General features: G+C 38.7%; 1 protein-coding gene and 1 pseudogene across 1 annotated transcript; both read right to left on the bottom strand.

Moving 5' to 3' along the window:
- Positions 1–22,199: 22,199 nt before the first annotated feature.
- LOC121443584 lies at positions 22,200–23,162 on the bottom strand (annotated as a pseudogene).
- A 27,495-nt stretch (positions 23,163–50,657) lies between these two features.
- LOC121443572 (olfactory receptor 140-like) lies at positions 50,658–51,584 on the bottom strand. The gene has a single exon (XM_041645374.1). It carries the CDS (start codon positions 51,582–51,584, stop codon positions 50,658–50,660), a length of 927 nt encoding a protein of 308 aa, XP_041501308.1.
- Between the last annotated feature and the right edge of the window lie 12,382 nt (positions 51,585–63,966).

Genomic DNA, 63,966 nt, shown 5'->3' with positions numbered 1-63,966 from the left:
CCCCCTTGTAACCATCACTGGTCTTTCAAAATTTTCTCTGACCATTTTGGATTACTGGGCTGTGGTTTCTTCCCTTAAAAACTTCTTCTCCCAGTCACTCAGGGTCAAACTCTTCCCCTGCATTGGTTATGAGTCTCAGCTCCAGTGCACTGGTTCCCATCTCCTCGATTAAAGCCTCCTGTGATTGCAGCAAGGATGGTCCCTCATGAGTTACTGGGGTGGGGGTCATGTTATCCCAAGACTTGAGTGAGAGTCTCCCCACCACTGGGGGTCTTTCAGTAGTAATGCCATGTATCATATGAATAATGTATTGTGTTTTATCTAAGGTTTAGTTGAACAGTTTATACCTAGGAAATACTAATTTATTACATTATCATATACAGTTTCTATTCAGTTTTCTTTTGTTGTTACTCAGCACTATCTGAAGACAAACAATTGGTACCTTCCTATGGTCACCTGTGACTGCTTACAAAGGATGACCACCACCGGGTTCACTGATTGTTAATATTCCATCGTGGAAGAAAGTATCCCCTCCATCTGAGTACACAGCCTCTTTTCCAGGCAACTATATGCAATTCATCCCTAATGACATGTGCCCTTCTGGTTTTAGGGATGAACTAGAGTACATAGCCTGGGAAAGACTTGGGAGGGTGTACATTTTGTGCATTCACCTATGAGAAAGCCATCTTTGAAAGTGGGAATTTACCTTGAGTGCTATCAGGCTTACTTCATATGTTCACTGAGAAATGTAGTGTAAGGGAGAATATATGGGCAGTGGAAGTGTAGAGAGAAGGTAAGCTCCACATATGCAGCTATTGGAGAGCCATTGTATATACTGGATGGAGAAGTGCCTGTGTGACTGCTTTTGGGTATCTTAGTTAGAGCTTCTATTGCTGTGTAGAGACACCATGACCACAGCAACACTTATAAAGGAAAACATTTGATTGAGGCTAGCTTACAGTTTCAGAGGATTTAGTCCATTATCATCATGGCGGAAAGTATGGTGGATGTAAGCAGAAATGGTGCTGGAGAAAGAGCTGAGTGTTCTACATCCAGATCAGCAGGCAGCAGAAAGTGATTATGACATAGTTCAACAAGGCCACACCTCCTAATAGTGCCTCTCCATGGGACTTTGGGGGTCATTTTGATTCAGCCAACCACAGAATCAAAACCCTTGTATGTACCTTTTCAACCATGCTCAGTAAGTAAGCTCAGTAAACTCACTGGTTGTTTCCCCAGGATGGACTTTGGTGAAATTGTAGTTTGTATCTTCATTGGGAATTATGGGTTATGGGATAGAAATTGCTTCTGCCCCTTCCATGGGGGAGAAAATTCTCACAACAGATCATAAATATACTTGTTAATTTTCCTACTTATTATGATATTAGCAAAAAGAAAGCACTCCATAAAAGAACATGTTAGAAGAATATAAATATGTAAATGACCATAGTAAAAAAGGACTTAGATTATGAACATGATTATGACTAGATAGCTCTGGGATAAAGAAGACTGGAAAGGTTTTACAAGCTATGAAGGTCTGAGTAAGTTGATTAAGGTACATAAGGATGAGACTTAGGAATCATTTATTTATTAAAGTTTGCAAGGTCAGATTCCAACTATTTCAAGGAGTGGTTGAAAGGTGTGCCAAAGAAGGTTTATTGAGTTGTGTCTGTCTCTTGAAGTATTATAAAGTAGTTAAAAGTACAAAACTAGTTTAAAACTGATCTTCTAGGTGTTTAATAATCATTCTTAGAAGCTATTCTAAGGTCATTACAGGGACCAAAAGGGGGAATATTTCTCTCATTTCTGTACAAGATCAGTGAGGTCCATAGGAACAAAGGCTATCTATTGATCATTTATTGTCCTGTTCATGGAGGCCATGGAGAACCCAATCGATGAATTGGAATCATTATCAAGTGTACAAAAGGAGGATCAATGTGGGAAAGATTTCTTCAAGGCTTCAAAGGAAGCCACAGTACATAAAGCAAAGCTTTTGACTTATCCTCACATTGATGGACAACTGATAACAGAGAGACATGAAAAATCTGAGGTTCCTACCAAGCACAAGTGACCTCTAAAGACTAGATGCTCAACTGGCATTGACAACACAGAAAGAAAGATTAATTTTTGACACCTGCATTGGCCTTCAGTACTCAAGAAGAAATTTTAATGAAAGGATAAGAGGATTGCTAACAACACAACGGTTCACACTCCACAGACATTAGATGTAAGTCTACATGAGATGTTAGTTAGATAGCAAATCTCAGAAATATTTTCTCTTTTTTTAGATTTATTTATTATGTATACAAGTTTCTGCCTCCATGTATACCCACATGCCAGAGAAGGGCACCATATCTTAATACAGATGGTTTGGATCCACCATGTGGTTGCTGGGAATTGAATTCAGGACCTCTGGAAGAACAGGCAGTGCTCTTAACCACTGAGCCATCTCTCCAGGCCCATCAGTAGTATTTTCTTGATAAAAAAGATTCAGTGCAGATGTGAGACATCAGACATTAGCTACTTGAATACCTGCACACAGCGAAGGACAGGCCCACGGTTGTTTTAACCTCCAAATTAAATGATGCTAAATACCTCTCCTCTCCCTATCCAGAAGTCACATGGGAAGGGCATCATGCTGACTTTTGGCTGATGAAACAGGTGTAAAAGGTTGTGACAGTTGCTTGTGGGCTCATCACTCTAGAGACCAAATGTAGAAGTTAAATGGAAACCTCTAAACAGATGGAAGCTATTGTGAGTTCATCAAGAATGTCTTATGGACTTTGGATATGTTATTGCTTCCCAGACAATATTACATCTTCCCAGACAACTATGTCTACATTTGAGACTTTGGTCTTTACAAGAGGCTCTATGGAAGGGTATCTTAATACTACCACCTGCTGCCCCAAATTCAGCTGAAACAAACCAGAACAGTCGTTGCCCCAATGCCATAATGGTAGTTAGTGTTACCTCTTCATAGGAAGGTGGGATAAGATCTGGAGGTAGAAATCAACTATACAATTTAGGAAAACTAACAACTCGCATGGCTCCCTATTGGCTCCCTCATGGATCACAATATACTCCCACTGGTGTTCCTGATTGCTAGGCTTGCCCAGAGGCCCTCAATAGCTAGAATTGCCCAACTGAGCCTCAAGGCAGTAGCTGTTCCCTTACTAGATAAGTAGAAATCAAATGACTAAGCCAGCACAGCCCTTCCCAGCTCTGCCTTTCCACCCTAGGGGAAGACAGGGCTCTAGTCTGGAAAATTGGTATTTTAGTAGAAACTCTTCCAGTCTCTCAGAGCACTTCCTGTTCCCCTTCCAAAATATGGCATCCCTAGCATGTGTGTTCCATTGTAGAGTCACTGACCAGTGTAATCAATCCTTTCCCTCATAGCTCAGATATTCTGAAGCCAATCCTAGGTCACATTAAAACAGCAACTCGCAGGGCAGTGATGGCGCATGCCTTTAATCCCAGCACATGGGAGGCAGAGGTAGGCGGATCTCTGTGAGTTTGAGGCCAGCCTGGTCTATGAGAGCTAGTTCCAGGACAGGCACCAAATCTACAGAGAAACCCTGTCTCAGAAAAAAAAAAAAAAACAGCAACTCTTTGTAGGGATAAGTCCCGCCCCTTAAGGGGCATGTTCACCTCGGGCTAATGTCTGCCTATAAATTTGGCGAGCGTGCTCCGAGCTGTCTCTTCTGCTTTCCTGGTCTCCGCGGGAAGGGTGGTTCTGTAAGTCTATTTCTACATTAAAACTATATATGTTTTTACAATCTGTCTGCATTCGTTTACGCCATTACATTTTGTCGTCCAACGTCGGGCTATTTTGCCCCCAACTCAAGCGGGTAGCCCGCTAGCTAACACAGCACCCTCCCGGGTGCTGTTTTTCAGTTCGTTACTCCGGCCCCAGTGCCCAGTCCAAGATATACTCGGCCACACAGGCCCATTCTGCCTGCCTTGGCTAAGTTTTGCAGCGGAACCCCACTGCCCAAATTGGCAGAAGCTCAAGTACCTGCAGTTTTGCAACAAAAACTGCCACAGCTTCAGATTTGGTCTGATACAAAGTGACTAGACCGGGCAGTGGTGGCGCACGCCTTTGATACCAGCACTTGGGAGGCAAGGGCAGGCCAATCTCTGTGAGTTTGAGGCCGGCCAGGCAGTGGTAGCACACGCCTTTAATCCCAGCACTTGGGAAGCAGAGGCAGGTGGATCTCTGTGAGTTTGAGGCCTGCCAGGCCCTGGTGGTGCACACCTTTAATCCCAGCATTTGGAAGGCAGAGACAGGCGGATCTCTGTGAGTTCGAGGCCAGCCTGGTCTACAAGAGCTAGTTCTAGGACTGGCTCCAAAAACACAGAGACCAACACTGACAGGAACCGATCATTGCAGGTAAAAAATTTTTCTTTTATAAATAAAATGTCTGAACACATTACTGTTCAAGAATTTAACAGTTTTTTAATTGTACCATGTGGAGATTTTACAAGAGGTGTCTATCACCCCACATCTATGGATCCTTCTGGGATTCGTAGTTTTCATTGGCACCAAATGGTTTGATAATAGAAATATGATAAAGTCTTTAGGAGACGAATCCAGGATTCTTAAGGCAGAGACTGAACGCTTAAAAACAATTGAGAATGATAACAATCTTCTCAAGAATCAGTTTGAAGTTCTCCAGGCTGATAACAATCTTCTCAAGAATCAGTTTGAAGTTCTCCAGACTGATAACAATCTTCTCAAGAATCAGTTTGAAGTTCTCCAGGCTGATGTTAAGGAGAAATTCATTACTATGGAAGAGGGAACAGCTGATCTGGATAGAAAGGTTCAGTCCCTTTCTGTAGGAACTGAAACATTAGTGGCTGATATTAAGGAGAAATTCAATACTATGGAAGAGGGAACAGCTGATTTGGACCATAAGATTCAGTCCCTTTCTGTAGGAAATGAAACATTAACTGAGAGAATCAAAACTGCTGAATGTGACAATAGGATTTTGTCTAAAGCTTATGACAGATTGACGGAAAGATTATCAATACAAGAAGGCACGGTTTATGCCATAAAAATTATGTCCAAAGATGAGATGTTATCTCTAACGGACAAACTTCATACTTTAGAATCCTCAATGAAGGCTTTGGAACATAATTCTGGAGAGGAGATTCAGACATTGCAGAAGGCAATGGTGAATAGAATTGAAAAGATTGAGGAATTTCTAAATTCTGATGAAGAAGAGCAAAGGGTAGAAAGGCAAATTAACTACATCTGTGGGTAAATCTCTCCGGGACAATTTCCACAAAGCTCTACCTACAGCTCTACCTGCCTTTCCAGTAATAACAACAGAGAAGGTGATTGCTTCCAAAAACCCTAGGGTCATCAAGGAGGATACATGGGAGCCTGTCCATATGAATGACCTCAAGGAAATTAGACAGGCTGTTATGACTTTTGGGATGCAAGCATCTTTTGTTAAAGAGATGCTAAGATCTTGGGCCACAACAAGCAGAGCAACCCCCTCAGACTGGCTCCAGCTGAGCTCTGCGGTACTCGAGAGTGGACTGCAATTGAAATGGCAATGCTTATTCAGGCAAGAGGCTAGACTCTTAGAACAGCAGGAAAAAGCGAAGGGAATTGGCATTTCCCTAGATCAAATTCTAGGTGAAGGGCTCTTTTCCGACCCTCAGGAACAAGCTAATTTGGATGAAAACACACTCTCCATGTGTACTACAGCAGCCTTAAGGGCTTGGGACAGGGTACAAGACCCAGGACAGAGAATGGAATCATTTGTCAGAGTTAAACAGGGTCAGAGAGAAACCTTTAGTGACTTTTTACAAAGATTAACTAAGGCTGTACAAATAGGGATATCTGACCCAGAAGCAAGACGTATAATGATTGAGTCTTTGGCTTATGAAAATGCAAATGTGGAATGCAAAAGGATTTGGGGGCCTTTAAAGCTCAGATCAGCGCCCTTGGAAGAATGGGTCTTGCATACACTGAATGTTGACACATTTGACTATGGCACTGAAGCATGGGTAGAAGAAGCAATTTCCAATGGTAAAAGGAGACACCAGAATACCAAATGTTTTAATTGTGGCAAAATGGGTCATATGAAAAGGAATTGTAGACAATGGATTTTCAGAAATAATAATAATAATAATAATGATAATGCATCTTTCAGAAATAATAATAATAATAATGCATCTTCTAGAAATAACAGAAATAGGAGGACTCAGCCTTTAGGTTTATGTAGAAGATGTGGAAAGGGCAGACATTGGACGAATGAATGCAGGCCTACAAGAGATAGACAAGGCAACCTGATACAGCCGGGAAACGTGAGAGGGGGAACCTCACAGGCCCTCATGGCAAACATGGTTCAGTCATATCCAGTTTCTGCAGAGAACGTGCCTCATCAGGACAATTAGGAAGGCCCATGCCTACTGTTACAAGCAATAATGATCAGAAAGATAAGTTACGTGTGTTTTGGCAAACTTCTATAAATGATCAAAGACCTAAACTGAGAGTGTGTGTAAATGGCATTTTTATTACTGGCCTGCTGGACACAGGTGCTGATGTAAGTATCATTACCCCACAATCTTGGCATCCGTATTGGCCTCTTCAGAATGTAAATGTTCAGCTCCTGGGAATTGGAACCCTATCTCGAGTAAGGCAGAGTAAGAGATGGGTTGAATGTATAGGGCCAGAGGGACAAATAGGAAAATTAAAGCCATATGTAGCCAATATTGCAATGAATTTATGGGGTCGTGACCTATTACAACAATGGAATACCGGAATTAACATTCCTGCGACTTCTAGAGCCTATATTTCTGAAAATAATATTAAAAGATATTACAAACAGAGAAAACCAGCCATTGGGGCTGTGCAAGAACAAACAATTGATGTCCCTTCAGAGATACCAACAGCCTTGCCTCTAAAATGGTTGACTGAGAAACCAATATGTACAAAACAATGGCCTTTAGCTGAGGAAAAGTTACAGGCTTTAGAACAGCTGGTACAAGAACAATTAGACATATAGAAGAATCTACCAACCCTTGGAATTCTCCTGTATTTGTGGTTAAGAAAAAATCAGGTAAATGGAGAATGGTGACAGATCTCAGGGCCATCAACAAGGTTATTCAACCTATGGGCCCTCTGCAATCTGGAATTCCTTTGCCCTCTTTATTACCAAAAGGATGACCTCTCATAGTTATTGATTTAAAGGATTGTTTTTTCACTATACCTTTGCAAAAAGAAGATAGAGAAAAATTTGCCTTCACAGTGCCTACTTATAACAATTCTCAACCTTCGAGGAGGTACCACTGGACCGTCCTCCCCCAGGGTATGTTAAATAGCCCCTCCCTGTGCCAATATTTTGTGAACCAACCATTGCAAATAATACGCAAGAAATTTCCCAAATCTATAGTATACCATTACATGGACGACATTTTGTTATCCGATTCAAACATAACCTTGAACAGACTGTTTGAAGAAATAAAGATACTTTTACCTAAATGGGGATTGCAAATCACTCCTGAAAAGATTCAGAAGGGAGATTCTGTTAATTATTTAGGTTATGAAATAGGTTTGCAAAAAATTAAGACACAAAAAGCACAAATTAGGAGAGATCGCCTACGGACTCTTAATGACTTCCAAAGACTGTTAGGAGACATTTCCAGTCTACGACCAGCTATTGGAATAACACCTGATCTAATAATTCATTTGAACAAAACCTTGGATGGTGATAAAAATTTAAACAGTCCCAGAGAATTAACAGCTGAAGCAGAAAAGGTACTGACAATGATTGAAGAAAAATTACAACAGGCACATGTGGACAGGGTGAATCCAGAGCTCGATTGTATTCTCATCATACTACCATCAAAAATTTCTCCTACAGGAATTTTAATGCAGAGAGATGATATTATTCTGGAATGGATCTTTTTACCACATAAACCAAGTAAGAAACTGAAAACTTTTGTGGAAAAAGTCTCTGAGTTAATTATAAAAGGCAAGCTGAGACTTTGTCAACTAGCAGGCATAGACCCAGCAGAAATTATAGTGCCTTTCACTGCTGATGAACTAAAGAAATTATGGGAAGATAATGAACCATGGCAAAGAGCTTGTGCTACTTTTTGGGGGAGACATTAATAGCAACTATCCTAAAAGCAAGAGGCTTAACTTCATAAAGAGAACTGATGGAGGAAGGTCATTGGCTAATAAAGGAACTGCCCTGGCCCATTTTATTGGTTAGAGGATAGGTGGGAGGAGTAAACAGAACAAAATGCTGGAAGGAAGAGGAAGTGAGCGCAGAGACTCCACAGCTCTCTCGGGAGCAGACGCCTGAGAGAGACGCCATGCCCCGCTCCCGGGATGAAGCTCTTACCCAGGATGGACTAGGCTAGAATCTCCCCGGTAAGCGCACCTTGGGGTGCTACACACAGATGATTAGAAATGGGTTGATTGGGATATCAGAATTAGCCAGTAAGGGCTAGGGCAGAAGGGCCAAGCAGTGATTAAATGAATACAGTGTCCGTGTAATTATTTTGGGGCATAAGCTAGCCGAGCAGGTGGCCAGGGTGCCGGGGACACAGCCCCGCCGCCCTTATTACTTCAGAGAACTTCTTGGATTCTTCCTCGAATCGTCCGTGATGCTCCAATAACTGGAGCCCGTACATTCTATACTGATGCCAATAAATCAGGGAAGGCAGGTTACAAATCAGAAGACTTGGGTAAGGTGGAACAAAGTCCTTATAATTCTGTCTAGAAGGCAGAATTGTATGCCATTCTTATGGTGCTAAGGGATTTTAAAGAACCTATTAATATAGTCACTGATTCACAATACGTAGAAAGAGTTATTTTACATATTGAAACTGCTGAATTTATACCTGATGATACAGAACTAACCTCATTGTTTCTCCAGGTTCAAGATTTGATCAGGAACAGGCTTTGCCCTATGTATATAACACACATCCGATCCCATATGGGTCTGCCAGGTCCTGTAGCACAAGGTAATGCAGAAATTGATCAATTATTGATTGGTAGTGTGCTACAAGCCTCTGAATTTCATAAAAAACATCATGTTAATAGCAAAGGTTTGAAGAAAGAGTTTTCAATTACATGGCAACAAGCTAAGGAGATTGTAAAGAAATGCCCTACTTGCTCTTTCTATAACCAAACGCCACTGCCTGCAGGGGCTAATCCAAAGGGCATCCAAAGGAATGAAATCTGGCAGATGGATGTGTTCCACTTTGCAGAATTTGGCAAACTAAAATATGTTCATCATACCATTGACACTTATTCAGGCTTTCAGTGGGCAACTGCTTTCAGTTCAGAAAAAGCTGATTCAGTAATCACTCATTTATTAGAAGTCATGGCTATCATGGGTATACCTACACAAATAAAAACGGACAATGGTCCTGCTTATGTTTCTAGGAAAATGAAACGGTTTTTTGATTATTACAATATCAAGCATGTTACAGGTATACCATACAATCCTACAGGTCAAGCAGTCATAGAAAGATCAAATCGAACTATAAAGGATATGTTGAACAAACAGAAAGGGGTGGAAAACACCCCCAGAAACAGGTTACATAATGCTTTGTTAACCTTGAATTTTCTCAATGCTAATGAGAAGGGATCAACAGCTGCAGAAAGACATTGGATAATGGAAAAGTCTACTGAACTACATAAACCAGTTTATTTCAAGCATGTGCTGACCTCACAATGGAAGCCAGGAGATGTGCTACGTTGGGGAAGGGGTTTTGCTCTTATCTCCACAGGTGAGGAAAAATTGTGGATACCGTCAAAATTAATAAAGGTTCGGTTTGAAGAAGAGAAGCCACTTGAAAAAGATAAATAACAATTCTTTCATAAGGATGGCGAGCATACTGATGGTAAGAAATACAGATAGGTTGGAGGCAGGGTTCTTTTCTTATCTCCACAGGAAAATACTCATCTTCAAAGAAATTGAGGGACCCTGAATATTTAATTACTAATGGATGGACACATTTTGTATTAATTTTTATTTATATGTCTTATTAAACATTTCTTTATAAATATATAGAGCTGGTTTTGAAGTTGGACTCTGGCTCAGTCCCTCTCCAATTCCAAGCCTGTTAGTAAAAGAAAAACCCAGAGTTTCTGGAGTTTCTGTTTCATGTCAAGAGCCATGATATGGGACAGAAAGAAATATGAGTTTAAAAAACATCTTTGCTTTTCTTCATATCTATCATACTTTTCATTGTATGATAGATATCATGCCTTTCATTGAATATATATATGTATGTCTATATATGTCTATATGATTAATGTTTAAGTTTTTCACAATGAACAATGAGTTTTTCCTGAAGTGACATTTGAAGTTTCCAGGAAGAAGAAGGGGCCCCACAACAACAACTCTACCTGGTTGATATGACGTCATGATACTGATAGCTCTACTACAAGACCTGTTTTGGATACCAGCTGCACAAGACGATCCCAACTTGGATAGCTTAAATGGTGCACATCTTGTACAACATTCTGGCCAGACCTCCACAAAATACTCAGAGACTATTTGCAATTTTAAAAGACATTGATCTTGAAATTTAACCATCATTTTACTTTCACAGGATCCCCCAGAAAGAACATCGCCCCCATGACAGCTGGAAGTAATTCTAGAGGATGACGTCCCCTCTCCCAGTAAAGTTTACCCCTGGGTTTAGGGACATCATTAACGGGTTGGGAGGTTGGGGGAGGAATTTTATAAGCTCAGGGATCATTTTGAAAAAAAAAGAGGGAATGATGGGATAGATTTATAATTGTGAGTTACTGCTTTTAGACAAATATATTGGTATCCATTCTTGTATATTGATACAAAGTTAAATTATATTGACTATTGTATGCATGCATGTCTCTATCTCTGTTTAAAACATTTTTATGTATTGACATATATTGTATTGATAAATATATATTGTACATATTTACCATATTGCAGTGTACATTTCTACCTCTGATTAAGATACTTATATAATGTTTGTGTATTGATATATATTTACCATATTGCAATGTATATTTGTACAGTGTTTATATTTGGAGGTCATTATCCTCATTTGTTACACAGTTGTTTATTGTCTTAGTCTTTAAGTTAGATAGATATTGAGAATTATATAGATAAATAGTCATCTAAGTTTGTCATTTATAATCAGACTAATCAGGTTCTTTAGATATATAGAGATTATACTCAGTATAGATAGATAATCTTCAACCTCTTCAAAGAGCTGTAGAAAATGGCCTTTAATCTAACTCAGAGTTTTGTGATAGTGAGACACAATTGCTCCTGGCAACACCGCTCTATTCCCGAGAGAATGTTGAGCACCAAAGACACTGCATCTGGAGCCTTTCTATTTGGCAGAACTGGCCTTTTGGCAAAGCAATGCCCATACCTCAACCACTGACAGAGATACAGAGCGTGCATCAATGGATAAAACAGGACTGTCATATCCTGCCAAGACAGGGTAAGATAGTTTTGAAAAGTTCCTTGACTTTAATAATGGTATGTCAGTTATGTTAGGCCTTAGCCAAAATTGGTTGATTCAACGTTGCAAACGAAAATTTGGGTGATTGCCCAGGTAGTCAGTTGTCTCTGTCAATTGTTGCACATTTTGGATATATCTCGTTTGTTGAGTAGTGTTTATTCCCTTCTCAGATCTTTGACTGAGTTGAAGATTATATAATTGTAGTTACTCTTTACATTATTTGGACTCCTTAAGATAGAAGGTTTAGCAAAGCTTTTGTTCTCAATATTGTTTGTTATATTTATTATTTGTTGTTATTGTATGTAGTTGTATTTGGTTTAGTTCTGTCTTATTTAGACAAAAAGGGGAGATGTAGGGATAAGTCCCTCCCCTTAAGGGGCGTGTTCGCCTCGGGCTAATGTCTGCCTATAAATTTGGTGAGCGTGCTCCAAGCTGTCTCTTCTGCTTTCCTGGTCTCCGCGGGAACGGTGGTTCTGTAAGTCTATTTCTACATTAAAACTATATATATTTTTACAATCTGTCTGCATTAGTTTACGCCGTTACAACTCTTGATAAAGCAAAATTCATGATTTTTCTAATTTCTGGAAAGTCATGGAGGCAAGAAAGTGATGATATAAATGATGTAATTATAATCTACAAAAATTAATCTAAAAAGGTGAAACAAGTTTATGGTCATGTGCTCCAAGGCTTAGTGATTTATATTATAGCACACCAAGTATTAGTAACACATTTTATCTCAGCTGTACATCTTAAAAATGTAAAATAACAGTTCTTTTAGACAGGGCCATACCATTTTATCCAGTTCGATTTTGGTCAGACTAGTGCAACTACTGTAATTTGGTTTCATAAGTTTGGTTCTTTATCCCAATTCTTGATTCCTTACTCTGTGAATGCAAGAAATGGCCTGTCAGATCATGTAGCAATCATCTAAAATTGATTGCCTCACTACCTATTTCTTATGTGAGCTATGGTTTAAGGGGCAAAGCTTTCATGCTCCTTCTTGCCCATACCTCTCTGGGGTATACCTGATCTAAAATTTGTCAGTGAACTCAATTCTTCCATGAGTCCCTCTTTATTTGCAAGTTCACAATAAAATACAGATTAGTTGGAGGACACTCATCTATTTTCCTTCTCACTGACTACTTAAATCCCAACCTTGAAGCAGTTGCAAGAATTTCTTTCCAGCACTGAGCAACAGAAGCAGGATTAGGTGTTCAAAACAATTCTAAACTACATAGTGTGAGAAAGGTAGGTCTCTATAAACTCAAGGTCAGCCTGGTCTACAAAGCTAGTTGCAGGACAGCCAAAGCTACACATAGAAACCCTGTCTTGAGCAACAAAAATGTATTGATTTAGTTGTCTGTGATGTGCCCAACTATAATTCAGGTACACTGGAGATAAGGTGGCCAAATCACTCTGATTTTCTACAAGATCCTAGTCTATACACTGAGTTCCAAGACAGCCAGAGATTCATAATGAGGCTATTACTTAAGATTAAAAAATAGAAAAGAAAAAAGAACAAATTATTAATAAAAGTAATAAACATTATATTTTTGGTGTGACTAATTTGGAACAGTGATGAAGATATATCCTTGGAGTCCTAACAGGTTTAGATAGATGACAAGGGATATACACAACTAAGTTAATATAACTAAGTCATGTAATAAAAGCATTGCCATGTCTAAAACCCTCCCCAAACCTCAGTTCCTGTCTCTCATATAAGGTGGTCAGGTAAGGAGTAAATGCTTCTTCAGTAGACACGGTCTCACCTGGAGGAGTCAGTCTTTTTCCCAAGTGAAATTCCCAAGGAAACTCAAACTTCATAGTGTCTATTATTTCATTAGTTGTTAGCCAGAGGGATAAATTTAAATGTATCTTAGAATATCCTTATTCCTGCCAGGCAGACAAGTATTGGGGATTGATGGGGTGGAGACTAAAGAGCTTTACGTTCTTATGGAGAATGCAGAATGGGGGCTGGAGGATACTGTCACTGACACTAACATGAGTTGCCAAAAAAAGTAAACTGGAGGAGACTGAACCACATTAGTAGAGTGGATACAGAGTACAGATAGTGCAAACTTACTTTTTTTTTTCTTTTTGGTTTTTCGAGACAGGGTTTCTCTGGTTTTGGAGCCTGTCCTAGAACTAGCTCTTGTAGACCAGGCTGGTCTCGAACTCACAGAGATCCACCTGCCTCTGCCTCCCGAGTGCTGGGATTAAAGGCATGCACCACCACCGCCCAGTGGTGCCAACTTACTTAAGTGCACCCTATGCCCTGCTTTTTGGCATTTGATCCTTGGGCTTTTGCAAAGCTCCCTCCCTAACAAATCTTTCAACCACAGCTCCATGTAAGTATCTGATTAACTTAGCCTTACAGTGACTTCAGTTCAAGTCTCAGGATCTCCCCACAACCTGAATGTCATCTGGTCACCACCATTCAAAACTCCTAAGTAGAGACTTTGTAGACATCAGGGAAGCACAAAGTGATTCAATTCAGATAAGTCAGACTTCATGCCTGCAAGTTCCTTTTCTCTCCTTCACAGGAGGTAAAAGCTCACCCTCGGGTGCATCGGACATGTGAGCTTACAGATTCCAATAGATGCCTATTTACCACATTGGAGACAAACTCATTATAAATATCCATATATTACATATTTATTTGTGTGTTTGTGTATATTAGGATATATACATATCTTGATGTTCCATGCTTCTTTCTGTCACCATAGTTAAATATTTGGTATTTCCTCTTGAAGAACATGAGTTTGTAAGTAGAAACAGTATAAAAAGGACATCATAATGCTTGAAAAGATTGTTAACACTGTCAAATTTTTTCTAGAGAAGAAATAGTCTTCTCTTGTAGGTGGAAGAATCTTGTTCACTCCTGGCTGCCAAGACCAGAAATAATCACACAGAAACTATATTAATTAATATACTGCTTGGCCTATTAGAAAAGGATTCATATTAACTAACTCCAACATCTGAAATTAACCCATTCCTATTATTTTGTATTTTACCACAATACTTGTGATTTACCAGTAAGGTTCCAAGACATCTGTCTTCTTCAGCAAATACATGGAGTCTGACCCCACTTTCTTTTCTCCTCCATCTCTGCTTGGAATTCCTGCCTTGCTCTATTCTGGCCTGCCATATGCCCAAAGCAGCTTCTTTATTACACAATGGTAACAAAATACAATCACAGCATACAGAGGGGAACCCCAAATCATTGTGGAGCTGATTATATATCTTTTGGCTAAAGATCTTACCAAATACTTTATAATAAGAAGTCCTCAGTAACTTTTTTGGTAGTCAATGTCTAGTGTAATATACAAAGATTTTAATAGAATGTTGCACACAAAAAGTTTTACTCCTCACGCCAAGCAGTGGTGGCACATGCCTTTAATCCCAGCATTTGGGAGTCAGAGGCAGGCAGATCTCTTTTAGTTCAAGACCAGCCTGATCTGCAAAAGCTAGGACCAGGACAGGCTCCAAATCCAAAGAGAAACTCTCAAAAAACCAAAAAAAAAGTTTTACTTCTATATAAAGTACAAAACTTTATCACACTGAATACATTTATAGGGTTTCTCTGCAGTATGATTTTTTCTCATGATTTAGATTATTCTTACATGCAAATGCTTTACCACACTGATTACAGTCAGAATTTATTTCCTGTGTGTGATCTTTTATGCATTTGAAGAGTACTGTGAAGTGCAAAGGCTTCACCACACTCATTACAAGCATAGGGTTCCTGTCCAGCATGTGTTAGTTCATGTCTTTAAAGATAACTATGAAAAACAAACCCTTTACCACACTAATTACATACATAATGTTCCACTCTCTCCAATATGGGTTCTTGTAGTAATAAGAGCAGCGGGGCTGTGTCCCCAACACCCCGGCTGCCTGCTCGGCTAGCTTATGCCCCGAAATAACAACACACAAACTGTATTCATTTAAACACTGCTTGGCCCTTTAGCTCTAGCCCTTACTGGCTAATTCTGATATCCCGATCAACCCACCTCTAATAATCTGCGGGCACCGGTCTTACCGGGAAGATTCTAGCCTATGTCCATCCTGGGTCGGAGCTTCATGGCGTGTGTCTGGTACAACAATCTACTTTGTCATTGCCCTCAGCTAAAGGACCTGGTAATCCCATATGTGCACGGATATGTTGTACAAAAAAGGGATTTTTTTTCGCTGCCAGAGTAAAAGCTGTAATTGTACAAGTACTACATGTATGGGACTAGAAGACCTAATGGGTCCCGCGCATTCTCAGGATCTTAAGACATTAATAACATAACATGAATCTGAAATTAGATTGAATGCAAAAGGGCAGGCCTTAAACACTTCTATTACAATTGCCAGTTCAACTTGTTGAGGGGCTCCAGGAGAAAATTGATGTATAACAGGCTCCATGGAATCTACCATATAAGCGCCACGACCGGTCTTAGATCCATCTGTAAAAATAACACTGGCTCCTGGAATGGGTTGTAAAAGAGTAAGTAATTTTTGGGAAATATCACTGGGTGTTCCTTAAAGAAAGTCAGCAATGGATGTTTAGGATAGTGACAATCTATAGGCCCTGGATAGGAGCAACACAAGATGGCCCAGTCGTCTAAGGTAGCACATAAAATCTTTACTTGATGGTTGGAATAAGGCACTATAATGGTTGTGGGGGCAACCCCAAAATATTGCAGGCACTGCTGAATTCCGGTTAATGCCAAAGTCACTACAGCAGTGGGATAATGCTCAAGAGATTTAGCTAGAGATATCTTAGGATATATCCAAAACAATGGCCCACTCTGCCATAAGAGTCCTGTGGGCTGGTAATATGAGGGAAGAATGCATAAAGCAATATCTTGACCCTCTTGTATCCTTTGTAGGAAGGTGTCTTGTAACCTGTTTTCCACCTTTTTTAATGCTTCTCGTGCCTCAGTAGTCAAGTGCCTTGGAGAATCCAAAGCAGAGTCTCCATTTAAAACACTATACAGGGGCTTTAACTTGTAGTTTGGTAACTTCAAATAACATCTAATCCAATTTATATCACCTAACAGTTTTTGAAAATCATTTAGTGTCTTTAAACTATCTTTCCTTAACTCTATTTTTAGAGGGATAATCTGTTTCTCACAAACTCTTACTTATAAATAGTTAACAATTTTATCCTTTTGTACCTTTTTCAGGGGCTACATGCAGCCCTCTCCTTTCAAGTAGCTTAATAAGCTCCACATAGGTCTGATCTAACATTCGTTCATTCTTGGCAGCCAGCAATATATAGTCCATATAATGAACGCATCTTAGAGTGGGAAATTTTTCTCTCAGGGGTGCAATAGCCTCCCCCACATACAGCTGACACATTGTAGCACTATTGGCCATTCCCTGTGGCAAGACAACCTACTCATATCTTTTGTCTGGTTCTTCATGACAAAGAGACGGAACTGTAAAGGCAAATCTCTCACTGTCTTTATCAAACAAAGGGATGGAGAAAATCTTTTATATCTATCACAATAATAGGCCAGGAGGCAGGCAAAAAGGATAGTAATGGCAACCCACGTTGCACCGGTCCCATGACTTGCATTTGATTATTAACAGCTCGCAAATCATGTAATAGGCGCCACTTTCCTGATTTTTTCCTGATTACAAAAATAGGTGTGTTCCAGGGGGAAATGGATGGTTTAATATGGCCCAGAGTTAACTGTTCCATTATTAAATCATTGGCAGCCATGAGCTTCTCAGAGGAAAGAGGCGACTGAGGAACCCACACTGGCTCTTCTGTTTTCCAAGTAATGGGAATTCCTTCCCCAGCGGCCCCTAAGAAAAACCCATCCCTTGTCTGGGTTCTCTTAGTACTGCCACTATCGGATCTTTCTGTCCTTTAAATACCTGCCCAGTCCAAAATTCGGATGGAAGCCCATATTTTTCATAATGGTTTGAGCCTTTTCTGAATATTCATTACTTCATTTAAAACCCATAGATTTCATGAGATCTCTTCCCCATAATGATACTGGGAGTTCAAGAACATAAGGTTGAATTACTCCGGAGTGGCCCTCTGTATCTTGCCAATTTAATAAGTTAGCACTAATATTAGGGGCACCTGCATGTCCTAATCCTTGTAAGGTGTGTGATGAGGTCTGTATAGGCCATCATTCTGGCCAATCTTTACTGGCTATGATACTTTTATCCGCCCCTGTATCCAAAAAGCATATGATCTTGACTCCATTAACATCTAGTTGTAAAATAGGCCTTTGGTCCAAATCCAAGGATAAAAATGTTAAGTCTGTACCTGATGAACCAAATCCCTTATCTCCTCTTTCAATGTCTTTAGCTGGATGTTTTTCATGTAGACTAGGCAAAATAACATGTTGAGCTATCCTACCACCTGGGGAAATTGCGGTAATACCTTTAGGCAATTCAACCATGATTTTAACAATGCCTGTATAGTCTGGATCAATTATCCCAGGATGGACACATAATCCTCTTAGTGTAATAGATGATCTCCCTAGTAATAATCCCACTGTACCAGGTTGAAGAGGACCCTGAAAATCAGAGTCTACTGTCTGAACTCCCATTTGGGGGGTTAATACGAGTCTGGTGGTGTCACGAAGGTCCAATCCTGCTGAACCTGCAGTAGCTTGCCGCGGTCCTTGGGGTGTCTGAAGGTTGGCCACTGCTCGTGACTCCCTTCTCTGCTCTGATCCTCCATGGCCCCATATATTTGGGGGCCCTGAGACTGGGAGCCCAGCCGTCCATTGTTTTGGCATAGTAACATCTACTAGAGGTTGTCCTTTAATATCTTTTACTGACCTACACCCAATCGCACAATGCCTTCCTTTTTTACATCTGGGGCATAGTCCTGGAATTGGGCGTTGACCATTTCCAGCTTCCTGGGCATGTCCCTGCTGACTGCTTCCTCCTTGAGGGCAGTTACGCCTTATATGGCCTGCCTTGCCACATTGAAAGCAAGTTCCCATATTGTTCTCGTTTTTACTTAGCCGAAGTACAGCAGCAGCTAGCCCAGAATTGGTTAACGGGCCTCCTAGCTCTCTACATGCTCTCATCCAATATTCCAACCCCCTGCTCTTATATGAAGTGATAGCTGCCCTACATTCCTTAGTACATTGCTCAAACACTAACTGTTTAATTAATGGCATGGCAGTGTCAGGGTCATCAAATATCTTTCCTGCCGCATCTACCACCCTGGAAACAAAATCAGGAAAAGGCTCTGTAGGTCCTTGGATAATCTTGGTTAGATTACCCCTTACTTCCCCTCTATTTGGCAGAGATTTCCAGGCTCGAGTAGCAAGATTGTTAATTTGCTCATACACCTGAGGAGGATATCCATTTTGTTGATTGGCAAATCTACCTTATCCGAGTAGTATGTCCGTATCCCAGACTGCCTGAGCTCCTCCAGCTGCCAAATTTATTGCAGCCTGTGTGTTGGCAAATTCAATTAAAAAGCTTTCCAATCCAAATATTGACCAGGGGATAAGCTAGCCTTTGCAAGGTTCATCCATTCAGATGTATCTATGTAAAGATCTATGTAAAGCCTCCACCTGAGCCACCATAAAAGAGGCTGAAATTCCATAGGTCCTGACAGACTTGACCAATATTTTGATAACCCTGAAATCTAACAGCTCATGATATCTGTTACCTTGTTGATCTTGAAATACTGGGAAAGCAGTCATCATTCTAACTACTTTCTGGGTCATCATTTCCGCTCTGACCACATTCCATACTCCAGGACTGAAAGAAATCCCCCCTTCTGCTCCCTTGACCTCAGGATACAGAGGGGGGCCGAAGGAGTTACACTCCTCCTTGTTCTTTCGAGTTTTTTTTTTGCTTCTGTTTCTCCCTTTCTTTCCTCTTGATCTTTATCGTGTTTAGAGATTTACGGATAGATTCTAGGGGGACCACATAAAAGCTCTCCTCTTCCTCATCCTCATCATCATCAGACTGAGTGAGTGGAAATATCCGACTCCTCCTGTTCTGACAGACTAGGATATAATCCTGTTTTTCCTTTTCCTGGGTCCCCTTTCCTCGTACCTTTACCTGACCCAGCATCAAACATAGCCTTTTCAGAGCCTGCTCTCTCAGATCTTTTCTTCTCTGTTGGATCTCTAAGGCGGCCTGGCTATTCTCTATTGTTTCACTATACCTTTGGTCTTTCAAGCAACACCACACGAGCTTCCAAACTAATCTGACTCCTTTGTTAAGAGCTAAAAAATTGGCTGTTAAGGTGAAGCGCCCATCTGAACAAATGTTAGAGTCATACAATCTCACTTTTAACCAGTCCGCTCTTGTCACAGCTCTACTACCTTGCTCTCCCTTTTTCTATCGGTGAGAGCAGAAAACCCGCCTTTGTCACGATTCCTCAATCTTACCTGAGGATTTACCAGTGCACCCCCTGACTACAGCAAGTTCTGGGCTCCATGGAGAGAGGTTTGGAGGTTCCCCATACGGGCCACCACTTGTCGTGCCCGCCTCGACCAGCAAGGAAGACGCAACACCAGAGCTCTTCTTGCAGGAGTTTTATTCAGGATCTTTTTCACAGCAATCGTTCTCTCTTTCTCTCTCTCTCTCTCTCTCTCTCTCTCTCTCTCTCTCTCTCTCTAGGCAAACCTCTTCCAGCCCTTAAAAAGGCATGGCTGCCAATCCTGGATTGCCATGTGGGCACTGCCCATAGGTTCACGCATATGCTAGCAGCTGACAATCATTGCATGATAATAGCATGAGTCAGGCCTTAGCCATATCAGGAGTTGATTATGACAGAGAACACTTGCTTTAGGGATCGTGGAGGGCGGGAGCTAGCACCATCAGGTGCGGCTCCACGCAGCTCTCTGCAAATAGGTGTGAAGAATTGTGTGAGGTGAAATTTAGAGCAATTTAGAAGAGAAATATAATGAAACACATTACATGTGTACATTGAAATATTATACTATGACCTTTTATATTATACTGTTAGGAAATCCTGAAAAAGGTGAAGGAAAGGTACACCAGTGTGCCCCTAGTTTATTACAAACTTCTGAGTCTGTTGAAATGTATATGCTTTCTACAGATAATGGTTTAAAACTTAATTCGTTTGAACTTCATAACGCAACAATAAATGAAATAATTTCTGCCTTTTCCTTACATATTCTTAGAAATTTTGTGCAGTATTTGGTACAAATCAAATCAAAAATGATGATAACATTGTGCCCACAGAAGAGCAACTATACTGTGATAACAATGCATATGATGGAATTTTAAAATCCCCCAGATATGGCTACCCACAACAGAGTCCCCTGTTCATGATGGAGGAGGAATTCAAGGGCTTGAAAATAGCCACATGCTGGCCATGGGCCATGACTGTGAAAACTCAAAGTACTAAGGAAAATATAAAATAATTTAGTACCTCTTTTGTATTACTCAATTAATGTATGGCTTTAGTAATATTGGTATGGTAGGAGAGTTTGAACTGTAACATAATACAAACTTAGATGAATTAATTTAAGGATATATAGGTACAATTTATCTTTTTTTCTATTTTTCATAAGACTGGCTGTTTCTCTTTCAGAGGCTGACATAGAAATCTTTATGTTGATCAGAATGGTTACAAACTCATAGGGAATCTCCTATCTCTACCTTCCAAGTGCTGAGATTACAATAAGCAGATATGTGGAAACTGGAATGGTTTCTTTATTGATAACTTCAAATAAAATTGTTTTTAGTTTATATATATAAGTCAAGAAGAATCAGGCGGTGGTGCACATGCCTTTAATCACTCAGGAGGCAGAGGCAGGCAGATCTCTGTGAGTTGGAGGCATGCCTGGTCTATAAGAGCTACAGAGATATCCTGTCTCGAAAGAACAACAAAAAAAGTCAAGAAGATTAAAGTCAGTGTATTAATTGAAATACAATCCTCTTTTGAGAACTATTTTACTCTATGGTGTCCTAAAGTTTTATGGCATTGTAGGGGTCAGAAAGAGTCAACTTACTACATCTGCAGTTGATCTTAGCTGGTTTAGTTCTGTGGAATCTCTAGAATTCTTTTTAGAATCCTTTTGGGTTATTTTTCTAAGAGATGATTATCTATAATTCTGGTGTCCTCCCATTTCTTTTCCCAGGGCTGATTGGCATAAGACATCTCTCAACCCAAGAAGAAAATATGCCCTGGTAGAAATGAACCAACCAAGCATTATCTCTCAAGATATCAAGACATGATTCAAATTCTTTAATAAATGGCAAGAGAGTCCCATTAAATATTGAAGTCACGAGAAACAGGGGACCTATAGAATTTATGTGAAGATTTTCTTTCTATCCTTTCCAAATTATAGCTCTTATTGAGATCACTAATATAAATTGAAACTTCTTTGTCCTGAAAATAGGTTTAATAAGATTTCATTAGAATGTATATAAAATTTTGAATTTCCTGCAGACTTTTTAAAAGCATGGAGTTAATAGCCACTATTGTAGCTGGTGACTTGATTGTTTTCATTTTTATTAGTAGATTTTAAATATAAAATTCAATTCTTTTTAATTTATACACATGAACATTGAGTTTCCAACTCAGTGGGCATGCTTGATATAAAAGGGAAAACAGCATTCTCTAACACCCAAAATAATGGCAGTTCAGGAGAATTGCATTAATTCTCTATAAGTAATAAACATACTGTGGTTTGTGTGCAATAATTTTGACTTCTTTATTATTAATACAAATTTTGTTAAAATAAAACATTTTATTTTTCATCTGAATGAACTATCGATTTCTTCCACACTTTCCTTATGGCATTCTTCATGTCCTTATTTCTAAACGTATAAATCATTGGATTAAGTAATGGGGATAGCATGATATAAAATATTGCTATCACTTTGTCAAAGGAGAAAGAAGTAGGAGGCCTTGCATATGTAAATATGCATGGGATAAAGAATAAGACCACTACAGCAATGTGGGACCCACAAGTAGACAGAGCTTTCCATTGTCCTTCAGAACTGTGGGATTTTAGTGAAAGCAAGATAAAACCATAGGAAAAAAGCAACAAGGAAAAGATTATGATGCAGATAAACCCACTGTTGGCAGCCACCAAAAGTCCATAGATATGGGTGTCAATGCAGGCAAGCTCCAGCAATGGGTATAAATCACATATGAAATGATCAATGACATTGGGTCCACAGAATGGCAGCTGCAAAGTGAAGATAATTTGTATAATGGAATGTAAGAAGCCTCCTGCCCAGGCCACTGCCACCAGAATGCCACAGAATCTCTGAGTCATAATAGAAGAGTAGTGTAAAGGCTTACAAATGGCCACATAGCGGTCATAGGCCATGGCTGTCAGAACAATCACCTCAGCCCCACCAAAGAAGTGTTCAAAAAAAAGTTTTATCAGTCATTCTTCAAAGGAGATGGTTTTTCTCTCATAGACACAATCTACAATCATCTTGGGTGTCATGGCAGAGGAGAAGCTTGCATCCAGTAAGGACAGGAAAGCCAGAAAGAAATACATGGGGGAGCCCAGCAGTGTAGGGCTGCAAACAATGGTCACCACAATTGTCATGTTGCCACCGATAGTTGCAATGTAGACAAATAAACATATAATTAATATCAATTTATGAACATTTGGGTTCTGTGATAGTCCCAGGAAGACAAATTCAGTTACAAAACTCTGGTTTTTCATTGTTTCCAAGGAGAAGATGAATGTCCAATTGAGAGCATGTAATTTGGTAATGATAAATATTTTTGTCAATCCAATTTATGACTTTGAGATCAACAAAGACTTAATACAGCTAGATACAAAATTACATTGAGTGTTTGATTTCACTGAGAAACAAAAAAAAAACCAAAAAAATACAAAAAAAAATTTACATAGTAGTAGTAGAAGATCAATCAGATTGAGGTAAAGATACATTATAGAATAGTTAAAACCTAGAGGTCTGCACACATAGAAATGGAAACAGAAACATGTGTAGAAGATTTTCCATTCATTTCCACTTGTCCACACAAATGAAAATGCTTGTGCTCTTGCACTCATTAATTACATGTAGCAATAGAGAATCATATATTTATGACAATCTGGACATGTTTATAACTTTTGTTAAAAAATGTAAATAAAAATATTGTTTACTGTAGAAGTTAAAAATAATCTATGTTTATAAATTACACTTTCAGTTAATAGAAATCATTTCAACAATAAATAAAACTAAGAAACATGCAAAATGTACAATAGTTTCTGTCTTCAATTCTCTGATTAATTTCTATTAACTATGAATTCTAAAACTATTTACAAACTATCACCAAGTAACAGTAGGATAAAACAAAGTTCAAGTGATCATGACATCAGCCATTTCCTATGTATCTTCAAGGAAAGTATGCCAGTACATGAATCAGGGTCTGGCTACTCCAGCCTAAGGAGAAAACAGAAAGCAAATGGCAAAAATGAGTCAGAAAACCAGCTACTGACTCTCCCAAGCATACCCAATACAGGATTTGCTATTTGTTTTGTGGCTTGGAGCACATTACTTAAGGTTCTAAAAATTCTCAAAACTTGGAGTGACATTTCTGTGTTTGAACTTGATAAATATGTCTCTTAATTCATTCTTAAGAAAGCATGAAAACATGATAAGAATGCTGTCAGTATAAAAGGAGAAAGTATTGAGGGGTAAGAGCATACCAAAGAGTCAGAAGAATGGTATTCTACTCCTAATTCTAACTGTACTATCACCACTAATGATGAACATTTTACTAACGTTCCTATAGATCTAAATATTTTAAATTATTTTAACCGGTCACAGCACAATCACAAACATTAAACATCTCTCCTTCAACAACTGATAAATGTACAGCATTGCCCTCAAAACTCCTTTCCACATAGCTTCATTGTATCAAAAAAATCAAATTGACTGGGACAGTGAAAAAAAGACAAAGCTTCTATTAATTCAATTATTCTTATTGCCTATTTCCTTAGCAAATATAGTGAATTAAGACTATGCAAAGTAAAAGTTAGCATTAAAATATTTAGTTGCTACTATCAGATATCTAATAATGACAGCTTGTTCATGTAGCAGACATTTTTCCCCAAACAAACTAAGCTACTTCTATATCTTCTGACATAAAATAGGGACAGGAACACAGATCAAGCTCAGAGACTTGTGAAAGTCTACCAGACAGTTATGTAATCACATTTTACAAAACATGCATCAATGATTATAGACAAAATTGATATCAGCATGAATTTAAGCAGCATCTACATAGAAAATAAAATTTTCATTAGCATAAAAACCTGCTCTTTAAAAATTATGCAATCTTCAATTATAACTCAAATTGCAACAAAAATGATTTTTTCATTAAACTATTTTATAAAGAATATGAATAATGATTTTGAAAATATAAACATGTTTGGAAACTTTCTATTAAATATCTCAGCTCTATAAACTTACTATAAAAGTGAAATGAATAGAGAAACAACATAATGCAAGATCGTGAATTATGTATATTAGTAAAATGGAGAGTACCTAAAATTTGCATAGAAGACATTTATACGAATCAAGCATTTATTCCTTATCCACTTAGGTAAGAATGTTCTTTTACATGACAATCTGGGAACTCTGACCCCTGACCCCTTCAGATTTCAGTACCTTCTCTTGGCTTTTCCTGATACTCTGATGATTGCTCCAAATGCTTCAATTGTCATAATATTGATATTTCTTGAGTAAGAAGGACTCTGACACCATTTCTGTGTTTCCACTGATGTTCATTCTAGAGGGTACGTGAACCCTCTCCTGGTTTCTTTCTAATTCATCTGATTTAAAGGAGACACTAATCCATGGCCAGCACCAACATAGCACATGGTTCCAGATGCTCAATTTTCCTGAGCATTCTAAGGCAGGAGCCTAACATTATTTACAAACATCAAATGAACACATTTAACTCAGAATACTCCACTATCTAACTTGTAACATTTTTCTTACCTTAATGCCTCTTCTTATGAAGTTGTCCTGTGTGTGATTACGGACATGGTAAATTCTGTGTTGTATATTAGTAAGTAGAAAGAGGACAGCATTCCATGATTCTGCATCAGGATTCTGGATATATTCTCTGAAAATTCACTATTTATTCTTAAAATTGAGGAAGTGCCATAGGATTAAAATATGTTAGAAAATAATTCCGTTGCAGTAGAAAAGTAAATTATATGCTTGCTGCATTTCTGAGTTGAATTTCATTCACAGATAAAATCTCAATAGAATATTAATTTCATTAAATTAATATAATATAAGAATGGGTGCTTTGCCTCCTACTTCAAGATTCTTATTAGTTTTTAAAGGCTTCAGTATTTATTGGATATTTATTATACATCAAGTCCTGTCCTACAGGTTTCATAGATGTTGTTTTACCTGCTTCTCCCATCATTGATCGGAGCAAACATGATTTACACACTAGAGCCTCTGATAATAAAATAAAATTATTATAAATCTCACTCATGTTAATCAATCCATTAACAGTTCTAGTGATGTCACTGTCCTGTTTTATACGGAGTAGGTTTACTCAGTACCTGGTCAAACTCTAAACCGATTTCTAATCTGTTTTCTCATCTAGGACAAAGTACAGGAGCTTCTTCTGCAAACCACTGCCCCTCATATGCTCTCTGCAACAGGTTATCAAGGAGAAACAAAAGAAGCTGTATTTTCTTTCTTTATTTGCAAACAGAATTTAAAGAGTTTTCTATGTGATTCAAGAATATGTAGCCCCACCCATCCCAGAGCTTGGAAACTTTCCTTTATTGTGACCTCTAAGACCTAATTTTGAGAGCTGTTATTTTCTCACTTGTTTATGAATTTCTATGTCCTCAAAGAATTAGAGTGTTTTTTTCTCCTTTGGACTTCTCCATTATTTAGTTTGGAGATGCTTCCCAATATTATTTGAGTGCTGAGAAAAGATTGCACTCATCCACAAAAGAAGCATAATTTTTTTCTGGTACATTTGCATATTCATCAAAGAATAATATGTCTATTTACACACAGAAATATTTATTAGTTACTCAGAATGTTATGTTTTTCTCTCAGAAACTTATTTGGAGATTCTATAACTTTAAAACTAAATGCAAAATTTTGGCAATTAAATTTTTATAAAGGTGAGGGCATAAAGCTGGCCACTGTCATGTTAGTGAAACACAACAATGTTGACGGAGGCTACTCATTCATTGGCAGCTGCTCAGACCCAAAATAATCACACAGAAACTATATTTTTGCAATAATGTTTGGCTAGTAGCTTGAGCATATTTCTAGGTAGCTCTTATATCCTAAACTAACCTATCTCCATTAAGCTGTGAATAACCACAAGGTCGTGCTCTGTTGGCAAATTTTGGAGTCTGTCTTCTGCATCAGCAGCTACATGGCATCTGACTGACTCTGCCTTCTTTGTCCCATTAGTCACTTTAGTTTTCCTATCTAGCTCTACTCTGCCATATCACAGGCCAAAACAGCTTCTTTATTCAATAACAAGAAAAAGCAGCACATATACAGAAGAACCTCTCACACCAAAGGACAGACATGAGAGAAGCTAGCAATAAATCTGACACTAGAGAAATTCCCAGGAACCCACACGGATGAACCCAGCTAAATCCCTAAGCAATAGAGGAGAGAGTGCCCAAACTGATCTTAACCTGTTGTCAGATTGTTGAATATCTTAAAATTCATCATAGAACCTTCATCTAGTAACTGATGAAAACAGAGGCAGAGACCCACAGCAGAGTACTGGGCTGAAATCTCAAAATCCAGTTGAAGAGTGGAAGTAGTGAGAATATGAGCAAAGAGATCAAGACCATGATGGGGACACCTACTGAAACAGTTTACCTGAGCTAATGGGAACTCAGCAACTTCTGCCAGACAGGGAAGAAACCAGCACAGGATCAAACTATACCCTCTGAATGAGAGTGATATTTGTTTTTTTTTTATTTATTAAAGATTTCTGCCTCCTCCCCGCCACCGCCTCCCATTTCCCTCCCCCTCCCCTAATCAACTCCCCCTCCCTCATCAGCCCGAAGAGCAGTCAGAGTTCCCTGACCTGTGGGAAGTCCAAGGACATCCCACCTCCTTCCAGGTATAGTAATGTGAGCATCCAAAAAGCCTAGGCTCCCTCAAAGCTAGTACATAGAGTAGGATCAAAACCCAGTGCCACTGTTCTTGAGTTGTCAGTAGTCCTCATTGTCCGCTATGTTCAGCAAGTCTGGTTTTATCCCATGCTTTTTCAGACTCGGGCCAGCTGGCCTTCGTGAGTTCTCGATAGAACATCCCCATTGTCTCAGTGTGTGGGTGCACCCCTCGCGATCCTGAGTTCCTTATTCGTGCTCTCTCTCCTTCTGCTCCTGATTTGGACCATGGGATTTCAGTCCTGTGCTCCAGTGTGGGACTCTGTCTCTGTCTCCTTTCATCGCTTCTCTAGGATCAAAAATTATAGGCTCAATGTCCTTTAGTTATGGCTAGAGACCAATTATGAGTGAGTACATCCCATGTTCCTCTTTTTGGGTCTGGGTTACCTCACTCAGTATAGTGTTTTCTATTTCCGTCCATTTGCATGCAAAATTCAAGAAGGCCTTGTTTTTTACTGCTGCGTAGTACTCTAATATGTATATATTCCACACTTTCTTCATCCATTCTTCCATTGAAGGGCATCTAAGTTGTTTAAAGGCTCTGGCTTTTACATACAATGCTGCTATGAACATAGTTGAGCATATACTTTTGTTGTATGATAGGGCATCTCTTGGGTATATTCCCAAGAGTGGTATTGCTGGGTCCAGGGGTAGGTTGATCCCGAAATTCCTGAGAAACCACCATACTGATTTCCAAAGTGGTTGGACAAGTTTGCATTCCCACCAGCAATGGATTAGTGTACCCCTTACTCCACAACCTCTCCAGCAAACGCTATCATTGGTGTTTTTTATTTTAGTCACTCTGACAGGTGTAAGATGGTATCTTAAAGTTGTCTTGATTTGCATTTCCCTGATCTCTAAGGAAGTTGAGCATGACCTTTAAGTGTCTTTCGGCCATTTGAATTTCTTCTGTTGAGAATTCTCTGTTCAGCTCATTGCCCCATTTTATAATTGGGTAAATTAGCATTTTAAAGTCTAGTTTCTTAAGTTCTTTATATATTTTGGATATCAGACCTTTGTCAGTTTCGGGGTTGGTGAAGATTTTCTCCCAGTCAGTGGGTTGCCTTTTTTTCTTAGGGACAGTGTCCTTTGCGTTACAGAAGCTTCTCAGTCTCAGGAGGTCCCATTTATTCAATGTTGCCCCTAATGTCTGTGCTGCTGGGGTTATATGTAGGAAGTGGTCTCCTGTGCCCATGTGTTGTAGAGTAATTCCCACTTTCTCTTCTATCAGGTTCATTGTGTCCACTCTCTCCATACCTCTTCAATGTAGTGCTTGAAGTTCTAGCAATAGCAATAAGACAACATAAGGGGATCAAGGGGACTCATACTGGAAAGGAAGAAGTTAAACTTTCGTTATTTGCAGATGATATGATAGTATACATAAGAGACCCGAAAAACTCTACCAAAGAACGCCTACAGCTGACAAACACCTTTAGTAATGTGGCAGGATACAAGATCAATTCCAAAAAATCAGTTGCCTTCCTATACACTAAGGAAAAAAATAGAGCCATATCTAACACCATGCACAAAACTCAAGTCCAAATGGATTAAAGACCTCAATATCAGTCTGAACACACTGAATCTGATAGAAAAGAGTGACATTTGTATGACTGGGCAGACTGCAGAATTTACGGCAGTGGCACCAAGATTTATCCCTCCTGCTTACACTGGCCTTTGGAACCCATTCTCTTTGGATGGATACCTTGCTCAGCCTAGGTATAGTATGGAGGACCTTGGACATTCTCCATAGCAATGTGCCTTACCCAGTCTGAGAATTATATGTGGTTGGGTTGGGGGAAAAGTGAAGGAAATCAGAAGAGGGAGAGAATGAGAACTGGAATTGTTATGTAAAAAGAAAAAAGTTTGTTTTATTATTTAAATATAACATTTCATAAAAAGAAAAATGAAAATATGGTACATTTACCCAATGAAATATTATTTGTCCATTAAAAAATTACATCATAAAATTATTATCAAAATGGATGGCACTAAACAAAAGCTATCTTGAGTTAGGTTTCCCAGATGCAGAAAACAAATATAGTATACATTTACCTATATGTAGATAATAGCTATTAAGTAAATGATATCCAAACTGTATTCTATAGAACCACTGAGGGTAGGTATATATAGTAACAGAATATATTGAACAGATATGGATCTCATTAGCAAAGGTAATTTGAGTAGATAATTATGGATGAATGGAAATAACTGGAATGGGAGGATCAAGTGGGAAGGAGAGAGGATATGGGGATAGAGAACTAAACTTAAGGACTATATGAGGGTTGGTCTGGAAACCTAATATAGTAGAGGCTTTCTAATATATATCCATATATGAAGGCAATCTAAATACGATTGCCAAATAAAGGGAGACATAGTCCCAACTCTACAGTTCTCTTGCCATCAAATGAAGCTTCCAGAACTGGGATTAGATTACATCTAACTGAGTTGTTGTTCGAAGGGGTTTATGGAGAATACTCAAACAACTGAGGCAATTGCCAAGAAAATAGGTTTCTGTCTGCAAATTGACAGAATGACCCATTACTGAGGACATTTTCAAAACTCATTTGTAACAGGAAGGGAACTTGTTTGTCCTGGCTGCCCAGAACTGAAATAACCACACAGAAATTGTATTAATGAAATTACTGCTTGGCCCATGAGCCCACTTCTTATTGGCTAACTCTTATTTTAATTTAGTCCATTTCTATTAATCTGTGTATTTCCACGTGGCAGTGGCTAACTGGTGAAAATTTACTGGGAAAAATTCCCAGCAACTATCTCCAGTGGATCCATGCCATCTCTCTGACTCTGCCTTCTTCCCAGCATTCCATTTAATTTCTCCACGTACCTAAGTTCTTCCCTATCAAGGGCCCAAAGCAGTTTCTTTATTAACCAATGAAAGTAAGACAAAGACAGAAGGACCTCATACACCATGCATTGAACATAGATTTGTCTATCTGATACTTATAAAAAAGCCTTTACTCCTACATTCTAGACTTTATAAAGTACAGACTTTGGTACAGGAAGGTACTCTGCTTGATACTAGAAGAAAGACAAACACCAAACCAGCCACAAACCCTTTGATCTATAATGATGTCCTACCTGAAAAATATGCTGAGACAATATTGCCACACAGCTTGTGGGAATAACCATCCAGTAACTGATTTGACTTATGATCTACTCAATCAAGTGGAACCAATACCCAACATTATTTGCGACCAAAACCATGATACTAGATAGTCCATGTATCTAGGGTCAACCCAAATAGTACTGGTCTAAAAAAGAGGAGAGATGATAAAATAATTTAATCAAAATGCAATTCTACTATATTTATAGATCAGTGCCTTGTTCATCCATAGTCAGTGGTACTTCCTCCTGTAGCATATGGGAACAAGTATAGAGACCCTCAGTATGACATTATATAGACTGTGAGATATCTGGGAGCACTCATGCCCAAGTTTGTCATCTCCATCAAATTCTTTCCCTCATAACTGAAAGAACACTGTGGAAGAAGAGGCATAAAGGATGTTAAGAACCAGAGGTGGGGGCCAGACGGTGGTGGCCTACGCCTTTAATCCCAGCACTCGGGAGGCAGAGGCAGGTGGATCTCTGTGAGTTCGAGGCCAGCCTGGTCTACAAGAGCTAGTACCAGGACAGGCTCCAAAGCTACAGAGAAACCCTGTCTCGGAAAACAAAAACAAAAACAAACAAACAAACAAACAAAAAAACAAAAAAAAAACAAAAAGAACCAGAGGTGGAGGGGGATGTAGGAGACAGTTTTATCTTTTCCAGCAGAAACTATATTAATTAAAGCACAACTTTGCCTATTAGCTCGGGTTTTTTATTAACTAGTTTTACATCTTAAATCGACCCATTTCTATTTTTTTATATTTTACCCCATGTTCATGGTTTAATGTTAAAGTTTGGTAGGAGCACACCTTTCTCCTTCAGTGTCTACATGGTGTCTCTCTGACTCTGCCTTCTTTTCTCCTTTATCTCTGCTTGGAATTCCCACATTGCTCTGTTCTGGGCTGCCATAAGCCCAAAGCAATTTCTTCATTAACCAATGAAAATAAAACATATTCACAGGATATAGAGGGGAATCCGCTATCACCTCCCTTTTTCTGTCTAAATACAAAGAAAGGCTTTAACTTTGAGATTACATGACTGCTCTTTGGACTGGAGAGGGAGGGGGAAAGGAATGGGGGGAGGGGGAGAAGGTTGGGAGGAGGGGGCGTAGGGAGGAGGAGGGGGAGGGAAATGGGAGGCTGGGAGGAGGTGGAAACTTGTTTTTTTTCTCCTTTTCTCAATAAAAAAAGAAAAAAGATTACATACAATAAAACTGTTATCAAGCTATCAAGAAAGAATTACAGTCACAATATTTAGTCCACATACATTTGGCAAATTAAGGAAGATACTTTATTATCTATCCTATTTTTGTGAATTTAAAGTTTTATTTCTAATCTATATTTTATAATTACAACTATATTTCTTCAACACCTTAAAAAACTCCAGAATGATATAATAATACCTAAGTAAACAGGAAGAACACTGTAAGCAACTTCTAAAACTCTATAATTGACCAAGTCATCTTGCTGCCTGGAGGGTCACCCAAAGTTCTTCTGTACTATTGGGGCATCCATTTTCAGCCTTCAGGCCCATAATATCAGACAATCTTTTCATGAAGAAGGAAGTTTCAAAGACAGTTCTTCCTATAGTGGCAACATGTCGGTCACTTTCTTCTGTGTCCTGCAGAATGTCTAGCATAAATTTTAATGAAAGATTGTTTTACCTTTAGGCAAGTTCAGCAGTCATTTGTCTATGGGTTCTGAATGCCCAATTCATACAACATACCACTAAGCAATCCAGGTTCCCTAGTAGTTTCTTGCCCACATGGTTAACAAGCTACATAAGAAGCCTTTTCAATGACCATCATCCTCTTGAAGTAGATTGGTGATGACAGGAGCAGATGAGCATCATTGTTATAAAAAGTCCTAAGTTCTTAAAACATTTTGAATGCCAGATTCTGTTAGTCTTTCGAACGTTTGAGGAATACATACCCATCTGAAATATATCTCTGTACATCAAGAAAATCTCACTAACATGACTACAAGCTAGACTATTATAGATTACTATCTATTTACTTATATTTTCTTAATATATACTATATTTTTAAATGAGCTTCACAAACACAATACCTCAATCAAAAAAGAAATATTCAAATATTAAAATTGACTTTAAATTTGTATCAATAAACCAAGATTCAGACCAATGCAAAGTATTCATCTCTATAGCATAAACCCTTTAAATGTAAACAAAAATTTTTAAACAATCATTTTGGGAATCTAGGTGTAGTTCTCTAAACCTTTACATTTTGATTGGCAGTGCTGTTATTCATGTTTTATGGGGTATCCTGTGTGCTAAATCATCTCAGTGAGCAGTCCTGAAGCTACCATGGATGTTGGACCATCTATGCCATTGTTTCATGGGGTCTTGTTTGATCAAGCCATATTAGACAGTAAGGAATCCACAGCTTTCTATCCTCTGTGGAAACAAAAGCAGATGCTCTTTTCCAAAGCAACATCTTTAATATATTGGGTTAGCTTAGTAGTCTGTACAATGAAATCTCTCTTTACTTTGCTAATCCAAGTAAAAAAAATTCAAAGAAAACAGTAATATACATAATCCAGGCTCACTGCATATATTCCATCTTTATGTGGCTTATTTTTATTACTCTATTACTTTTCTTGCATGTTTAATATTTATTTTTTATCTTTACTCTTTTAATCTATGACTGTCTGTACTCTTTTATATTATAACTCTCTATACTCATTTTCTCTCTATCCAAGCCTATATACATTTATCCAACACTGTGAATCATTCAGAAGTCTTTTTAATCTGAATCTGTCTTTATTGTGTGTGTATTTGTAATTTTTTTCTGATCAGGAGCATCTTTTTTTTTAATGCTGAGTGGTCATGGCTAGGATCAAGTAAGTAGCCCTGCCTGTTGGCTCTGCCCAGTCCAACATGGCAGAAGCATGTTCAGTACCTCTGAGAGCCATGCATACCACCTTAGCTCCAGGGAGGCAATGGGTCTGTCACCATTAAGGAATTTACAACACACTGCTAACAGACCCCATTTAAGTGCTCGTCCTTCTGAAAGAGCCAGAGTTATTCTGGCAACTAGCACAAATTAGGAAGTCATACCTAAAGAAGCCATGAAGGCTTTATGGCCAATGCTGAGTCAGGAAGCCCTCTCTTAAAGGAGATGTGGTGCCCCTGCTGGCTGCCAGCAATCAGAGACAATCAAAAAAATATGTGTCTACCAAGAAGGTGGATGAAACTCTGTTTTTTTTCCTCCAGAATTCCTTTTCAAGCTCTCTCACATTTTATGTGGATATAGTCTGCCAAATGCTATGGGCCTGTAAGCTAAAGATAGGTGCCCCCATGTTTCAGAAGAACTTTGGGTGACTGTCCAGGCAATGAGACACCTCTATCAATTCTAGAGTTTTAGAAGTTGCTTGCAATGCACTTTCTGTTTCCTTAGGTAATAATATTTCTTTCTGGAGTCTTTGATGGAGCTTAAGAATAGATAGCTATAGTTTTCTTTTATTAAGATATAAGATGAAGTAGGAATATATAAATATTGTGACTCTAAATCTTGCTTCATACCTGTTTTATTATATGTAATTTTACTATGTTAAAGTTAAAACCTTCTTTTTTATTTAGACAGAAAAAGGGAGGTGGTGTGGGATTCCACTCTGTATACCATTGGCTAATAAAGAAGCTGCTTTTGGCCAATGACTTAACAGAATACAGTCAGGCTGGAGAAGACATATAGAGAGAGTAGGCAGTGTCATTAAGAAGTCATGTAGCTGGCACAGGAGACAGGCATCTCTGCTGTAGCCCACCAAAACTTTGCCAGTAGGTCATGACCTTGTGGTGAAGCACAGATTAACAGAAATGGTTAATTCAAGATGTAAGTGCTGCACAAAGTTTCTGTATGATTATTTTGAGTCTGAGAGGCTAGGAATGAACAAATAGTTTCTCCCACTATAGGTATGAGCCTGAAGCATGAGAGAAAACTGGTATTTAATTCAGTGGAAATTTCAGAAAAGACAATAGAAGGAAATACATTTCATTTATTCTATTTCAATATTACATTCTACTTAGTTTTCACGCTTCACAAAGAAAGGTACAATTGGAGTCGTGCATACAAAAAATTAAGGCCCAGAGTATCATCTCATCAACAGTCTACAGAATTAATCTGAGATTTGGTTTCTTTGTTTTGTTTTTTATTAGTTGAAATTCACAATTGTGTCTTAATGAAAATCAGTACCTGGCATGATTACACTGCTAAAGCATGTTGTCGCCTTGCTGTTTACTTTGAAACATGTAGATTTTCTACTGTTCCTATGACTTCCTTGTCTTAGTTTATCTATTTCAGTGAAAAGAGTTGAGTTAGATTAAAATGAAACATCTGAAATGAAATAGGTCAGATAATGTTATGAAACACCACACTGGTCTAGTTAGAAAGTTTTAGATTGTTGCCAAGATATGAGTGGCACTACTGGACTAAAGACCTGTTTTAAAGATGTAAGTCATACCTGGCAATCAAAAACTAGACAAATAACAAAGGCTAATGAAACCTTGGATCTTAGAAGGGAATCTACAATGACCTCATTAGCAAATCAGCATAATCCAACACGCATTCTAAATATCTGTCCTTATATCTAGAGATAAGTCTACCTCACCCTTCATCAAGTAATCTTCACTTTGCAACAAATGGAGACCATTACAGAAAAACACGATCAAAATGCGGACTTGTAGAGCCCAGTCCCAGTGGCTATATCTATATCATAGTTCCTATACCTAAGGCTCAAGGAGTCTCACAAAAGGAGAGAAAAGATTGTATAAATCTGGGGATCTGAGAATTTGCTGTGAGATTGTGTTTCCTGGAAATTCCAGAAGCTGTACTCATGAAGTTTCACCAACATGACTGCCTAAACATGGACTGAATAAAAATAAAAATAGACATGCTAAAGAGAACAACTGAAAAAACATGTGGCCTTAGTGCTATACAAAGAACTACAGGCAGCTAAGAAATACTGTGAGTGGAAAAAAATAGTCTTCACCAGAAAAAGAACACCAACCAGTTATTGTATACCAAATAGTTATGAAAGCATTAAAGTAGCAGTATATAAAATGCATATGGTATATTATCTTCATATGTTTTTATTACTATGACATTTATTCATATATAGGCATATATATATAAATTTTAGAACTGCCTTACCAATTTCTATATGAAAATATTTTTTGTGGAGACAAAAAAGAGAGTATCCAACTTATCAAAAATTGTGTATAAATCAGGAGTTAAGTAGTTATGAAGAGTCCCGTCAGAGGATGCAAAGCATATTCCTATTATTCACATATATTTCTCACTTCTCAGGCCTAGGAACCATTTCTTGTTTTTCTCCACAGAACTTGTTCCTGTTGAAATATAACCTCCTTCTACATATTTATTTCACTTCAATGACTATTGTTACTGCAGCACAGAATAGGCTTCTCATCCTCACTGACTTTCAATAGTTCTCCCAGAGACTATTTATTTTCTACTTTTATTAATTTTATTTCTACATATAGAACAATATTTCCCCTTAAGTCTTATCAGTGTTATCACTTGGAATTTCATAGCACAGTAGTGACTATCTAGCTTTAAACAATGTCTTCCTTTGAACTTAGACTATAATCCCAGCACTCATACACCAAATATGAGTGTATGACATAGTCTAACCTACTCTGAAACCAACATGAAAGATAAAGTAAAGACATGCAATAAAAAGTCATCTTAGTCATGCAAGTTTAAGACCTCATCACAGGAACCCAAGATCAAGGCAGGCAATCATTATATTGAAAGGAAACAAAAGAAAACATCCATTCAACTAGTGGGAAAAGTTCAAATCAGAATTGCAGAACAATATTCTTTTTTTTATTTTAATGAAAAAAAGGAAAAAAAAGTTTCCGCCTCCTCCCAGCCTCCCATTTCCTTCCCCCTCCTCCCAGCCTTCTCCCCCTCTCCCCACTCCTCTCCCCCTCCCTCTCCAGTCCAAAGAGCAGTCAGGGTTCCCTGCCCTGTGGAAAGTCCAAGGTCCTCCCCCCTCCGTCCATATCTAGGAAGGTGAACATCCAAACTGGCTAGGCTCCCACAAAGCCAGAACATGAAGTAGGATCAAAACCCCGAGCCATTGTGTTTGGCTTCTCATAAGCCCTCATTGCTCGCCATGTTCAGAGAGTCCAGTTTTATCCCATGCTTTTTCAGTCACAGTCCAGCTGGCCTTGGTGAGTTCCCAATAAATCAGCCCCACTGTCTCAGTGGGTGGGTGCACCCCTCGTGGTCCTGACTTCCTTGCTCATGTTCTCCCTCCTTCTGCTCCTCATTGGGACCTTGGGAGCTCAGTCCAGTGCTCCAGTGTGGGTCTCTGTCTCTATCTCCATCCATCACCAGATGAAGGCTCTATGGTGATATGCAAGCTATTCATCAGTATTGCTCTAGGATAGGGTCATTTCAGGTTCCCTATCCTCAGCTGCCCAAGGAACTAACTGGGAACATTGCCTTGGGCTCCTGGGAGCCACTCTAGGTTCAAGTCTCTTGCCAACCCTAAAGCGGCTCCCTTAACTAAGAATTGTGCTTCCGTGCTCACCTATCCAACCTTCCTTTATCCCAATCATCCTTTTTCCCCAAGTTCCCCTTATCCTCCCCTTCTCCCTTTTCTCTCCCCATCTCCCCTTACCCCCATCCCACCCCACCCCCAAGATCCCAATTTTCTCCCCGGCAATTTTGTCTACTTCCCATTGCCAAGAGGATAACTATATGCTTTTCCTTGGGTTCATCTTCTTACTTAGCTTCTTTAGGTTCACCAATTGTAGACTCCGTGACCCTTATTTATGGCTAGAAACCAATTATGAGTGAGTACATCCCATGTTCATCTTAAGGTCATGCTCAACCTTCTTAGCGATCAGGGAAATCCAAATCAAAACAACTTTGAGATATCATCTTACACCTGTCAGAATGGCTAAAATCAAAAACTCCAATGATAGCCTTTGCTGCAGAGGCTGTGGAGGAAAGGGTACCCTCATCCATTGATGGTGGGAATGCAATCTTTTGCAACCACTTTGGAAATCAGTGTTTTGGTTTCTCAAGAAATTCGGGATCAACCTACCCCTGGACCCAGCAATACACCACTCTTGGGAATATACCCAAGAGATGCCCTATCATATGACAAGAACATTTGTTCAACTATGTTCATAACAGAACCTGGAAACAACCTAGATGCCCTTCAATGGAAGAATGGATGAAGAAAGTGTGAAATATATACATATTAGAGTACTACGCTGCGGTAAAAAACAATGACTTCTCAATTTTTGCATGCAAATGGATGGAAATAGAAAACACTATACTGAGTGAGGTAACCCAGACCCAAAAAGATGAACATGGGATGTACTCACTAAGAACAATATTCTTAAAAGAAGTTGAAGGTGATAATTTCAGATACCCACCTAAATTTAGCATAAATTTGTAAAGGATTGTGATGAGCTCCATAGGTGTTTTGTGGAAGGATTAACAGGATAAAAAAGTCACAAAGATGGATTGTAGAATATGAAATCCCTATAGCCAGAGAATGCCAGTCCAGAAAGAGGACATAAACGTTACCATACGCAGTTTGATTAAATATTAATATTTCAGTTTTTACAGTGTATGTCAATAATATCTGTTGGAGGGATGCCGCTTGTTGGTTCCTGGCCACTTAGCCCTGAAATAATCACATAGAAACTACATTATTTAAATCATTGCTTGGACCATTAGCTATAGCTTCTTATTGGCTAACTCTCACATATTAACCCATTTCTATTATTCTGTATATATTCATGTGTCTGTGGCTTACTGACTAAAGTTCTGGCTTCTGTCTCCGGCAGGACTACATGGCTTCTTTTTTTTTTTTTTTTTTTTTTTGGAATAGTAGAGATTTGTTTTTTTTTCCATTTCTTTATTTATTAAAGATTTCTGTCTCTTCCCCAACACCTCCTCACATTTCCCTCCCCCTCCCCCAATCAAGTTCCCCTCCCTTGTTAGCCCATAGAGCTATCAAGGTTCCCTGCCCAGTGGGAAGTCCAAGGACCACCCACCTCCATCCAGGTCTAGTAAGTTGAGCATCCAAACTGCCTAGGCTCCCACAAAGCCAGTACGTGCAGTAGGATCAAAAACCCACTGCCATTGTTCTTGAGTTCTCCGTAGTCCTCATTGTCCGCTAAGTTCAGCGAGTCCGGTTTTATCCCAGGTTTTTTTCAGACCCATGGCTTCTTCCTAACTCCTCATTCTTTCTCCTAGCATTCAGTTTAGTTTTCCCTGCTTACCTAAGTTCTGCCATATCAACAGGTGAAGGCAGTTTCTTTATTCATTAGTGGTAATCGCGGCATATAGAGGTGAATCCCACATCAGATATCTGTTGAGATCTGACTTATGAGATTAAAAGATATATCTGAGTGACATGCTGAGGTTCAAATATTAGAGCTGAGATCTCAGTGAAATGGGAACCAAGTATAGGTAGTGGGTAGTATTAAGTTTGACCTTTGCAAGACATTGTTAGGTAGACATTCTACTTCCACTTAAAGTGGATGTGCATCCTTAATTTATTTTAACTTCAATTCATATCATGAATACTACCTAGTTTTCATGATCTAATATATGATCATATAATTTATAAGCTAATCAATATTTACTTCATGGGTCAAGATTATTTAAAAAAATGTAAAGTTAGGGAAAACTACAAAACAATGACAAGGAGACGTTTTTGGAATTTCTAAGGTTACAATGGTCATATGAATGTCCAGAGCAGTTCTAAAGTGTATAATTGTAAGAGTCTAGGCCTCCTTATTTTACTTTAAAAATTATCAAGAAGATTACAAATATGTTAAGTTAGGGATCTCATTATGTTCCTTCTGCTATGTTTTTAATTTATAATTGAACAAGAAAATATGTTCTACATAAAGTTCTTACACAGACCAAAATTTTCATATTATTAATATTATATTCCACGTTGAGACAAGGAAGGATAATAAAATTTAAATCTGGGTATTTTATGCTAAATGATTGGTATAAAATATGAAATACCATTCTCCACCATTAATACATAAAGGGCAAGCAATTTGCCAAAAATTTCTGATCTTCAGCTTGTAAAGCTATTAAATCCGTGTTGGATTTGTGTTTTATCTGTGAACTGAGAATGTATCTTTGATAACTCTGCTCTTGCTGAACTTAAGAATCAAAAGAAAAAAGCCTGTGCTCAGGGCATCACCACATTCCTTGCTGCCTCTCCTTAGTACTCAGCTCTATTCCATCTTCACTTCACCTGTTTATCAACAGGGTTTTCTGTTTTGTTCAGAGTGCTCTTTCCACTAGATTGCATGGAGTGGTCTCATCATTTGGATCTCAGTTTAAAAGGAAGCCTGGGGAAGTGACTTTGTTAGCAGTAGAGTTTCCCATGACTTCAAAGGAAGATTAATGATAGATGTTCTGAGTAGCCCAGTACTTATGTAGGAAACAGATATGTTTTTTGGAAAAGACTTGAAATTTTTGATGTAGGTTTTTTAAAAAGGCAGCTAGCAAAATACCTTGCAAAAATCACCCACAGCACTATGCCTACCATTTGTTTCTATTCTGACCTAATTAGTAAACTGCCCCCAAACAAATTTTAGAAGGAACTATTAGTATATTGTCTCTTAGGCAATGAATTTGTGGGGGAAAGGGTCAGAGTATAATTTGTTAGAGACAGGTTTCTAATATGTGCATGTTTGCCTCATTTCAATCACATTCTTATGTGATCATGTCTCCACTGCCTGAGAATCTAATCACTTTGCCAATAATTTCCCATCTTTCCCTGCACTGAGGAAATGTTCCTCAGAGGCAGAAATAAACTGGAACAAGGCCAACATGATACTCTCCAAAACAACCAAAATTCATAGACCGTAGTAGATGCTATTCAGTTACTTAACCCAGAACTAATTTATGTTCTTCATGAACAGTTTGTCCATTGGTTTATCCAACTTGAAAAGGATAAAGGAAAGGGAATTAATTTTGCCTTACCTAATTAGTTAGTACCCTGTACCTAACATTTTTAATCCTGTTTACTGGTACTCTTACTTTTTAAGATTATTATTGAATTATGCACTAAAAGTCAATATTATTTCTCTTATAAATTTTAGGAAAAAATACCACACTTCCTTTTAGGTTATTTTTATTTTTGACAATTTTATACATATATAATGTATTGTGATCATATATACACCATCATCTTCTGTTATAAACCCTTCTACCCCTGTTAACCCTGTTCTTAACTAATCCCTCTATCTAAACAACCTCATTCTTCTACATACCCCAAATCTTACCAGGTTTCTGACCCACACTGCTCCCTGGACTTGGATGTTATTACTTTACTAAGTATAATCATATGGCATCAGTTTCTGAGATGCACTTGATGTACTAAGGAATATCATAATACTCCTTAAAACTATTTATGAGGAGTAAAAGTTAATCAAATGAGCTTGTTTGCATCTCTTCAGTTGTTTACTTTCTCACTTTGATTTTAAATTATCTAAATAATCTTTCTCTCATCCATTAAGAAGTTGGTATATCTCTTAGGACATAGTTATCAGCCTTGGTTTTCTACTTGAAATCATCCATCTGTCTTAGAATAGAAGATGTTTTTCCCAATACTACTTCTTCTGCCTTTTCATGACTCCTAGCTAATCATAGAACAAAGCAAACTACACTCAGCTTACTTTAATCACCAGAATATTGTATTTCAGTACAGTAAGTGCTGCAAATGATCAAGCTCCTAGGCTTGATCACTGTGGGAAAAATATCATTTTTTTGGCAAGATTTATGAAATTTTATTTTGGAGGAAATGTGATATACCAATAGGCCAATTTACTTATTTTTTTCAGACATTTTCTCTGGATTATTTGTGCTTTTTCTCCAGATGTCTCACTTGTCCAGTAGTCTTCAGATTCCTTAGCTGGATGTCTTTATTCTCCTGGAAATGTAAAAACAGAACCCTGCCTCCACCCTAACTTTTGGGAGTTTCCCTTTTGGTAAGTTATATCTGATCAAATTGAAAGCCTTTGTTAGTTGTATAAGTTAGTTTAGATTGAATGGTCATGTTATTTGATGAGCTACCACCTCTTCTAATCAAGAAGTCTCTTGACCTCTTATTCAAATCTAATCTTTATAATATTTGCTTTATGGTTTCTCCTGAAATTTTTCTTGATCTTCTAAAACTATTCTATCATCCACAGCAATATAGATTTCTACAATAGGCATTAGGTCTTTTAAATGCTCTGGGGAGGAGCCTCTCCATGGTAACAGAGAATGACTGAACCAAATTTGCCACGGGAGCCTGTGAGAGGCCCCATCAAGGTGTTTTCCAATGGCAAAGGGTTACCTTGTTTGTCCCTTGCTGATCTGTATTCATTGGTCCAGTATTGGCCTTTGCTGCAAATTCTGCATATTTCTTAAATCTCCTCAAATCTAACATTTCCACAGGAATCCAGTCAGCCCTTACATAGCCTAGGGGTTACCTGTCATTTGGAAGTTATTTCTGTAAGGTGCACTGGATAAATTGAGGTTGGTTGTTTGATAACCTTGGGCTCTTCCTCTCTAATTTTGCAATGAAATGGTGAGATTGGTTCTCCTTTAAATTCCTCTGTCTTTATCTGAATATCTCTATTATCTGTTTTAGTAACTTTTTCTAAGACCTGTATCTTGACACTCTTATCACCAACTTTTTTTTTAATAATTTTTTATTAAGAAAAGAAGAAAAAAAACATAAACAAAAAACAAGTTTCCACCTCCTCCCAGCCTCCCATTTCCCTCCCCCTCCTCCCACCCTTCTCCCCCTCCTCCCACCCTTCTACCCCTCCCCCCACTCCTCTCCCCCTCCCTCTCCAGTCCACAGAGCAGTCCAGGTTCCCTGCCTTGTGGTAAGTCCTAGGTCCTCCCCCCTCCGTCCATATCTAGGAAGGTGAACATCCAAACTGGCTAGGCTTCCACAAAGCCAGCACATTAAGTAGGATCAAAACCCCGTGCCATTGTCCTTGGCGTCTCATCAGCCCTCATTGTTCGCCATGTTCAGAGAGTCCGGTTTTATCCCATGCTTTTTCGGTCACAGTCCAGCTGGCCTTGGTGAGCTCCCAGTAGATCAGCTCCACTGTCTCAGTGGGTGGGTGCACGCCTCGTGGTCCCGACTTCTTTGCTCATGTTCTCCCTCCTTCTGCTCCTCATTGGGACCTTGGGAGCTCAGTCCAGTGCTCCAGTGTGGGTCTCTGTCTCTGTCTCCATCCATCACCAGATGAAGGTTCTATGATGATATGCAAGATATTCGTCAGTATTGCTCTCGGATAGGGTCATTTCAGGTTCCCAATCCTCAGCTACCCAAGGAACTAACTGGGAACCTCATGTTGGGCACTTGGGAGCCCCTCTAGGGTCAAATCTCTTGCTCACCCTAAAGTGGTTCCCTTAACTAAGAATTGTGGTTCCGTGCTCCCCTATCCACCTTTCCTTTATCCCAATTCTCCTGATTCCCCAAGTCCCCCCTCCTTCCCTTCTACCTTTTCTCTCCCCATCTCCCCTTACCCCCATCCCACCCCACCCCCAAGATCCTAATTTTCTCCCCGGCAATTGGGTCTACTTCCCTTAGCCAAGAGGATAACTATATGTTTTTCCTTGGGTTCACCTTCTTACTTAGCTTCTTTAGGTTCACCTATTGTAGACTCCGTGGCCCTAATTTATGGCTAGAAACCAATTATGAGCGAGTACATCCCATGTTCATCTTTTTGGGTCTGGGACACCTCACTCAGGATAGTGTTTTCTATTTCCATCCATTTGCCTGCAAAATTCGAGAAGTCATTGTTTTTTACCGCAGCGTAGTACTCTAGCGTGTATATATTCCATACTTTCTTCATCCATTCTTCCATTGAAGGGCATCTAGGTTGTTTCCAAGTTCTGGCTATTACAAATAATACTGCTATGAACATAGTTGAACAAATGCTTTTGTCATATGATAGAGCATCTCTTGGGTATATTCCCAGGAGTGGTATTGCTGGGTCCAGGGGTAAGTTGATCCCGAATTTCCTGAGAAACCGAAACACTGACTTCCACAGTGGTTGCACAAGATGGCATTCCCACCAGCAATGGATGAGGGTACCCGTTCCTCCACAGTCTCTCCAGCAAAGGTTATCCTCGGTGTTTTTGACTTTAGCCATTCTGACAGGTGTAAGATGATATCTCAAAGTTGTTTTGATTTGCATTTCCCTGATTGCTAAGGAAGTTGAGCACGACTTTAAGTGTCTTTTGGCCATTTGAACTTCCTCTGCTGAGAATTCTCTGTTCAGTTCAGTGCCCCATTTTTTAATTGGGTTAATTAGCATTTTAAAGTCTAGTTTCTTGAGTTCTCTATATATTTTGGAGATCAGACCTTTGTCTGTTGTGGGGTTGGTGAAGATCTTCTCCCAATCAGTAGGTTGCCTTTGTGTCTTATTGACTATGTCCTTTGCTTTACAGAAGCTTCTCAGTTTAAGTAGGTCCCATTTATTCAATGTTGCCCTTAATGTCTGTGCTTCTGGGGTTATACATAGGAAGCGATCTCCTGTGCCCAGCTCCTGTAGGGTACTTCCCACTTTCTCTTCTATCAGGTTCAGTGTGTTCGGGCTGATATTGAGGTCTTTAATCCATTTGGACTTGAGTTTTGTGCACGGTGATAGATAAGGGTCTATTTTCATTCTTCTACAAGATGACATCCAGTTGTGCCAGCACCATTTGTTGAAGATGCTTTCTTTCTTCCATTTTATACTTTTAGCTCCTTTATCGAAAATCAGGTGTTCATAGGTTTGTGGGATAAAATCCGGGTCTTCTATACGATTCCATTGGTCGACTTCTCTGTTTTTATGCCAGTACCACACTGTTTTCATTACTGTAGCTCTGTAATAGAGTTTGAAGTCAGGGATGGTAATGCCTCCAGAAGATCCTTTATTGTATAGGATTGTTTTGGCTATCCTGGGTTTTTTGTTTTTCCATATAAAGTTGATTATTGTCCTCTCCAGATCTGTGAAGAATTTTGATGGGATCTTGATGGGGATTGCATTGAATCTATAAATAGCCTTTGGTAGAATTGCCATTTTTACTATGTTGATCCTCCCAATCCAAGAGCAAGGGAGGTCCATCCATTTTTTGGTATCCTCTTCAATTTCTTTCTTCAATGCCTTAAAGTTCTTGTCAAATAGATCTTTCACTTCCTTGGTTAGATGTACCCCAAGATATTTTATGCTGTTTTTGGCTATTGTGAATGGTGAAGCTTCTCTGATTTCCCTCTCTGCTTCCATATCCTTTGTGTATAAGAGGGCGACTGATTTTTTGGAGTTGATCTTGTATCCTGCCACATTACTAAAGCTGTTTATCAGCTGTAGGAGTTCTTTGGTGGAGTTTTTGGGGTCGCTTATGTACACTATCATATCATCTGCAAATAACGAAAGTTTAACTTCTTCCTTTCCAATTCGAATCCCCTTGATCCCATTATGTTGTCTTATTGCTATTGCTAGATCTTCAAGCACTATATTGAAGAGGTATGGGGAGAGTGGACAGCCTTGTCGTGTTCCTGAGTTAAGTGGGATGGCTTTGAGTTTCTCTCCGTTTAATTTGATGTTAGCTGTCGGCTTGCTGTATATAGCTTTTATTATATTTAGGTATGACCCTTGTATCCCTAATCTCTCCAAGACTTTTAACATAAATGGATGTTGAATTTTGTCAAATGCTTTTTCAGCATCTAATGAAATGATCATATGGTTTTTTTCTTTCAGTTTATTTATATGCTGGATTACATTGATAGATTTTCGTATGTTGAACCAGCCCTGCATCTCAGGAATGAGGCCTACTTGATCATAATGGATAATTTTTCAGATGTGTTCTTGGATTCGATTTGCCAGTATTTTGTTGAGGATTTTTGCGTCGATATTCATGAGTGAGATTGGCCTGTAGTTCTCTTTCCTGGTTGAGTCTTTGAGTGGTTTTGGTATCAGAGTAATTGTGGCTTCATAAAAGGAGTTTGGTAATGACCCTTCTGTTTCTATCTTGTGGAATACATTAAGGAGTATAGGTATTAGATCTTCTTGGAAGATCTGGTAGAATTCCGCATTGAAACCATCTGGTCCTGGGCTTTTTTTGGTAGGGAGGTTTTTGATAACCTCTTCTAATTCTTCGCGACTAACAGGTCTATTTAGATTGTTCACCAGGTCCTGATTTAACTTTGGTATATGATATTTATCTAAAAAAGTATCCATTTCCTTTACATTTTCCAATTTTGTGGCATATAGGCTTTTGTAGTAAGATCTAATGATTCTCTGAATTTCCTCTGTGTCTGTGGTTATGTCCCCCTTTTCATTTCTGATCTTATTAATTTGCAAATTCTCTCTCGGCCGTTTGATTAGCTTGGATAGTGGTTTGTCAATCTTGTTGATTTTCTCCAGGAACCAGCTTTTTGTTTCATTGATTTTTTGTATTGTTTTCTGTGTTTCTATTTTGTTGATTTCAGCCCTCATTTTGATTATTTCCAGTCTTCTACTCCTCCTAGGTGAGTCTGCTTCTTTTTTTTCTAGAGCTTTCAGGTGGGCTGTTAAGTCTCCAATGTGAGCTTTCTCTGTTTTCTTTAAGTGGGCACTTAGTGCTATGAACTTTCCTCTTAGGACTGCTTTCATAGTGTCCCATAAGTTTGAGTATGTTGTTTCTTTATTTTCATTGAATTCCAGGAAGACTTTAATTTCTTTCTTTATTTCTTCCTTAATCCAGCTATGGTTCAATAGTTGACTGTTCAGTTTCCATGACTTTGTATGCTTTCTGGGGGTAGCATTATTGTTGAATTCTAACTTTAATCCACGGTGATCTGATAAGACACAGGTGGTTACTAATATTTTTTTGTAACTGTGGATGTTTGCTTTGTTACCGACTATGTGGTCGATTTTCGAGAAGGTTCCATGAGCTGCAGAGAAGAAGGTATATTCTTTCCTATTTGGATGGAATGTTCTATAGATGTCTGTTAAGTCCATTTGATTCATTACCTCCACTAATTCTCTTATTTCTCTGTTAGGTTCCTGTCTGATTGACCTGTCCATTGGTGAGAGAGGAGCATTGAAGTCTCCTACTATTAGTGTGTGCGGTTTGATGGCTGCCTTGAATTTTAGCAATGTTTCTTTTATGTACGTGGGTGCTTTTATATTAGGGGCATAGATGTTCAGGATTGAGACTTCATCCTGATGAACTGTTCCTGTTATGAGTATAAAATGCCCCTCTCCATCTCTTCTGATTGATTTAAGTTTAAAGTCAACTTTGTTAGAGATTAGTATGGCCACACCTGCCTGTTTCTTAGGACCATTTGCTTGATAGGCCTTTTCCCAGCCCTTTACTCTGAGTAGGTGCCTGTCTTTGTGGTTGAGGTGTGTTTCTTGTAAACAGCAGAATGTTGGATCCTGTTTTCTTATCCAATCTCTTAGCCTGTGCCTTTTTATAGGTGAGTTGAGTCCATTGACATTAAGTGATATTAATGACCAGTGGTTGTTAACTCCGGTCATTTTTTTTTTAGTCGTAGAGTTTGTGTGTTTCCCTTCTTTGTTTTGTGTTGGTGAAGGGTCTCTAGATGTCTGAGGTATTGTGGTCATTGTTGGACTCCTTGGTTAGTGATTTCCTTCAATTACTTTCTGTAAGGCTGGATTTGTGGCTGCGTATTGTTTAAATTTGTTTTTATCCTGGAAAATTTTATTTTCTCCATTTATAGTGAATGAAAGCTTGGCTGGGTATAGTAATCTGGGCTTGCACCCATGGTCTCTCAGTTTCTGCAGTACATCTAACCAGGACCTTCTGGCTTTCATGGTTTCCATGGAGAAGTCAGGTGTAAGTCTGATAGGTTTACCTTTATAAGTAATTTGGCCTTTTTCCTTTGCAGCTCTTAATATTCTTTCCTTATTTTGTATGCTTTGTGTTTTGATAATTATATGGCGAGGGGATTTTTTTTTTGATCCAGCCTATTCGGTGTTCTGTATGCTTCTTGCACCTTCATAGGAAAATCTTTCCTTAGGTTGGGAAAGTTTTCTTCTATAATTTTATTAAATAGATTTTCTGGACCATTGAGCTGCCCTTCTTCTCCTTCTTCTACTCCTATTATTCTTAGGTTTGGTCTTTTTATTGTGTCCCATATTTCCTGAATGTTTTGTGATGAGAGTTTGTTGGACTTGCTGTTTTCTTTGATCAGTGTGTTTATTTTCTCTATGGTATCTTCAGAATCCGAGAGTCTTTCTTCTATCTCTTGTATTCTGCTGGTTATGCTTGTTTCTGTAGTCTCTATTCATTTACCTAGATTTTCCATGTCCAGACGGCCCTCTGTTTGTGTTTTCTTCTTTGCCTCCATTTCAGTTTTCAGGTCTTGAACTGTTTCCATTATCTGTTTGATTGTTTTTCCTTGGTTTTCTAGGGTATCATTCACTGATTTATTCAATTCTTCAAACTTTCTGTTATATTTCTCATCCATTTCTATAAGGGCGTTTTTTACATGCTGTTTAAGGGTGTCAATCACTTTCATGAAGTCAATCTTTTCTCCTTCCTCTTGATTAAGGGGTTCTTGTCCTCCCGTTGTGAGGTCGCTTGTTTCTGGTAGCTTCATGTTGCTTTTCAGCTTGTTGGGCGAATTCTTGCCTTGACGTCGGCCCATCTCTTCTTCCAAATGCTCCCTATGGATCTTCTTTTACCGGATTAGGTCTCCTTGCCTACCAAACGCTGTCTCTCCCCAATGTTGGCTCTCCCAATGCTGGGTCTCCTGGCACCGAAAGATCAGGCCTCCGTGCTGGTTGGGCAGCTCGCAGACAAAGCGCCTACCCCGCTTGGTGCAGGCAGGCCACAGAAACAAAGGAACTGCTGCCCGCCCGGGAGCCCCGGATACTCGGACCCTGCGCCCAGATAGGCTGGGCTGGGCGATGCCACGCGCCTAAAGAGGGCAGTGGGGGCGAAGTGGGGAGGGCTCTGGACGGAAGCTGGGTGGGCCAGGAAGAAAGAGGCAGCACCCGGGGAGTAGAGGCCCTGCAGAGAGCCCAAGCAGGACAGGGGGCCAAGAAACCCGTCCCAGGCTGGCGCCGTGGGCCAGAAACTCACCCCAATGCTGGGTCTCCTGGCGCGGAAAGATCAGGCCTCCGTGCTGGTTGGGCAGCTTGCAGACAAAGCGCCTACCCCGCTTGGTGCAGGCAGGCCACAGAAACAAAGGAACTGCTGCCCCCCGGGAGCCCTGGCTACTCGGACTCAGCGCCCAGATAGGCTGGGCTGGGCGATGCCACGCGCCAAAAGAGGGCAGTGGGGGCGAAGTGGGGAGGGCTCTGGACGGAAGCTGGGTGGGCCAGGAAGAAAGAGGCAGCACCCGGGGAGTAGAGGCCCTGCAGAGAGCCCAAGCAGGACAGGGGGCCAAGAAACCCCCGAGCTCCCCGTCCCAGGCTGGCGCCGTGGGCCAGAAACTCACCCCAATGCCGAAAAATATCATTTTTGTAGTGAATTCAATATTAAAACTTTAAGGTAAACAAGGCAGACACACTCCAAAAATAAATGTTCAAGGTCTAACATTACTGGATGTTCAAATTATGGAAGAAATATCTCCCTGAGCAGTAAAATTGAGAAGGGGTATTTGTAGAAAGCATGAATGGAGATACTACAGTGAAAGAAAATTGAAATCATAAAGGTGTTTTTATGATAATATGGAGCAACTTGATTCCCATGGGTACAGAGGATCTTTGCTACTTAACATAGCTTAAGTGGGAAGAGACAACAAAAAAAAAAAAACAAAGAAAAAAAACCTGGACAATTTTCTTCCAAGGACAAAAGGAATCACTAAGAGCATGCATCAATTCCTTATCTTTATTTATAAACATACCACAAATTATTGTGCTTTTATTCTCAAATGGAGAAGTAAGAGTTAGAAACTAATGTAGATCCTGCAGTTGACTTGATGTTTGATTTGAGGAAAACATATTAGTAGCTTTCTCAGATTTAATTATCTTTATTGTGAAATGGATACAGTGTCTTTAAAATAACCAGGTTTTTTTTGTTTTCTCTTTCTTTTTTATATTCTGTGTCATCTACCTAAGTGAATGTGTCAGATACATGATAATATATTTAATGTAAACATTTGCAACATACATACAGAGTAATGACATGAGAAAATTATTTTGCATATTTAAGTGTGGTAAAATGGAAGAATATTTGCTCATATTGTTACAAATGTCTACTCCAGTACTGTTGAGGGAAAAAATTATCTATCCCTTATATCTTAGAAAAAAAATAGCCATGACAATATGTGAGAAAATAAGAACAAATTCAGAGTAAGTTTCAAAATGTCTGCCTTATATTTCACCCTGATGTCAGGGAACAGAGACTGGTTAAAAACTGTTTCTTCCTTTTGTATACTTGACGTTTACACATTATATTATTTTTATATAAATAATACCAGATAAAAGTGAGGTAAGAAACATGTCAACAAGTTTTTCATTATTCCTCAAATGTCTAATTTATATTTTTCTGTTCTTTTTGTACTACCACAGTCTATGCAAGATGTATTTGAAATTCTGCCAAAAAGTCCATGTTACCCACATCGCAAGTATATGAACAAATTAAATAAATTTTGATGAGTCTCTAGAGGAAAAACATAGTCCAAAATCATTAAAGTTGTATACTTGGTGCTTTCTATTGGAAACCCAGACTCTATGAACATTGAGCTTTGAAAACAAAATATACATTTAAAACTAGTAAAGGCATATAGAAGGCCTCACCACATTAACTGGCCAAAAAATGTTGTTATGGGAAGTTTTGTTTTTACTATTTGTTAATGATCTGTGGAACTTCTTAATTCTCTTTCACAGTTTATCACAAACATTATCCTAGTTGTTTCTATACATCACCACCTTCTGGTCATTTTGAATAGACTAAGTTACTCTCCCCCCAAACAAACTCTTCAAGGCATTCTTCACCTCTGTGTTTCTTGCTGTGTAAATGATGGGATTTAGCATGGGAGTAAGGATTGCAAAGAACACAGTCACCAGCTTGTCCACCTGGTAGGTGTTCACAGGGCGCATGTAAGTAAATATGCAAGGCACAAAGAAGAGAACAACCACAGTGAAGTGAGAGCCACAGGTGGAAAGGGCTTTGCGTCTCCCTTCGGAACTATGAGATTTCAAGGACTGCAGGATCACTATGTATGAGATAAAGAGCATGGTAAATATGAGCAAGCACATGGCCCCACTGTTGGCAGCCACTATCATGCCTAGTGTGTGTGTGTCTCTACAAGCAAGTTTTAACAATGGGAAGAGATCACACATGAAGTGATCAATGGTATTAGGGCCACAGAAGGGCAGACTGATCATAAAAAATATTTGCATGGTGGCATGCAAGATCCCTCCAACCCAAGCTACCACCACCAGGAGTCTGCAGAGCCCTCGTCGCATAATGGTCATGTAATGCAGAGGTTTGCATATGGCCACATAGCGGTCATAGGCCATCACAATGAGGAGGATGATCTCTGTTCCACCCAGGAAGTGCTCCACAAAGAGCTGAATCAGGCAGCCACCCAAGGATATTGTCCTCCTCTGGTACAGCAGGTCAATTATCATTTTCGGGGTGGTGACAGAGGTGTAGAAAGCATCTATGATGGATAGGTAAGTGAGAAAGAAGTACATGGGAGCTGAAAGGGTACGGCTGAAGGAGATGGTGATGACAATGAGTAGATTAGCCAACACGGTAAATAGGAAAACAAACAAAAAGACAATGAACAGTATTTTCTGCAAGTGTGGATTCTGTGTGAGACCCAAGAGAACAAATTCAGTCACATTACTGGGAGGCCTGTGGAGCTCCATTCAGGAAATAATACCTTCTCAAGATCTGAATTCCCTACAAAAGCATAAAGGTAGGTTGTTAATTCTGAGTGCATTATCGTTTGATGTTCATGTTGCAGCAATAGGCCTTTCTGTAACTGTGGAGCACATTCTTTGTATTCTAACACAGTAGCTTCTTCCATCTTTATTCATCTCATCATACTCTCGTCACATACCAATACTATCAGCTACAATACATCTATAGGGTAATAGTCACTACTTAATTTTCAGGAAAAATGCTGATATATATATGTGTGTGTGTGTGTGTGTGTGTGTGTGTGTGTGTGTGTGTATGTGTGTGTGTCTGTGTGATGTTTCTGAGTTGCTCTTGTGTTCTTTCTGTTTTGGCTTACCCCTGAGCCTGAGCATTTTCACATTATGAGACACATTTTATAAGCTGCCAATTGCTTGCGCACATAAAGAATATTATTAGTTTCTGAATTTTCATTTGATTATATAGATGTGACAATGAATGAAAGACATAGTTATCATAGTCATCCCAGTCATGGTTACCTGCATAACATAGAAACAACCAACCAAACTTCTTCCATATAGGAAGGAGGTTCCCATCCCTTACTGGGAAGCTACCAGCATTGTAGCTGAAGGAGTAAGAACCATTCACTTTTGTGTTGTTGTTAACATGTGGGCACAATTAAATTAAGATTGACTTGGTGAATTATCATGTTTCATTGTATACATCAATAAAATTCTAAATAATAAAGAAAGATTAATTCTTTTAAAAAACCTGATCAAAGCATATCTCTGATAAGCAAGGCTTCTGTTTTAGCAAGATGTACAAATTGTAGGAGAGATTTATTCCATGACATCTACTGCAACATATGTGCTATACATATCTATTTCCTCAGTCTGTTAGTATAGTTTCTGGCATAACACCTTCAGGGTCTACCACATATTATGTAATGAGGAAATACACGATGAACCTCATAGTTCACACATCTTGGTTTGTAAGATACAATGCTTCCCAGTCAGTGGATCAGAGAGCCCAATCACCTCCGGCAACCCAGTTACTCATCCATGCTGCAAAATCTTCAAGAAATATGATTAATCTTTTAAAGTCAAAGTTAATTTAATATTTTTGATATATTTAAAGGTTATTACAAAGCTAATTATCTTTAAGAATCAGTGTTATTCACTTTCCAGATAGTTAAGTGTTGGCTACAAATATTGTTAATTCTTTAAATTATGTTTCCCATACATTTCTTTATCGTGGCCTCTTTTTTTTAAATGTTGTTACATATACAAACACATATATGAGTATATATGTGTGTATACATTAACATATATATATATATATATGTTCCTAGGCAGTGAAATACGATCTTCTTAATGTATATAATGACTAAATACGTATATGTGTATATATGTATTATATATAAATTGGTATTGGAATAATCACATTTAATAAATTTATAGTTTTAAAAGACTAGGAAAACAACTTTGGTTTTTTAATTCATAAACATTTACTAAGGAAAAGAAACACTACTGCCTAAGATAAAGCAAAATGCTTATGCAAACATATATGATAATTTCGGTAAACAAGTATCTATTAGATAGCTACTCCGCAAATATTTGTTAGACCATATATATATATATATATATATATATATATATATATATATATATTTGCCTACATAAAGACTATGAAAATGTCTATGTTAATAGCCAGCAGTGGTTTCTTTTATGATATGTTTTTCATCACAGTTCATCTATCTAGGGAAAATCTTTATCACCCCTATTTCTATGCAGTGTTAATTTTCATATTCTCAGTTCTTTATCAGTTACTCATATAATTCACCATAAATAACTTATGGATAACAATATAGAATCAATTGTAGAACATGTGAAATACATTTTGATTTGCAGGCATAAATTTCCTCACAAAATGAAAAGAAAACATCTCTAAAAATACATTTCATATTTTCTATGTTAAGAGGATAGTTTGCTTTAGCTTTTATTGTTCAAGGTAAAATTTTGGTACATTTTTTGAGAAGGACATTCTGGAGCATCACTGTATCTTTTACTGTGAGTTAACATGTCTAGACATAGAATAGGGCACATACCCAAGGTGATACAATGACCTTTGTATTAACTTAGAGCAGTGGTCATCAACACGTGGGCCAAAACCCCCAACTTCTGATATGGGGGCCATATATCAGAAATCCTACATATTAGATATTTTCAATACAATTCATAGCAGTAGCAAAATTGCATAATATAGTAATGAAATAATTTAATGATTGATGTTTATCACAACAACAAGAACTGTATTAAATGTTTAAAGCATTAGAAAGATAGAGAACCCTGCCTTGAAGCAATAGAAGCTGTTTCAATTCTATTCTACAACTTTTCACTATTAACCCTAGAAATTAGCCCTAAAATAAATATTTTGAAAAGACAAACATTCAGCCAAGCAATGTTGGCCTATAACTTTAATCCCAGCACTTGGGAGGCAAAGGCAGGTGGCTCTCTCTGAGTTCTGGCTAACCTTATTTACAGAGTGAGTTCCAGGACAGCTACAGCTATACAGTGAAACCCTGTCTCATAAAAACAAACAAAACCCAAAATACAAATATTCTAAAGAAATATTTTAAGTGGAGTTATCAAAGATTGAGATTGAATAGAAATCATATGAATTATCCGACATCAGAGAAATGTGTATGTAAAATATTCCAGATCACTTAGAATGCTATGTAACTCTCATTGAAGTGTTTTGTCCTGGCAGGGTTTTTCATACCTTCATGCCAAGCACTTGGGAGAAGGAGGCAAAAATATCAGAAGCTCAAAAACACTCTCTACCATATAGCAGTTCTATAAGCAGCCACTGTTACATGAGATTGTTAAAAATAAAAACAATAAAAAGATTATTTTAATCTTTAGAACACAACAGGAAAACTCTTGTATTATCATATTAATTAGGGGAATTTAGAATGGAAAAGTCAATATGTAGTATGATTTTTACTAATTTAAATATATTAAAATATAGGGAAAGACCCCAGAGATGTTTACTTCTATGGGGGTGAAACTAGCAGAGTTATCTATACTGTTTGGAATGCTGAGAACAGACAAGCCTAGAATGATTGGGATAGTGGGTGATTATACAATTTTCGACTTCTTTGCTCTTCTTGAGATCTATAATTATGGTTCCTTTACAAAATATGAATCTCTCACCTATCAATCCACCTGGCAAGCTCAATGTCCTGAGTCCTAGGTATCTGTTAGTTCCTCAAGACATAAAGCTATAAGCTTAAAAATGTCAACTAGCTCCACAGTGCAAATTCATCATTGATTATAACTGGCTCCTGTGGATAATGCCTTTCTCTGGAGCTTATCAAGCATTTCCAATGTGCCCTCTTATTAGTCAAACTCTGATTTTTTTTCATTCTGATTAATTAGACCTCAGGAGCATTCCACTGCCATTAATAAACTTTGCTTAAAAAAACTATTATTTCACTGAATATAGAGAACATCTACAGCATTTGTTTTTAAATAACTTTTCCTTGAGTCCAGCTGAAGATGTTCACTATGCCAAAGGAAATTAAAACAGTAAGCTACTAATGAACTTCAATATTTGATGACAAATGAACTAAGAGTATTTATGAGGAGTCTGGAAATTTAATATTTAAATTAAACGAGACAACCAAGTAAGAAGTAAAGGCTCCCATTAGTAGGTCAAAACATCACCTCTGCCCCCACTGTTAGGGATGTCACAAGAAGACCAAGCTACTCAACCATAGCATAATGCAGAGGACCGGGGCATGACCCCCACAGGTTTCCTGATTTCTGTGAGCTCCCATTAGTCTCAGTCAATTGATTCTGTGAGCCATGTTCTTATAGTGCCCCTCAACCCTCTGGTTCTTCTGAACCTTCCTCCCCCTTCTCTAAAGAACGTCTCAAGCTCTGCCTAAAAACAAAGCTTTCACTTTGTTTGGCTGTGGAACTCTTCATCTGCTCCCATCAGTTGAAGTCTCTGTGGTTTCTTTGATGTGAGTTCTGCTAGGTTCCCATTGGTCCTAGAACACTCTGTAGGCAGGGTAAGCTGTAGGTCCAAGGCATTGTGGTTGGGTTGGTATCCCAATCACTCTAATCAAGGCCTTGCTTGGTTATAGAATTTGGCTGGCTCAGGCTCCTTGTCCCCATGACTAGGAGTCTTTGCTAGTATTACTCTAGTAGATTCCATGGAGTTTCCTTGAACTAGATTTCCACATAGCCCCTAAAAGCTCCCACAAGTCCAGTCTTTTCTCTCAATATTTACTTCCCCATCCACTTGATCCTTCCAGTTCCCAACCCGTCTTGACCACAGTCTACCCACTAAATCCATTCTATGTTCCCTTCAAAAGGAGATCATTGGCATCCCCCCTTAAACCCTCCTTGTTACTTAGCTCTCTGGGACTATGGAATATAGCATGATATTATCTTCTACATTACAGCTAATATCTACTTATAAGTGAGTACAATTAAGGCATAGTTCTACATACAATGGCATGTATTCAGTTTCATTCAAATAGGTTTTCTGAATGAAAATGTATTCTGAATCAAAATGAAGAAGTGTTATTTTTGAGAAAATCTAATCAATATGAGTGATATTTAAAGAACAAAGTGAAATTTAAAGAACAAAAATGGTCACACAGAGGCGGCACGGCGGCCAGACACACAGAGGCAGCATGCGGCCAGAAGCAGAGGCGTGACACTGCATTCAGGAAGAGGCTTTGGCGGACCAGCGCGGTGGCAGACCCAAGTGGCAGAGACAGGCATGCAATAAGGAGAGCAGATCGCCCTACTACAATTAAATCAAAGAGGTAGGCCTTTGGTTGGCCAGGTCACTGGCACATGGGGAGCCTGGTCCGGTCCTGAAGACCCTTCGGAGGGGTGAGAGGATTCTTGGCCTGTGGCAGGAACCAAGAAACAGAGCGAGGGCATTTTGTAAGAGGAGCCTTTGGCCAGCAGGGAAACCTGATCCGGTTTTTAAAAGACCCATTAGATAGGATCAATAGGAGGAGATGGGTAGGAGCCAAGGCAAGAATTCACCCAATAATCTGAAAAACAACATGAAAACACCAGAACCCAATGATCTTACAACAGAAGTATTTGAACAACCTAACACAGAAGAAGTGGAAAAAATCGACTTTATGAAGGCAATAGAGTCCCTTAAACAACATGTAAAAAATGCCCTTATAGAAATGGATGAGAAGTATAACAAAAAGTTTAAAGAAATGAGTAAATACATACATGATACCCTGGGAAACCAAGAAAAAAGGATCAAACAGGTAATGGAAACAGTTCAAGAATTGAAAACTGAAATGAAGGCAAGGAAAAAAATACAAACTGAAGACCAGCAGGATATGGAAAATCTAGGTCAATGAGCAGAGTCTACAGAAACAAGCATAATCAATAGAATACAAGAGCTAGAAGAAAGAATCTCAGATGCTGAGGACACCATAGAGAAAATAAACGAACAGATCAAAGAAAACAGCAAAGCCAACAAATTCTCAACACAAAACATTCAGGAAATATGGGACACAATAAAAAAAAAAAAAAACAAACCTAAGAATAATAGGAATAGAAGAAGGAGAAGAGTCACAACTCAAAGGCCCAGAAAATATTTTCAACAAAATTATGGAAGAAAACTTTACCAACTTAAAGAAAGATATTCATTTAAATATTCAAGAAGCATACAGAAAACCAAACAGACTGGATCAAAGAAAAACATCTCCTCACCATATAATAATCAAAACGCAAAATATACAGGTTAAAGAAAGAATATTAAGAGTTGCAAAGGAAAAAGGGCAAGTAACTTATAAAGGTAAACTGATCAGACTTACACCTGACTTCTCTATGGAAACTATGAAAGCCAGAAGGTCCTGGATAGAGGTACTGCAGAAACTAAGAGACCATGGATGCAAACCCAAACTACTATACCCAGCCAAGCTATCATTCATTATCAATGGAGATAGCAAGACATTCCAGGATAAGAACAAATTTAAACAATACGTAGCAACAAATTCAGCCCTGCAGAAAGTAATAGAAGGAAAATCACAACCCAAGAAATCCAACACTGCCTACAATAACCCAGGCATATAGTGACCCTTCACCAGCACATCTCAAAGAAGGGAGACACACAATCTCTACTACCAAAAGCAATAAGAATAACCGGAGTAAACAACCACTGGTCATTAATATCACTTAAAATTAATGGGCTCAATTCACCTATAAAAAGGCACAGGCTAAAAGATTGGATACAAAAACAGGATCCAACATTCTGCTATTTGCAAGAAACACATCTCAACCACAAAGACAGGCACCTACTCAGAGTAAAGGGTTGGGAAAAGGTGTTTCAAGCAAATGGTCCTAAGAAAAAAGCAGGTGTGGACATACTAATTTCTAACAAAACTGACTTCAAACTAAAATCAATCAGAAGAGACCGACATGGTCACTTTATACTCATAACAGGAACAATTCATCAGGATGACGTCTCAATCCTGAATATCTATGCCCCTAATATAAAAGCACCTACTTATGTAAAAGAAATATTACTAGAACTCAAGGCAGACATCAAACCACACACACTAGTAGTAGGAGACTTCAACACACCTCTCTCTCCAAGGGACAGGTCAATCAGGCAGAAACCTAATAGAGAATTAAAAGAATTATTGGAGGTAATGAAGCAAATGGACTTAACAGACATCTATAGAACATTCCACCCAAATAGGAAAGAATATACCTTCTTCTCTGCAGCCCATGGAACCTTCTGAAAAATTGGCCACATACTCAGAAACAAAGGAAACCTCCACAGATACAAAAAAAATATCAGTGTCCACCTGTGTCTTATCAGATCACCACGGATTAAAGTTAGAAGGCAACAACCACGCTACACCCAAAAAACCGACAAACTCATGGAAACTGAACAGTCAATTACTGAACCACACCTGGGTCAAGGAAGAAATCAGGAAAGAAATTAAAGTCTTCCTTGAATTTAATGAAAATAAAGGGACAACATACTCAAACCTATGGGACACAATGAAAGCAGCACTAAGAGGAAAGTTCATAGCACTAAGTGCCCACTTAAAGAAAACGGAGAATGCATACATTGGGGACTTAACAACACACCTGAAAGCTCTAGAAAAAAAAGAAGCAGACGCGCCCAGGAAAAGTAGAAGACTGGAAATAATAAAACTGAGGCCTGAAATCAACAAAATAGAAACACAGAAAACAGTCCAAAGAATCAATGAAACAAAAAGCTGGTTCTTGGAGAAAATCAACAAGATCAACAAACCCCTATCAAAACAAATTAAATGACAGAGAGAGAACACGCGAATAAATAAGATCAGAAATGAAAAGGGGGACATAACCACAGACACAGAGGAAATTCAGAGAATCATTAGATCTTACTACAAAAACCTGGATGCCACAAAACTGGAAAATACAAACGAAATGGACATTTTTTTAAATAAGTACCATATGCCAAAGCTAAACCAAGACCAGGTGAATGATCTAAATAGACCGGTTACTCGCGAAGCATTAGAAACGGTTATCAAAAATCTCCCTTCAAAAAAAAGCCCAGGACCAGATGGTTTCAATGCAGAATTCTACCTGAACTTCCAAGACGAATTAATAACTATACTCCTTAATGTATTCAACAATATAGAAACAGAAGAGTCATTGCCAAATTCCTTTTATGAAGCTACAGTTACCCTGATACCAAAACCACACAAAGACCCAACCAAGAAAGAGAATTACAGACCTATCTCACTCATGAACATCGACGCAAATATTCTCAATAAAATACTGGCAAACCGAATCCAAGAACACATAAGAAAAATTATCCATTATGATCAAGTAGGCTTCATCCCAGAGATGCTGGGCTGGTTCAACATACGCAAATCTATCAATGTATTCCACCATATAAATAAACTGAAAGAAAAAAACCATATGATCATTTCATTAGATGCTGAAAAAGCATTTGACAAAATTCAACACCCCTTTATGATAAAGGTCTTGGAGAGAATAGGGAAACATTCTCTACCTAAATATAATAAAAGCTATTTACAGAAAGCCAACAGCTAACATTAAATTAAACGGAGAAAAACTCAAAGCCATCCCACTAAAATCAGGAACACGACAAGGATGTCCACTCTCTCCATACCTCTTCAATATAGTGCTTGAAGTTCTAGCAATAGCAATAAGACAACATAAGGAGATCAAGGGGATTCGTATTGGAAAGGAAGAAGTTAAGCTTTCGTTATTTGCAGATGATATGATAGTATACATTAGCGACCCCAAAAATTCTACCAAAGAACTCCTACAGCTGAGAAACACCTTTAGTAATGTGGCAGGATATAAGATCAACTCCAAAAAATCAGTTGCCTTCGTATACACTAAGGATAAGGAAGCAGAGAGGGAAATCTGAGAAGCATCACCTTTCATGATAGCCACAAATAGCATAAAATATCTTGGGGTAACTCTGACCAAGGAAGTGAAAGATCTATTTGACAAGAACTTTAAGGCATTGAAGAAAGAAACTGAAGAAGACACCAGAAAATGGAAGGACCTCCCTTGCTCTTGGATTGGGAGGATCAACATAGTAAAAATGGCAATTCTACCAAAAGCAATCTATAGATTCAATGCAATCCCCATCAAAATCCCATCAAAATTCTTCACAGATCTGGAGAAGAAAATAATCAACTTTATATGGAAAAACAAAAAACCCAGGATAGCCAAAACAATCTTATACAATAAAGGATTGTCTGGAGGCATTACCATCCCTGACTTCAAACTCTATTACAGAGCTACAGTATTGAAAAGAGCTTGGTATTGGCATAAAAACAGAGAAGTCAACCAATGGAATCGAATAGAAGGCCCTGACCTTAACCCACAAACCTATGAACACCTGATTTTCGATAAAGGAGCTAAAAGTATACAATGGAAAAAAGAGAGCAACAACAAATTGTGCTGGCAAAACTGGATGTCAATCTGTAGAATGAAAATAGGCCCATATCTATCACCATGCACAAAACTCAAGTCCAAATGGATCAAAGACCTCAATATAAATCTGATCACACTGAACCTGATAGAAGAGAATGTGGGAAATACCCTACAATAGATGGGCACAGGAGACCGCTTCCTATGTATAACCCCAGAAGCACAGACATTAAGGGCAACATTGAATAAATGGGACCTACTAAAACTGAGAAGCTTCTGTAAAGCAAAGGACACTGTCACTAAGCCAAATCGCAACCCACTTACTGGAAGAAGATTTTCACCAACCCCGCAACAGACAAAGGTCTGGTCTCCAAAATATATAAAGAAATCAAGAAACTAGACCGTAAAAGGCTAATCAACCCAATTATAAAATGGGGCATTGAGCTGAACAGAGAATTCTCAACAGAAGAAGTTCAAATGGCCAAAAGACACTTAAGGTCATGCTCAACTTCCTTAGCAATCAGGGAAATGCAAATCAAGACAACTTTAAGATACCTTCTTACACCTGTCAGAATGGCTAATATAAAAAACACCAATGATAGCCTTTGCTGGAGAGGTTGTGGAGAAAGGGGTACACTCACCCATTGCTGGTGGGAATGCAAACTTGGGCAACCACTCTGGAAAGCAGTGTTTCGGTTTCTCAGGAAGTTCGGGATCAACCTACCCCTGGATCCAGCAATCCCACTCTTGGGAATATACCCAAGAGAGGCCCTATCATACAACAAAAGTATATGCTCAACCATGTTCATGGCAGCATTGTTTGTAATAGCCAGAACCTGGAAACAACCTAGATGCCCTTCAATGGAAGAATGAATGAAGAAAGTATGGAATATATACATATTAGAGTATTACTCAGCAGTAAAAAACAAGGACTTCTTAAATTTTGCATACAAATGATGGAAATAGAAAACACTATCCCGAGTGAGGTAAGCCAGACCCAAAAAGAGGAACACGGGATGTACTCACTCATATTTGGTTTCTAGCCATAAATAAAGGACATTGAGCTTATAATTCATGTTCCTAGAGAAGCTAAATAAGAAGGTGAATCCAAAGACAAACACATAAGCATCCTCCTGAATATTAACCTTCATCAGGTGATGAAAGGAGACAGAGACCCACATGGGAGCACCGGACAGAAATCTCAAGGTCCAAATCAGGAGGAGAAGGAGACGGAGCATGAGCAAGGAACTCAGGACCACGAGGGGTGCACCCACACACTGAGACAATGGGGATGTTCTATCAGGAACTCACCAAGGCCAGCTGGACTAGGTCTGAAAAAGCATGGGATAATTCCGCACTAGCTGAACATAGCGGACAATGAGGAATACTGAGAACTCAAGAACAATCGCAGTGGGTTTTTGATCCTACTGCACGTACTGGATTTGGGGGAGCCTAGGCAGTTTGGATGCTCACCTTACGAGACCTGGATAGAGGTGGGCAGTCCTTGGGCTTCCCACAGGTCAGGGAACCCTGATTTCTCTTCAAGCAGATGAGGGAGGAGGAATTGATCGGGGGAGGGGTGGGAAATGGGAAGCGTTTGTGGGGAGGAGGCAGAAATCCTTAATAAATAAATAAATTTTAAATAAAAAGAAAAAAAATGAACAAAAATGGTTAGCAAAACTGAGATGGCATGACTCAACATAGTGTAATTAGATGTGAATATTTTAGTCTGATCAGAGTATTTGCAATAGCTGAAACAAGTTTGAGGGAAAATTTGAAATTCCCTAAGGAAGTAAAGTAAATGTGTATTTTACTGAGTGTTATCTATAAAAATGTCAGAAATTTGATTTTCAGTCCTAGGATGAACTTACCTGCAAGTACAATACTTATCTGCATGTACAAGGACAAATATTCAGGCTATATTTATGGATTATGTTTAGTTAATGTAGTGGTGGTTGTAGATTTCTCTCCAAGATCCTGAATACACTAAAATCAAGTAATTGGCTATGTTTTCAACATAAGTCTTGGTTTCCCTCTTGTTGAGTAGTTCTTAAGTCCAATCAAATATTGATTGGTTACTGCTAAGGTATGCATGCCACTAATGCACCCTTAGGGTTGTAATGGCATGCTTGCCACTGGTGTGATTCATAGACATCATCACTAGGTAGGATTGGTGGTTGCTTCACCTTCTTTGGAAGCATGCATGGTTCCTGTTGTGCCATGAAAGCTAGTCCTCAGAAGGAGGTATTTATGTCACATCCTAGCTCAGGGTCTTCTGGCTCTGTATCTGAAGCAATAAGGACTTAGCTTCCACCTCTGGTGGGCAACCAAGGAAAATAACAATGGCCTCATGCTTTTTGACATCTCTTGAAGAACCCTAACCAACAACTCAAAACAGGGGTCTGGTATTGGGTATTCTATTAGGTGGTCTTTAATGCTTGGAGAGGGCACCATTAGGCCAAATGAGAAAATTTTATTTAAACTATATGTATATTTATACATAAAAGTACATGTAGTATAGAGTTTTTATTTAGGTAGTGAATAGTAAGATTACTTACAACTTTTTAGACATAATTAATCTAATTTTACTTATCTCAATCCCATCCCTCTCCCCTAGAAGCTCCACTTTTCCAATTTTTCTGAATGGATATTTTATATGCTGTTATTCTGCTCTCTATTGCAACTCATACTATGACAGTGGCCTTTTTTATATTTCATGGTTTCTGAAGTTAGTCCAGAATCTATAGCTGCACTCACAACTGAAGATTTGTTTCTAGGAGCTTCCATTAAGAGATAAACATGTGATATGTGTCTTCTCGGATCTGGCTCAATATGGTATTTCCTTGCTCAATCATATTACAAATAAATTTCATGATTTCATTATTAACAGCTGAATAGTTTTACAAAGTGTATATGTACCACAATTTTATTGTCCATTGATCAGTCACAGTATATTTAGCTTATTTCTACATTCTACTATTGTGAAGAATGCATCAATGAGCATGGCTGAGGAAATGTCTGTGATGTCAGATTGTGAATCAAATGGGTACAATTCAAGGAGTAGTACAACTGGGTCATATGGTAGATTTAATTTTAACTTTTTGTGAGTTCTCTACAATGATTTTCATAGTGGCTTCACCAGTTTGCACTTCCAACAAAGAAATTTTGTAGCACAAAAAAAAACATGAGCAGAAATAATTTGAGATATGCGTGGCCTTCGTATCACTGTTTCATTTCATTCAGGATATCTGTCCTTGAAGCCATAGACAGATGAAGGCATAAAGATGAAAAGAATAAGACTAGAGGATAGTCTCTACCCACTCTCCTTGTTTTATAACCTAGTTTAGCAACATTTATTCTTATCCATTCTGGTTTTGATCAGTACACAGGATTTAAGGGCTATGAGAATTATGTATATAGCTCAGTA

The sequence above is a fragment of the Microtus oregoni genome, unplaced genomic scaffold (assembly GCF_018167655.1).
Source record: "Microtus oregoni isolate MIOR12 unplaced genomic scaffold, Mior012 000109F_ref0000275, whole genome shotgun sequence".
In the NCBI taxonomy this organism is placed as follows: domain Eukaryota; kingdom Metazoa; phylum Chordata; class Mammalia; order Rodentia; family Cricetidae; genus Microtus; species Microtus oregoni.
Note: the sequence above shows the minus strand (reverse complement) of the source record. Positions and strands in the feature narration are given on the sequence as shown.

Bases quoted from the DNA above. Each gene is read 5' to 3' on its own strand.
- LOC121443572 (XM_041645374.1), bottom strand. From the start codon at position 51,584: ATGGAGCTCCACAGGCCTCCCAGTAATGTGACTGAATTTGTTCTCTTG.